At 31.6% G+C, this 69,190-nt stretch overlaps 10 protein-coding genes across 12 annotated transcripts; 7 read left to right on the top strand and 3 right to left on the bottom strand.

The window, feature by feature from the left end:
• Positions 1-12,348: 12,348 nt before the first annotated feature.
• On the top strand, positions 12,349-15,162 carry LOC17881578 (probable magnesium transporter NIPA5). The gene is made up of 9 exons (XM_006287856.2): positions 12,349-12,797; positions 13,153-13,209; positions 13,324-13,414; positions 13,573-13,733; positions 13,825-13,952; positions 14,034-14,171; positions 14,278-14,370; positions 14,522-14,642; positions 14,724-15,162. Exons 1-9 carry the CDS (start codon positions 12,629-12,631, stop codon positions 14,927-14,929), a joined length of 1,164 nt encoding a protein of 387 aa, XP_006287918.1. The 5' UTR covers positions 12,349-12,628; the 3' UTR covers positions 14,930-15,162.
• Positions 15,163-15,388: 226 nt separating this feature from the next.
• Positions 15,389-20,047, bottom strand: LOC17883432. Its single transcript, XM_023780919.1, has 7 exons — positions 19,572-20,047; positions 18,716-19,420; positions 18,277-18,632; positions 17,498-17,709; positions 16,891-17,147; positions 16,240-16,418; positions 15,389-15,843 (listed from the first exon to the last, which is right to left on the bottom strand). The coding sequence occupies exons 1-7, from the start codon at positions 19,876-19,878 to the stop codon at positions 15,757-15,759; spliced, it is 2,103 nt and encodes a 700-aa protein (XP_023636687.1). The 5' UTR covers positions 19,879-20,047; the 3' UTR covers positions 15,389-15,756.
• Positions 20,048-24,895: 4,848 nt separating this feature from the next.
• LOC17881589 lies at positions 24,896-26,748 on the top strand. Of its 2 annotated transcripts, XM_023780660.1 has the most exons (4): positions 24,896-25,030; positions 25,312-25,369; positions 25,872-25,943; positions 26,017-26,748. In XM_023780660.1, the coding sequence occupies exons 3-4, from the start codon at positions 25,875-25,877 to the stop codon at positions 26,578-26,580; spliced, it is 633 nt and encodes a 210-aa protein (XP_023636428.1). In that variant the 5' UTR covers positions 24,896-25,030; positions 25,312-25,369; positions 25,872-25,874; the 3' UTR covers positions 26,581-26,748. The 2 variants fall into 2 exon arrangements, with proteins under 2 accessions (XP_023636428.1, XP_006288652.1); XM_006288590.2 differs by lacking the exon at positions 25,312-25,369.
• A 3,777-nt stretch (positions 26,749-30,525) lies between these two features.
• LOC17881069 (gibberellin-regulated protein 2) lies at positions 30,526-31,247 on the top strand. Its single transcript, XM_006289366.2, has 3 exons — positions 30,526-30,588; positions 30,706-30,760; positions 30,939-31,247. The coding sequence occupies exons 1-3, from the start codon at positions 30,526-30,528 to the stop codon at positions 31,118-31,120; spliced, it is 300 nt and encodes a 99-aa protein (XP_006289428.1). The 3' UTR covers positions 31,121-31,247.
• A 1,633-nt stretch (positions 31,248-32,880) lies between these two features.
• On the top strand, positions 32,881-33,799 carry LOC111830182 (gibberellin-regulated protein 3). Its single transcript, XM_023781671.1, has 3 exons — positions 32,881-32,977; positions 33,379-33,433; positions 33,534-33,799. The coding sequence occupies exons 1-3, from the start codon at positions 32,912-32,914 to the stop codon at positions 33,713-33,715; spliced, it is 303 nt and encodes a 100-aa protein (XP_023637439.1). The 5' UTR covers positions 32,881-32,911; the 3' UTR covers positions 33,716-33,799.
• Positions 33,800-36,270: 2,471 nt separating this feature from the next.
• LOC17884147 (uncharacterized membrane protein At4g09580) lies at positions 36,271-38,696 on the top strand. Its single transcript, XM_006288310.2, has 4 exons — positions 36,271-36,690; positions 37,612-37,882; positions 37,969-38,139; positions 38,215-38,696. The coding sequence occupies exons 1-4, from the start codon at positions 36,392-36,394 to the stop codon at positions 38,344-38,346; spliced, it is 873 nt and encodes a 290-aa protein (XP_006288372.1). The 5' UTR covers positions 36,271-36,391; the 3' UTR covers positions 38,347-38,696.
• Positions 38,697-38,790: 94 nt separating this feature from the next.
• Positions 38,791-41,715, bottom strand: LOC17881885 (calcium-dependent protein kinase 4). The gene is made up of 7 exons (XM_006287514.2): positions 41,105-41,715; positions 40,346-40,489; positions 40,101-40,253; positions 39,886-40,001; positions 39,524-39,691; positions 39,195-39,419; positions 38,791-39,104 (listed from the first exon to the last, which is right to left on the bottom strand). Exons 1-7 carry the CDS (start codon positions 41,640-41,642, stop codon positions 38,943-38,945), a joined length of 1,506 nt encoding a protein of 501 aa, XP_006287576.1. The 5' UTR covers positions 41,643-41,715; the 3' UTR covers positions 38,791-38,942.
• A 4,652-nt stretch (positions 41,716-46,367) lies between these two features.
• LOC17883332 (receptor homology region, transmembrane domain- and RING domain-containing protein 4) lies at positions 46,368-49,345 on the top strand. The gene is made up of 4 exons (XM_006287504.2): positions 46,368-46,627; positions 47,057-47,293; positions 47,902-48,306; positions 48,387-49,345. Exons 1-4 carry the CDS (start codon positions 46,498-46,500, stop codon positions 48,962-48,964), a joined length of 1,350 nt encoding a protein of 449 aa, XP_006287566.2. The 5' UTR covers positions 46,368-46,497; the 3' UTR covers positions 48,965-49,345.
• Positions 49,346-50,122: 777 nt separating this feature from the next.
• On the bottom strand, positions 50,123-52,236 carry LOC17883450 (mitotic-spindle organizing protein 1B). 2 transcript variants are annotated; one of them, XM_023780936.1, is made up of 3 exons: positions 52,119-52,236; positions 50,427-50,682; positions 50,123-50,320 (listed from the first exon to the last, which is right to left on the bottom strand). In XM_023780936.1, exon 2 carries the CDS (start codon positions 50,652-50,654, stop codon positions 50,445-50,447), a length of 210 nt encoding a protein of 69 aa, XP_023636704.1. In that variant the 5' UTR covers positions 50,655-50,682; positions 52,119-52,236; the 3' UTR covers positions 50,123-50,320; positions 50,427-50,444. The 2 variants fall into 2 exon arrangements, with proteins under 2 accessions (XP_023636704.1, XP_006289010.1); XM_006288948.2 differs by having other exon boundaries at positions 50,427-50,665; positions 52,119-52,235.
• Positions 52,237-58,709: 6,473 nt separating this feature from the next.
• LOC111829995 lies at positions 58,710-60,297 on the top strand. The gene is made up of 2 exons (XM_023780316.1): positions 58,710-59,234; positions 59,377-60,297. Exons 1-2 carry the CDS (start codon positions 58,710-58,712, stop codon positions 60,295-60,297), a joined length of 1,446 nt encoding a protein of 481 aa, XP_023636084.1.
• Positions 60,298-69,190: the final 8,893 nt, after the last annotated feature.

The raw sequence follows: 69,190 nt of genomic DNA, 5'->3' as shown, positions 1-69,190 counted from the left end.
TTTAAAAGTATATTTAAAGGCATACAAAGATTTAAAAATAGTTTTAAAGGATTTACAAGAAGTTTCCAAAGGTTTTTGAAGGGTTTACAAAGGTATTACAAGTTCTTTAAAATGGGTTTTAAGGATTTACAAGGGTTTTTAACAGGTTTTAGAAGTTTACAAAAGTTTTTATTAAATGATTTATCACTGTTATAAGTGGTTTAAAGGGATTTACAAGTGTTTATAAATGTTATAAAATGATTTACAATGGTTTTAAAAGGTTTACTCAAGTTTTAAAAGATTTTGGATGACTTTTAAAAGATTTACAAGGGTTTTTAAAGGTTTTTTTAAGGGATTTATAAATATTTACAAGGTTTTTTTAAGAAATTGCGGAAAAATTTTGGATGAAAATTTTTGGCGGGAAAATTTTTGTCGGAAAATTTTTGGCGGGAAAATTTTTGCCGGAAATTTTTGGCGGGAAAAATTTTGCCGAAAATTTTTGGCGGGAAATTTTTTCGGAAGGAATATTCTTTTTGTTGGAAAGAATATTCCTTTTTTCATCATGGATTATAATAAAAGAGGGTAATTTAGTCATTTTGTACATTAAAGAGGGTATTTTTGAAAATGAGCACCTAGAGAGGGTATTTGTAGAAGAGGGTATCATAATAAAGGTTAGTTGTGCAAATCTCCCTTTTTTTATAAAGTTTGAAATAGGGGTATTTTTAAAAAGTGGTATGGAAAAGGGTAATTTTGATAATTAAAAAGTAAAAAATTGATATTTATAAAAAAAATGTATAAGCTTATATATTTAGACACACATTATCTTTCTATGTGTGTAAATTTAAATACCATATAAATACCTTTTAAAAACGTTTTAAAATTATTTACAAAACATATAAAAACTTTTTAAACCTTATAAAAACCTTATAAAAGTCTTATAAATGCCGTTTAGAACCTTTTTAAAACTTTATAAATATTTGTATTGAGTCTCTCAATAGTAATGATGATCTAGATGTACCTTAAAAACTATATAAAAGTTTACAATTTTTCATATTTGAAAAGGGATATTTTTAAAATAGATAGAAAATTGGTGTATTTTTTAAAAGGGGTACACCAAAATGGGTATTCCTCAAAAATTCTCTTTCAACTATTAACATAATTTTTGGTTTTGCCAGTTGTAGGTTTTACAATTATAAGGGTTATATGTTGAGTTTATAAATCTGTATTATAATTTAGATTTTATAATTAAACGAGATTATTTAACGGTTTGGGTTTATTAAAGAGGAGTGAGATTTAGGTTTTACAATTAAACAAGGTTATTTATTAGTTTGGGTTCATAAAGGAGAATTAGAATTTACAGTTTACAAATAAATTAGATTTTGAGCTTAACTAAATATATAATTTTATTCATGATTTTTATTTTATAATATGGTATATTTGTTTAATTTTAATTTATGTATGAATGTATTATGCCATTGAGCAATTTCATTGTCTAAAACATAAGAGTAAATAAAACAATTTCAAAACTAATATTTTTAGCTTAAATTAAAGATAACAAAGTTCAATATAAATCGTAATATAGTAATTTTAAATATTTTTAAAGAAAATATGTAGTTTTTTATAATTCGTATTTGAAAGATTTTATAATGTTTTCCTCAACGATGCTATAATTTATTTTAGAATCTTTATGTTTATTTGCGTTGTTTATATGAATTTATTTACAAATGACTATATTTGTATTTAACATCATATTTTAGATTGATGTTAATTTGAAAGAACTTGACTATCATATTAAATAATAATTAATTAATTTTCATAGTCTGAGAATGATTTTTTGAAATTTTAAAGTTAAGAAATAATTTTTTATACAAAATGGTATAATCATGTTTTAGAGGATAATTGTTAAATTAAGATTTTTAAAAATATTTTAGCAATATTATGAGTAATGGTGAATAGCTCCCAAATATAACCTCTATAAATTAATACTCGAGAAATTAATATTCGCTATAAATTAATAAATTTCTCTGTTCCCAACTCGGACCAGTGTAATTTTAATCACATTTTGATAAAATAATAAGATAAAATTTTTTTTGCAAATCCTTTGTAAATATATAGTCCCATCAATATTATAAATTAATAATTAGGTAAAAATTTCAAAATATATGTATATGTAGACACTTTACTTTTTGTTAGATTTTATTTTTAAATTTTTTTGGAAAAACTATCCAAATTAGGAAAATCTCTCTAATTAATTTATCGATAAATTAAAACCTCTATAAATTAATAGATTTTCATGGTCCCAATATTATTAATTTATAGAGGTTTTACTGTAGCTCCCAAATGTTTTGGTGATTGTCAATTTGACATTATTAGATTTTTATAATTAACGTTTAATAAGGAATTTTAAGATATATATATATATATACACGTTTATTTGATACTTCAAACCAAATAAATTTCTTACCAAATGAAATTAATTTCTCTTATTTTTTTTTTAAAAAATTGGATATTATTTTTTTAATAAGTTATAATAAATTTTAATTTTAATTTAATTGTAAATATAGATAACCCGTCCATCGGACGGGTACTAAATTAGTATATATATAAAAGTAAGTTTCACTCTCTGCTTATTGGTCTATTTGGTATTAATTTTTAAAAACATAATATTTATTTTTAATTAAACCAAAATTGCAACCCATTTTTAATCATATATATTAATTCATATTTTAAATCCACACTTTACTACTAAAATTATAATTGAAAATACAGAAATTGTGAATTGACTATTTGTTTTTTCTTTAATGTTACATGGGTTGAAGATTCATTTAAGATATCATCGTAAGAGATTGCTTATATATTTGGTTTAACTATATTTTATTTTTTCCAATTTTATTTATTCTTTGTTTGTTATGTACAATAATATTTTATAGCTATAGTAAAATTATGTTATAGCTATAGTAAAATTATTTTATCGATGGAGATTCAAAAATATTGTCCTTACCTTCGCACAATAAGAAAATCAAGCTAAATATACATGTATATTTATTTTATTTTTAAAAGTATGTAATTTTGTTTTAGGAAAAGAACATTTTTGTTATATAATTATCAAATCAATTGTTCTTAACTCTCTCTTACCTCCAAAATTTATACTTGATTCTCTATATAAAAAAAATTTAATATTCAATTTTCTGTCTATCTTGTACTACAAGGATGAAACAATTATAATTAAACTTAGAAATATAAATTAAATTAAGAGGAATATAAAAAAGAGATTAAAAAAGAAAAATTAATCTTTGGGAATTGTTTTATAACTTTTAATTTCATTTCATATGATGTTATAGAAAATATATATAATTGCTTACTTTCAAAAAATCTAGAATTTAATTACAAAACATTTTAGGTCATGTGTTAGTTTAGAGGAAAAAACTTTAATAAAACAGTTTGAACATTATAGTAATTTTTTTAAAACCTAAAATGCTCAAAAATACTAAAAAAAATGTACTATCAAAATTGAACAACAATCCCGGGATGTTACTATCAATATTGTCTTTGTTTTTTTTTAACTTTCTTGCATGGGATGAAAACTCAATTAAGATATCATTGTAAGAGTTTGATTAAATATTTGGTCTAAACTTTTGTTTTCAATTATATTTCTTCTTTGTTTTATGTACTTCTTCATTTCTTCATTGTTTTCTTATATTTTTAAATCTATAATACATATGTATAATAATATTTTATGGATATAAGAAAATTATTTTACCGTTGGGATTCAAAAATATTGATTCCCGACCATCGCACAATAAGAAAATCAAGTTAAAGAAATCATCTTCATTCTACTGATGTTTGTTTCTTTCTCACATATTCATGTATATATATTTTATTTTCAAAAGTATGTAATTATATTAATAAAAGAAATATTTGTTATATAATTATCAAACAAATTTGTAAGAAGTTCTTGTAAAGATAATGATCATTACATTTAGTTTGTGATTCAAAATTTAATAATATAAATAACATTATAAATTTTTATTTTGAATTTTATACTTGATTTTATAGCTAAAAAAACAATTTGATATTCAGTTTTCTATCTATTATACTACAAAGATAAAAAAATATAATTAAACCTAGAGATATAACTTAAATTAAGAGGAATATAAAAAGAGATTAAAAATAAAATTATTCTTTGAGAATTTTTAAAAAACCTTTTTGATTGCACTTCATATGATTTTATAGGAAATATATATAATTTGTTACTTTCAACATAGTTTAGATTTAATTACTAAATAATTTAGGTTATGTGTGAGTTTATATGACAAACTTAAATAAAAAATTTGAATATCATAAAAAATATATATTTTTATCATTAGAAATATTATTTTTTTACCTAAAAATGCTCAAAAGTACTACAGAAAATTATTATAAAATTGAACAATAAATCAACAAATAAATCCAAGAGTTATGGATGTATGCTTCTATTGTATGATTTGAATACATAAAATCTAAAATTATCTAATTAACTTAATATACAACAACTCGCGCATGCGCGGGACATTATCTAGTTGTGGATAAAAAGGAAGAAAACTTGAATGTATCTTTGGTTGAAATGTTGCCACTGAAGATAAAAAAATGCCTTCACTATGCTTTGGATCTTTGGTTTGTAAGTGCAAAGGAACCTGAAAAAATGTGGTGAAAGTACACGAATTTTGCTTCTTGGAAAGCAGTGAGGTCCTTCTTCTCTTACTTGGCACATTCTCTACTACAGCATCTTGAAGATCTGCAGCTGCCATAATCTAATCTTAGTCATCTATAGCAGCTTCCACAAGGTCTACAGCAACAACAATGTATGCTTCAGCAGCTTAGTTTTCTGCTCCACCAACAACTATTTTTTCACCAACAACAACTCCAGCAGCGTTATGCTCTTCCATATTATGATGATCACCAATATCTGCTCCCTCAAGACCTACACCAGCTTCTCCACCAGCAACAACACCAGCAACGTTTTGCGCATGATCATCATCAATTTTTGCTCCCTCAAGACCAAGAGTTACTAAGATTTATGATGTGGTTAAGCCTCGAGTGGGAGAGGCGACAAGTGAATTGAAGGATATGATTGTCATTATTAGCCATCACGTTATCTGCTCCATCAGCAACAACTACAACAACGTTCTGCTCAACTATATTATCAACTTCTCCAACATCATCAGCACCAACCTGATTGTTTCCCTGAGCATCGTTTCCCTGAGCATCGTTTCCCTAAAATACAAGAAACTAACTACACACGAAGCTTGGATCTTGGCGTTCAAGTTGATCAATCTTGGCTTCTCTCTTCTATATTTTTTCACCGTCTCCGTTGGGGTTTTAGAGGGGTAACTAGACTCAAAAACTTCTAATTATGTAATATTTATATAACATTGACGCGACGATTTTTGTTTTTAATTTTGTTCTAACGTCAAATAATTTAATCATTTAAAATATATTTTATTTAAGGTGTTACATTTTGAAAATAATTCACTGATAAAGATTAAGAATATGGCGACGAGAACCCATTTTATACAAAAAGAACATTATTAAGAACATGTAATTACATTTAAATATTATTACATATATAGATTTTTAAAAAGAGATTAATAAAAGTTATTATGGATAATGCCAATTAATAAATTTATAAAAACAAAAATATATTTTTTTATTTTTTCAAAAAGCAAATAACCAACCAAATTAACATATAAGTTTTTCTAACTTATCAACCTTGTACTTGGAAGAAGACATATGCTGCATGATATAATTATGTGAAATAGGTTATGCCTAAAGAGAAGCATTTTAGTTTTATGCGCCCTTAACCCAAGCTAAAGGAGCTCTGTGGCAGCTCCAAATTGGGAACAGTAGACGCATACATGAATGTCCTTCTTTATCTTCCGTATATCATGTAAGCTCTAGTTTGTGAGATTATTAAGAAACCTGAGATCCAAACAAAGAATTGCTCTCTTTATTATGCTTTAGAAAACTTACTCAAAAACTAAAGCTCTCAAGATCTCTCTACACTCTTATGGTTTACCACAACCTTGGTAACTCTTATATATATATATAGAGAAGATCATCAATATTATCCTAATCTAAATAGGAAATAATACAAGTTTAGATAACTCCTAAACTTCCTATTCCTAATTCCATATCTTGGTTAGATTAGGATAACTTCTTTTTTTTTTTTTTGATAACTCATGAGTGATACCAAAGGCTTTCTAGGCCCAAAGACTAATCTCCTGGGACCGGGGGAAACCATGTTAAATCTCGAACCCCCGTGGCCAATGCTACTCGAACCCAGGTGACGGGACTTACCTCCCTTTACCACCGGACCAAGGCGATTTGGTTTAGATTAGGATAACTTCCTTCTTAAGCTATCTTCTTTTTCAAGCTTATGCCAACAATCTCCCCCTTAAGCTTGAACTCATTTTTCACCACTTCTTGAACACCTATGAATTCTCTCATTTCTCTAAACGTGTCCCTTTCTAAAGCTTTGGTGAGAATGTCCGCATTTTGCTTATTCCCTGGAACATGCTCTACTTCGATTTTGCCATTCTCCACACACTGCCTTATGAAGTGATATCTTCTATGAATATGCTTACTTCTTACGTGAAAAACCGGGTTCTTAGTAAGTGCTATGTCTAACTTGTTATCCATCAAAAGAACAACCTTACCACTAGGTAACCCGGTGACTTCACTAAGAAGATCTTGAAGCCAAACAGCTTGTCTAGCCGCTTCTGTTCCTGCCTTAAACTCAGCTTCACAATATGATATTGCAAACGTAGCTTGTTTATGTGAGCACCATGAGATCGGACTTTCTCCTAGGTAGAAGATATTTCCAGCCGTGCTTCTTCCATCGTCGGGATCCACATTGTGACTACTGTCACTATATCATATCAACTTTGGTACCTTCGAAACTGACCTCTTAAACACCAAACCAAGAGTTGTTGTACCTTGTAGATATCTTAATCATTGTTTTATTAAAGCTCCATGAATGTCTCTTGGACTGTGCATGTAGCGGCTTAGAATACCAACGCAATAAGATAGATCAGGTCTCGTGTGAAGCAAGTAACGAAGACACACGACTTGCTTTCTATAAGCTGTAGCATTGATCTCTTCTCTTTCTTCAGCTTTAGACAGTTGCAATCCGAACTCCATTGGTGTAAGAACTGGGTTACACTTTGATAGTCCAACTTCTTCCAATATCTTAAGAGCATACCAATTCTGATTTAACACTATTCCCTCATCGTGTTGATCAACCTCAATGCCAAGATAGTATGTAAGTTTACCAAGACCACTTATATCAAATTTCATAGACATCTCCCTCTTAAACTCGTTTATGACAAGAAGACTTTTTCCGGTCACAAATAAGTCATCAATGTACATGGCTATGATGAGAAGAGAGCCCGTTTCTTCTTTACGATAGACAGAAGGTTCCTTTGAACACTTCTTGAACTCGAGTTGTATGAGAATCTGGTTTAACTTGTTGTTCCATGCTCTTGGAGCTTGTCTTAACTCGTATAATGCTTTGTTAAGCTTGTAGACTTTACCTTCTCCTCCCTTAACTTCAAAACCCTCTAGTTGCATCACATAAACGGCCTCTTTCAATTCACCGTGAAGAAACGCTGTCTTAACGTCAAGATGGAAAATCTCCCAACCATTTGTTACTGCCAAGTTAACAAGAAGGCGTATAGTCTCAATTCGTGCGACTGGGGCAACTTTTTCGAAATCTACTCCATATTGTTGCACATACCATTTGGCGACAAGTCGAGATTTGTGTTTGTTGATACTGCCATCGGAGTTCTTCTTGAGCTTGAATACCCACTTTAAACCAATCGGTTTCACATTCTTCGGATAATCAACAAGATCCCATGTTTTGTTCTTCTCGATGGAATCAATCTCATCTACACAAGCGAGTCTCCATTCTTTTATCTCATTAGCTTCATGAAAGTTCTTTGGTTCATCATTCAAGCTTAGAAGCAGCATTTCTCACGTAGAGATAGACTTTGGCTTATCAAATGTATCAGAGGTGTACTTTATTATATGACTGACATTATTTGATATGTTGGATGTCTTGTTTATGAGCCTATATAAGCTCTTTGCTTCATTATTTTGTATTCAAATATATTTATCAATTAAAGGAATCTTGTTTTGCTTTGAAACTTGTGTTTGAGCAAAATCTGTTCTTACGATCGTAAGTCCTTTTGTGGAATTAGAAGCTTAAGACACTTTTTTTTTGGTTATTGTGGCCAAAATTCTAATAAACAAAGTTATTTGGATTGTAAAGGCACCAAAAGATTAACGTATAAGTTATCTAAACCTATTTTATTTCTAGTATAGGTAAGCTTAAGACTCAACATAGCCTTAATCACATATTTAATTTTTTTTTTCTTGGAGGTACTAACAATTGTTTCAAAAAAATTTAAATGACTAATATTAGATTGGAAGGGAACTATAAAACGTTTTATATAATAAAAACCTAATGATAAATGATAAATTTATGTTTGTGAATTAGATTGAAGCGAATTAAATAGATTTGGGCAAAGTATTGTTTAGAAGTTAATTATTCAAAGATAAATAAAAATAGTATGTTTTAGAGAGAGAAAGCTAGTTATCTTTTTGATATTCCGATTAAAATCGGTTCTTTTCTGGCTAAGTCCAGATTTGTATCTTCTCGTCTTAGTGCGAGTGTTTTGTTTAGCTATTTTAGCTATTTTGTTGTTTGTTTTTACTAGTTTTCTCCCCTTTTGCAGCAGCAAATTCTCTTCTATTCTAGAGGAGATAAACGCCGGAGTTTTGTTCAGAGATTCAAAATTCATCGTTTGCTTGATTCTCTTGCAAAATGAGATAAACCCTCATACCCTTATGAAACCGTATAATCGGTTATGGATGCAGGTTCTCTTTTTGTCTGGGAATCTTGATGAGTGGAATTCAGTGATTGGTATATAACTTATCAGGAGAGCGTGTTTTGCGACTGATTTGATCTCTTGCCAAGCTATGTTTTCCGGTGATCCATAAATTAGATGAATCATGAATCTCTTTTCTAAACCTTCGGAAATTTTAGCAAAAGGTGGTGTTATGGTGAATCGGAGAAAGCAGCTGGAATAGGTGATAACTCTCGTCGGCAAAAAATTCAGCCACCGCTTCAGCTTCTGTGGATGAGTCAATCGACGTCTTCCACTTTCAATTTGCAAAACAAGTAAACAACACGTGTCTTAATACGTGTCTTTTATGAGGCTAGCTTATCTTGCTTTGTAATGTTTTATATTGGGCCTATTTTGAACTTTGCATGTTTTGTATTATTGGACTCTGATCACCATGTAATTTTCCAATTTGGAAATCAATACAATCGACGACAAAAAAAAAAAAAAAAATAAAATAAAAAAAAAAATAAAAAATAGTATGTTTATTTTAGAATTAGAAGAACCAAGTAAATATATTAAGCCTTTTCAAATGTTCTCGAACAAAGATGTTAATATTCAGTGGTCTTCATGCTCTTCTTATCCCACTTCGCCATATTTTGTCATTTGCTCTATATTATTAACTCGTATATTATTCTGTTTCACACATCATTGAGCATTTGTTTCTATTTAGATTATTAATCTACATTTCTCTAACCTAAATAACCTCTTTAATGTAAGTTCTTTTAATTTCCACTCTTGGAGAATTTGTTTTGATTTGAGTTTAAATTTTTTTTACTTTCCTTCTAAATTTTCTACGAAATTATTTTCGTAGAAAAATCCTTAAAAGTTTTTTTTTTATAATTTTTGTAAGATATCATTAATTGTTTTACGATATTTGACGTAGGAAATCGACTATTTTCTTGTAGTATAAGTACGTAACTCAAGACCCTTAATTTCCACTTTTGGAGGATTTGTTTTGATTTGAGTTTAATTTTTTTTTACTTTCCTTCTAAATTTTCTACGAAATTATTTTCATAGAAAAATCCTTATAAGTTTTTTTATAATTTTTGTAAGATATCATTAATTGTTTTTACGATATTTGACGTAGGAAATCGACTATTTTCTTGTAGTATAAGTACGTAACTCAAGACCCTTAAAAACTAGCAACAATACATATTAGAGTATGTGTACAAATAGAATAATATAATAACATTTTTTTATTAAATAACATTATTTCCAGTTAATCCAAACCAACAAGTAGATATTCAAATAATTAAAGGTTAATTAAAATTATAATCAGAATAATCACGTCTGAAACCTGGTATTGGTGTTGGAATGTAATATCTTTTAGAACATCTACATATTGAGGGGCTTCTATTTGAACTTTTAAACCGACAATAACGCATTGAGGTGTTTCTTTTTCTACAAATTTTTTTACAAATTTCTTTACAAAAACGTGAAGCTGGAGAGTCTCCAAGTTGGGTAGGACTCGCTGCTGGATTTGATGTTTTCATTATTACTGATGTACCTATAAAGTTTTACAAAGAAATATGTGACCTTATTGAATAAAAATATTTCAGTAGCAATTAAAATAATTTTAGATAAATTGAGTTGAACTTACATAATGAAACAAGAATTAGAAGAGTTAAAAAGAAAACACTTGTTTTCATTGAAATCTTTCAAAAAGTGAATATACAATACTTTTTTTTTTGGTGCTAATTGTTTAGTTTTTTTTATTTAGTTTTGAAGTTATTTCTAGCTATACAGTGTCATATTTGTATGTGTTTATATATCATATGTAACAAAAGAGTTTATTTTTTGGAGTTAAAATGTTACATAATAGTTAATGTTTCTAATCTCACCGTTTTTGTTTTGTATTATTGAAAGTTAAGTAAACCATTCTCTTATAACGTTTCTAAGAAGTAACATATATTATATATATATATATATATATATATATATATAATTTTGTCATCATTATTAAATATATCATTATTAGTTATAGACTTATAGTTACACATTTGATCATACGTAATAGAATTAGACTTTGGCTAATCAAATATGTCAGAGAGGTACTCTAAGCTAAGAAAATATGTTTAGATTTGGGTTTTCTGGATTTTCAAATATTATCATATAATTATTATGAGAATATTATTTCTATTATTCCTATTAGTTGGAAAGTTGAATTTGGTTGGCATCTTAGTAAGTGTGTTTTACTCAAAGAAGAGTATGTTAATATTTGTTTGGCCTCTCATGGTTCGAGATGTTTCTCCAAAACCGTGTCTATTAGAGAACTTAATTATATTTGTACAACTAAATCTTAATTTATATTCTTACTCAAGATTCAAATCCTAAATATAATGATGGATACTATACAATTGGTGCTCAAATCCTTAATATAATGATGGATACTATACAATTGGTGCGAACCAAAACTTAAAGGTTTTGTAAAGCAAAAAAAAAATAATTAGGTAAATTTTATGAGTTGGTTTTCAAAAGAGAATTATAGGAGACCGATGGACGATTTTAGCCATGCAATTTCGTTTTTTTTTGGTTAATTAGATTTTTTTTTTCAAGTTTTGAAAATTTTACGAAAATTAACCGAAACAAATTTTGGTTGAATTAATTCGGTTCCTCCGTTAGTTTAGTTTTGATGTCAAAATTGAACCTAACTCAAGTTTTGTTTTATTTTTTGAAAATCTTGGTTATTTTAAGATTATTTCGGTTAACTTCAAGTAGCTTAGTTAGTTCGATTCCTCGCCTCGGTTAGTTTGGTTATTAACGAAGATTGGTCTAATTTTTCTACAACTGATATAATCCGGTTATTAAAACAAAAAAGGTTGGGTGAACTGAGAACCTAACCAAACTAACCGAAGTTCTCGATTAACCAAACTAATTTTCATAGATTACCGATCGGTTAATAACCCATAACAGAAACCAAACCAAACAAAAACCAAAATCTCGGTTCAGTTCGGTTGATTATTCCAGCACTAGACTGTCAGTCATTCTAGTGGAAGGAAGATTCGATCCAAATCTTTTCTTCCCTTGACTCGAAATGCTTAAGAGTGTCCAAAACTCATCCAAACCGTGTCGTTTCACAAACACTACCTGAAATCTGAAATGACCAAAAAAAAGTTACTAAACAAATACAGAGAAACCCATCTCAACCTTAATAAAAAACACTCAAAATATAAGAATAGAACACTATACATCACCTGTGAAGATAAATCTATTTCACTAAAATCTTATTGAATGTGTAAAGTGTTTCGTTGTAATAAACAAGTAACATCAAAGAAACGTGTAAAGTGAAAGACAAATTAAAAAAAAATTGAGAAAAGCTTCCAAAGGTTTAACCTTTTCTCACCAGTTTTCACTATGCAATTTGCGAACACACGCATCTCTGTTTCTCCCTTTTCTATTGGATGCTTGCGTTGTTGTGTGCGTCTTCTTAGATGCTTCCTCACTTCTTCACTTTCTTCTTCCCTTCACTCTCTCTCTTCTCTCTAACATTGTTACTTTTTTGTGTGATCTACAACATTTGCTCTCCAACACCCATATCTTATCTCTTTATCCAAAGCCACCAACTTGGTTCAAGATCTGTAAAGGTTCTGGCTTTTCACTGTCAATCGTAGAATCGAGCATACCCAGTTGCCAAAGTTTCGATCTTTGGCATTGTGGGTTAAAGATTTAGGAGTTTAGGGTTTGGTTTTGTGTTGTTAGAAGCAATGGTGGATTCTGGTGGTGGTGGAAGTTGGAGAGATGCGTATAAAGGGATGTCGTCGGATAATGTAAAGGGTTTAGTGTTGGCTTTATCTTCAAGCTTGTTCATTGGTGCTAGCTTCATTGTGAAGAAGAAAGGACTTAAGAAAGCTGGTGCTTCTGGTCTCAGGGCAGGTTTAGTCTCACTCACTCACTACTTCTCTGCTGTTGCTCTCTTTGTGATTTGGGTTTATGAATGTGTCTATTGACCAATCTGTGTCTGCTTCGCTTGAAATGTGTGTTGATATGGAGACTTGAGTGGCAAAAATTGAAACTTTTTTGTGCTATTGATTCAATCTAGAAGGTGTCTGGAACTTTCAAATTTCAATTGCAGCATACTTTTGCAAAGATTCTGGTGGATTTTGTTGTATGGTGTAGAGAACATGGCAAAATCTTCTTTGCAATGATCTCAAGTCTTGTAGATATTGTACAATGTTGGTGTTTTTTTTATTTTGTTGTTTGGCTAAATTTGGTGGTGACACTTGTGTAGGGTCTGGAGGTTATTCATACTTGCTTGAGCCTCTCTGGTGGATAGGCATGATAACAAGTGAGTTTCCTTGATTCGTACCTCAATTTTATTGGTGCTCTGTGGTGTTGGCATTATTGTTCTTGGAAGATTGTGATGACATTTATGGTAGATACAATGTTGCTTGTTTTGTAGTGATTGTGGGGGAAATTGCAAACTTTGCTGCATATGCGTTTGCACCTGCCATTCTAGTTACTCCTCTTGGTGCGCTTAGCATTATTATCAGGTGTGAATAAACTCGTAAGTTTCGCATAACAAAGGCGTTTTCTAGGCTAGGTAGTCTTTTGCTATAGAAATGAATTATATATTTGATAACTTCATAACCTGTTGATTCAAGTTGTATATTGAATTATTCAGCTTTTTATTGTGTTTTTGTTTTTGCAGTGCTTCTCTTGCACATATCATGTTACATGAAAAGTTGCACACTTTCGGGATCCTTGGTTGTGCTTTATGTATAGTTGGTTCAGTAACAATTGTGCTACATGCTCCACAAGAACGAGACATTGAATCCGTTTTAGAAGTATGGAATCTTGCAACAGAACCTGGTACAGACTTCTCTCTCTCCCTTTCAAAGTCCAAACATCTTCTACTAAGATTATATGATAGTTTCGTGACACGCTGTCTGTTCTTTAATAGCTTTTCTCTTCTATGCCGCGGGTGTGGTAGGAGCAGCCATCTTACTTATAGTTCAATTCATACCACTTTATGGGCAGTCCCATGTCATGGTATATATAGGTGTCTGCTCTCTCATAGGATCATTATCGGTACGTGATCACTCTTTAAAACTTACATGTTTATACACTTACCGTGTTGGAGTGACAATATTTATGACTGTTTGCAAACAGGTTATGAGTGTGAAAGCGCTCGGGATAGCATTGAAACTCACTTTTTCTGGAACAAATCAATTAGGATACCCGCAAACATGGGTTTTCACTGCGATAGTTCTTATGTGCGTAATTACACAAATGAACTATCTAAACAAGGTAACAGAAAGTGCCACTTCTACACATTTTTTCTCTGGTAATGTTATGGGATGAAATGCTGGTTTAGGAAAATTCATTTCGGGTTCTCGCCTTTTGTCACTTGCAGGCGCTTGATACTTTCAACACAGCAGTGGTTTCGCCCATATATTATGTTATGTTCACTTCATTGACGATCTTGGCTAGTGTCATCATGTTTAAGGTATTGCCTGTTTCTTTTTCTTCTTTTCTATGTTCTATTTCTAAGTTCCAGTTTACAATTAAACAAAGAATCACTTCAAAATATAAACACTTTGCAAACGCAAACATGATTAATTTGTTTGTTTGTCTGGTGAATTGCAATGCCTAAACAGGATTGGGATGGGCAGAATGGAACACAGATCATGACAGAGTTGTGCGGGTTCGTCACGATCCTATCTGGAACGTTTCTTCTTCACACAACAACGGACATGGTTGATGGCGAGCCTAAAGGAAGTAAGCATTCTAGCTATTTGCAGGATATGTTCATTTCAAGCTTTGTTAATAAATCAATAAGTAACAGCGACCAAAATGCAGATTTACCATCAGAGAGTCATCTGCTTCTGCGACTTCCAAAAATTTCCGAAGACAGCAAAGGGTTTGTACAGGATGGCATCATTCTCAGTCTAAGACGCCAAGAGTCAGCAAAGTCACCACGGCCTGCACGTCAGATCAAGCAACAAGAAGAGGATCTCGAAGCAGCTGTACCACTTCGGAGACAAGAAAGTTCATCACGTGTATAAGGTTTCTTTGCCTATATATATCCGTATATATAATCTATACCTCAAGGGCTTCAGCGCCTTAGTATCATTGTCTGAAGAGACATCATTCTTATAATTAGCTGAGCCATTTTTCCACACTATCATTTTGCTATACTGAAAAGTTGGCGTCCTCGGAAATGTGACTGTTTATACGCGATATCCGACAAAACAATGAACGTGTAATATTGTCTTGAGCATCATCCTCCATTCTCACAGCTTATTATTGTTAACTTATCAACGAGTGCGTAAACATGAAAAGACATTACTGAAGACATCTTAACCATTGCAATAGTATAGAACTAAGTTTTTGTTTCGTTTCGGGAACTTTTGATATCGTGTTGGATTTGAGAGTACCATACAAGATCTAGCTTACCTTGAAGTTTGGTCTCAGTTAATATTAGTCTTCCCAGAAGCGACATAAATATATAAAACCCACTGAACTGATCAGGCAACAAGGGGAACCCAAACCTGAAATTACTTTCGCGACAAATCAATCAGAACTTTACGGGTTCTTGTTGCAATCATACACTGATACAGACTACAAAGCCTACGGAAGCAATGAATTGAATAAAACATTGAGAGGACTGTAAATGAATTGAATCGGCCTTTTCTTTTCTTTCAAACACCTCTCCTTCCTCTTTCTCTCTTAAAATCACATCACATACGTATACCTCTAAACCGGGTTCTCACCTGTTGATCTTCTCACAACAATGTTAGTCTCAGAGAAATTTAACTGTGGGTGTTTTACTCTTACTCACAGTCAGTACAGCCGCGATAATATACAGCATTCAAACAAAAAATGGTCTGTGTTATTGTGTTGCTGCTTGTTGTATAAGGTTTCGCTTCTCCTCTGATCTGTGACGGAACAATTTGGTGATTTTTCTCCTCTCGCAATCCTGAAAATTTCAGAGGGGACAAAAATTTAGAATTCTTCTTCTTGATACGAGTTTTGCTCAAGATCAATGATAACTCGACAATATAGCGTAACCTGCACTGTGATACATTCCTATGAAGGGATTTGATTCAAGTAGAACAGATAATTCAACCCATCTTACACTCATATTCATCATTTTCTACAAACCCATGAATACTAGTTTCATATATTCGGCTCTGATACTAGTACACTATACCACTCCACTTTCCACAAATCCATAAGTAGAAGATCTCTATCAATCCTTAACCCAGCTTGAAAGTGAATACAATGCAAATTCACTGATGCCTATAAGCATTAGGCAGGTCAATATGGAATCTTAAAAGTTCCATTGAGGGTTATTGAAACATGAATCTTTTACCTTGAACATGTGAAGATTAAATGGAGTGTCAGGGTTCATCCTTGTTAATTTCTGGTAGGTGTATGCAAAGCTCAGCTGATCTCGGGGAGTGAAGCGCTCAACTTCGTTGAACCAAAGACAGGAGAATAGGTTTGACATGGGGGTATGTTCCCGTACAATGAAAGACCCTTCTGGAACATCTGCAAACATCATACACAAGGAAGATTACAGACTCATAGTCACAAAGTGAGGAAAACATATGAATGTATTGAATACATCTATTAGTCGACTATAGCATAGCTTGGAGCCAATAAGCATTTAACCACAAGGAAAACATAAATTTTAAGACTGTAATAGTAGTTGATAGCAATTAGATACATGTGACCAATTTTTACATGAGATTCAAACAGAATTTCACACCATTGGCAAAAATTTAAGTGTGAATTTTTCACACGCAGTAATTAGTAGTTTCAGATGCAAATCGTTGGCAAAACAATTCAACTCACACTAGTCATATTTTTGTAATTATTATTTACCAGTTTCTTTCTAATCATTCATCGTCCATAGTATAAGCAAACACAAGCAGCTATGGGCCTATGGCCACAAACTACAGAAACGCTCCCTAAGCGGGGTTTTCATCATGTCATATTGCAGTTATCAAAAAGAACTTACTGCTGGGAAGAAGCTTGTTGGGATCTGAAGCATTAAATCTCGTCAGCCCGTCACTCTGGTAAAACTCAAACTGCTGATCAATGACAGTGTGATTGTACTTGTTTAGCTTCTTGTTTTGTGCAACCTCTTCCCATAAACAATGGCGGTCATAATGATTGGAAATAGCATACTCATGCCCTTCACGCCACAGAAAGTATTCCAAAATGACTAAGGGGTCCAACTGGAGACGTAACTTGCTGTCTAACCAGATTGAGTACCTAAAGAATATACATCAGATGAGTTTCTGTTTTGAATTGTACAGCTTTAGGTGGGTAACCAAAACAACTTCCAACATCTAAACTTTAAACTTATTCTCATTTTGGCTCTTGGATTTGTAGCTTAGTACGGAAACTATACATATTGTCACGGTTAAAACTATACAGAAACTAGTACGAAATTGGTCCATGACAACATGCTAGACAACTAATATCCTATCCAGTCAATTCTTATTCATACTAAACCGAGAAATGGTTTTTTAGTCGGCTCTAATTTTGGCTAATTGTAACTGAAGGAGAAAATTGTGCCGAGTTAGACCTATTAAAACCTATCACTCCGACATGAGTCTCACCTTGCTGAAGGGAAAAGTCTGTGTGGTAACAGTTTTGGTATTTTGCCTACCCTCCGCATATCTGCGTAAGGAAGATTCCTTACCACCACCAACTTCCACAGACCAATGAATCCAGATTCGTCGGGTACTTGGCCTTCGGCAGAAAGTGTTTGCATGGTAATCTCGTCCACAAACACAACGAAGCAAACATCTTTTCTTGACAAACTACTTACCTAAACGAAGAGAGAAACCCAGGTTAGCAAAAGTAATGAATATAAATTTGATGATATCAGCGTGTAAACAACGATACATACAAAAGGGATATGCATCTATTGCATTTATGAGCTTTTAGTGCACTATAATGATGCCAAACTGAACGCAATAGAAGCTACTAACAAGTCACCGGAACCAATGTTTATGTCCTCGTCGGCATAAAGCTTAAGAGATGGTTGAATTTATGATTACATAAACACCCATCAAACAAACTTTTCAAATGCCAGGTACTCAACTATTTATAACTCATCATTTTCATGTCCAGCTTTGGCTAGTCAAAACATTTTGCACTCAAATATAACTGTCAACTACTCATCTTCATCTAGTTGCCAAAACTAGTTTACTGTTCATCAAGTTCAGGTTCAACAAGTGGTCGAACTCAGCTTGAAAATCTCAGACAGTGAGTATCTAAGAGCCACAAATTTCTCAAGTCTTCATGTATGAGCGATGAGCTATTTCAATTCTACTTAAGGAAACAAGGAGAAAAATAAAACATGAAAATACATCAAGGGCTAACATTGTCGTACCATTTTATTAGCAGGATGCCTCAAGCGATCAGAATTGCCAAAGATACAAGAGATCACAGCAATGTGACATCTACTGATATAGTTAGCATCATCTTCGGTCAGGTCAAATCCAGTGCTTGGCAATCCTTCGGGGGCTTTGACAAAGCCACAATGGATTTTCTGTTCTTGAACCAAGAAAGAATCTTCTCGTTCCTGTAAACTCTGGTGACCTGCAAATTTAGGCTCCCACTGTTCTTCTTCCTCGGGTTTATCCTCTATCTGTATGTATTGTAAGGACGGTGCAGCAAAATTTTGAGTGTTCAAAGGTTCTTGTATCTGTTGACTGGAATTCAACAGCTTCATCTCACAAGATACGCCTATAAGATTAAAAACACAAGAGGATTCTGAGAAGCAAGAGCCAAGAATATGTTCTTCAACACAGCTAATTATAAGACATTACCTGAAAATCTGTGACTTCGAGCTCGCCTTTTTGTATCAGATTGTGATATTTTCCCGGACTTACCACCGGAACCAACAAGAGAAGACTTCCCACGTGACCTTTTTAATGCAGCTCCATTAACCTTTTCAGTTTTCTGATGCTTGGTGATGGAATGACGTAACACGGATGCACTCTCTTTGTGAGATTCTTCAGTATCATCCTCATTGTGCCTTTGATTCTCTTTGTGTGATTCTTCATTTTCATGCCCATCATTCCCCATATCAACATACTCATCTCCTCGAGTATCATGAGTATCAATTGAATCATCTCCATTAGGGTCTGAATCAAATGGCTGATGATGGCCATCATTTTGTTTCAATGATTGACCACCTTTTATTAGAGACGCCTGATACTCTACTTCATATTTCTTGAGTTCATCGCGTCCAGCTTCATTATAAAAACCAACGCCTTTCCAATCTGAACCCTTCAAAGGATTGCGCAGCGATAAATCCTTTTTCACTTCAGACTTCTCCTTAGCAACAGGTTTATCCTCAGCAGCTACCTCTGCATCATCCTCATTATAATCTTCATCCCGTCTTCTATCATCCTTATCCCAATATCTCGAATCTCGTCCATGTAACACTGAACCATGACCAAACTTAAGTATTTTCAAAGGATCAGTTCTTGACACATTCGTAAGAAAATCACCTTCAGAGTTATCAATTCCTGCAAAAACATAATACAAACCATCAGCTCCTTCCTTATCTTACTCCAACACCAATTTCTCGAATCCAATTCCTATCAATTCAATCAACCGAAACAGGATCTAGCTTAAGTGAATCACTCATACTATCAAGCTCTGAGAAATCGAACTAACCTTTATCATCTCCGCCAAAATTTGTATAACCGGAGAAATAATAGTAAGCCGAGACACAAACAACGAGCACAACACAAAGAACAAACACAAAAGAGCCAACACCGAAACGACGATTCCTATCCAAACGAGCAGATCGCCGCCATCGACTAGCTTTCCCGTGCTGAGTCACTACACCGAAATTACCAACGCCGTTACGGATCCCGATCGCTACGTGATCCGACGAAGCTCCGCCGTTGACATAAGGATTGTAACCACCACTTCGACCTCCCAAAAACCTCTCCGTTCCCGATTGCCTATACTGAGCCATTCTCGCATTGTCGAACGAGCCTCCTCCTCCTCCGTCGCCGTCTCTCTCTCTACGTCTCCGTCGTAATCTCGTTTTACATATACAAGCAGAGAGTGGAGAATGTGAGGAGAAATTTTTGAAGTATGAATGAAGCAAACTTTGTTTTCTGATTTTGAGAGATATACTTAGACGAAGAAGATATTAAACAACCATTTAAAACGATCTGATTTGGGTAAGAGAGAGTGAGAGAGAGGGAGATGTGAAGGCGCGTGGAATATCACGCGCTTCCGGGGATATACGACGGCGTGTGTGTTTGGATCAGCAATACTGTAGTTTGTTTGTATGACGTGGCAGTCACGAGACTGTCCTTTGGATCCGACCCATTATAATCTCTTCGGGTGGGTGGGTAACCATTTTTGGTCTTCTAATAATAGAAAGGTAATTAATTTTGGGTTTGTTCAAAAAGGAAAGAAAGGTAATTAATTAATGATCGTTTTAGTAGTTTTCACAATATGGTATTATATTGATACAATTTCATAAATGATAAATTTTAGAGAATATATATATATATATATATACAAAAAAATTTGCATATTTTTGTTTATCATATATATTTTTTTTTTGTTGAAAGATAATTATATTGAATTTAAACGATCCAAATACCATTATTCATACAGCCATTGTGGCGGGTTTGTTACATCATAATAGAAAACAGAATTTATACAACCAAATTTTGCAAATCTATGGGAGGCTTCATTACAAAGACGAGGAATAAATAAAAAAATTAATAACATGAAATTTGGTTTATCATATTCATATAGGTTTCATGGACAAAATAATGCATATAGAGAAAAATATATGAATTTCGTACATATACCTTATCATTCGAATTATGATAATTCTAAAACATCATACCACATGAATCAAATTCTCATGCCTAATAATTTTTACACTTGGCGATAAAAAATATTTTTGTAAGTTAAACATGAGAATTTGGTTTGACCAAAAAAATTAAGGTATATATACAAAAAAAAATTAAAAATTGATACAACGTTTACTTTGTTATTTATATGCTTGTTGATTCTTATACATGTGTTATTTTATATGGTCAACGATTCATGTGGAGAATATTAATAATGGTTTTTGATTTTTTTAAATATTGATGTTTCTAGAATTGAAAAGATCATAATTTAGTTGGAGTTATTTGCTAGTTTATAATTGTTAATTATTGTTTATTTTTTCGTAGTGTTATATCATTGAGTTGTCCATGTGTTAGTTATAAACAGTTTCATCAATGTTGTATACATATAACTAAAAAAAATGAGAAATTTTAATTGATTCTGATAGATTATATTAAGAAAGGATTGGTTTGACGTATTTTACATTTACAACAAAATAATTAAGAAAGTAACGATTTTACATTATATAAAAACAATTTGAATGACCAAACATAACTAATATATTAGATATATAGTAAAATTTAATAACATTCAAATATATATTAGAAACATAATTGTTTTTTAATCTGTTTATATGTTTCCTTTGATATATTAGTTAAACTTCAAACTAACGAAACAAGAGAAGGACAAAACACGAGTATTTGCATGTAGTGCATTGCTGAGAAATGCATGAGTATCAATTAGTTTACGATACAACTTAAAATTAAAAAGTTGACTTGATTACATTAGTTTTGTGGAAAATTAAAATTAAATTTGTTCATTACTGTGAAGCTGGAACTTAACAAAGATTAGAGATTTTTTAATTTTGCAGAAATAGCAGTTTGGGAGATTTTTTACAAAGAAGATGCTGGAATAAGTTGATAAGTCTTGGACCTTTTCGAGCTTGATCGTGAGAGAAATCGAGGGATGCAAGTTCGTTATCGACTAATTACGTTAATCTGGTGGAGCTGATGGTGGTGCACTGGTGCTAGTCATGGTCCATTCAATAATGTTAGAGACATCATGTAAATTAATTAATTACATACAGTACGTTAATCGTTAGATTTAGTCACAAATCGTTTGACAATCGCAAGAACCTGCGATTAAACACGGCGATTGATTGATGTGAGCCTGTGACTGGCCACTATTATATTAGTTGTTGATTTAAGTTTTTTTCGTTTTACTTTATAACTATGATTCATTTTTGTTTTATGAGTTTTGTTTATGATTTGGTTTATGATATTGGTTTATGACTTTATATTGCTTTAGATTTGGATATGATAAACAATAAATTTCAAAATATTTAAAACTCAGTTGCAGCGATTACAATACGAATAGACTTGCTATTAGTCGAAGGACAGAAAAATGACGATTGTTATAGCGATCAATCGCGCGACTACTAAACAAACAACATCCCGCGACTTAAAAATCACAGTCGCAATCACTTGCAATTTTCAAATAAACATGCCCATATAGAGTAATCTCAAGTATAAGATAATAATGAATTGTTATAAGTTTGAGTGGTGAAAGACAGTAAAAAATTAAAATATATGTGACTTAATTATCTAAAAGTATATTCCCCACCAAAAGTTCTTATTTGTGAAAATAATTCACTAAATAGAAACAAAATGGTAGATAAACTCTAATTTTTTTTTATTCTTTTACATAATGGTCCATGTGCCACTACAAAAAAAAAAAAAGATTGTAACAAACTAATGATCTATTAGCTGATTTAGAAATTGTATCGCATGTTGAAAAATAAAAGACTTTAAATATACGACTTGATGAAAGCTTATATTATATGTTTGGGAGGATAAGGAAAGGAGATCCGACAAAAACTTGTTATGATTGACCGAGTTTGTGAAAGTTTCAAATCGTATAAACTAGTCATGAGTTACAGATATTGTTGTCATATATGTAAGTTTCTTATTATTTGTGTGTGTTTTCATGAATAAACTCAATATTTACTAAACCATAAACATTTTTTGTTGTACTTTGAAAAAAAAACTGAAATAGAGATATTAACATATTACATGTAAAATAAATAGTTTCCATGAGTCTTAGAAATATAAATAAAGTAGAGACAATACTGGTGTCTACAAATTTTAAAATCATAATAAGTCTTTAAATGATAAATAAAATAAAAAGATAATGCACAAATCAAGCGCGATTCTTTCAAACATTAACCAAATTCATATATCAAGCGCAATTCTTTCAAACAATAAATATTATATTTTACAATATTAGTTTTCTACTATACTTTGTAATTTTGTTTTTATTTTTATAGCTTTTTGAAATGAAAAGTTTTTTTGGTTAAATTTTATAATAAACATTAAAATCCTAAACTATATTGTTGTAATTCCTCTTATAGTATTTCTTTTCAAACACTCTACCTACATTAATCTTCTTTCCTATTCATCTCAAAAATGTATAATACAATTTACATAATTGCAACAATAGAAATATAGCAATTATAGTAGCATCATTATATATATATATATATATATATATATATATATATGTATTACTTTAGATTATCCAACAATACATAATTAGTTTGTATGAAAATGTTATATTAATATAATTCAAAGAAATACTTTCTTAAGTTCTAAATAAAAATTGTCCATGTATTTAGTTAACGAATATAATACATAAGATATACGTTTGTCTAACTAAGCATATTTATTATCTCTATTTCAATCAACATATATAACACTTTATACAAACTAATCAAATTATACAAATATTTGAAATATGTGTTTTATATTATTCGAAATGATTTACATATAGTGTAATTATAGTTTATAGAATTATATTATTACTTTAAAATAAATTGTATGATATGTTTTGAGATAAATATGAACACAATATATGTAACTATTTTAATTGAAATGTTTGATAAATATTGTTGATCTGAATTGATAATATTTTCCAACATTTGAATCTATTGCACAATATTTGAATCAGTTGTACTATATCGTTGAAAATATTTTTCAAACATTTAGTTATCCCCCTTCTTGTTATACCTTTGGATACCATGTCTAATATTTATTAGGTATTATAAGCTCATTCTTTAAAAAGAAAAAATCTAATATGAAATACTTCCGATATTTATACTTGCTTTAATTTGGGAAAAAATAATTCATTAGATTATTTTTGGAAAACACAATTAAGAACATACAATAATAGACTGACATTAAGTTCTACACTAATTTTCAGTAATTGTTGGATCTCCAACTGCATGGTCGGTAGCCATGTAGTATCAGCATCGTTGGCCTCATTGTGGTAGCGACGTTTGGTTGTATATCTTTGGCCTCAGTCCATATTTGGCAACATCAACATGGTCAGTGCATCGTGGTTAGCAATAATATTGGATACATAATATTTTTTGTTATCACAAAACTACTAGAATTTGAAATGCGGAAAATACTTTGATGCTTTCTTCTGATTTGAATATCGAATTTTAGATTTTAAAGATAATTCTCTGATATGTTATTACCGACTATGTTTTTGTTGGATTGATCTAGATCACAAGTATAGCAACTTAAAGAAACACTTGAAAGATTATAAAGAATTACTCTCTTTATTGCTTAAGAAAATATCTCAAAACTTAAGCTCTCAATCTCTCAATGTCTCACACTTAATGTCATGTCTCGACATCTATATTTATATAAAAAACCTATTCCTAATCCTATTAGAAATATATATACTTAGATAACTCCTAAAGTATATGATCATTATCTCTAACTAAACCATTGCTCGGTTTAGGATTAGGATAGCTTCTTCTCCAAGTTAAGTCTTCAAGCTTAACTCAACAATTGAGAGTTAGTAATGGTATATTGTGTACTCTATCTACATTTGTGTAGCAATTACAACGTTCATATATCTTTATGTTGGTTGGACTTGTGATGTGTTTTCTTTGTTTGTTTGTGGCTTAGTTTGGTTGAGGAGTGAAGCCTTGGTTTTAAGAGTAGGATTACATTTTTAAACTCTCTTTTTCCCTTTTCTGGTTTGGATTTGGGTTTGGGTCCGGTTTTGGTCCGGTTTAGTTACGTAAAGACCCAATTTCTGAATGCGACCTTTTTTTTTTCTCCTCATCTCTCTCAAGTCTCAACTAACAATGGTTGGTTCCTATTTCTCAGTTTCAGAGTCGTGAAACTTTGACTCGGTTACACATCTGACTCAGTGATTCGGGTTCGCTGGTGACCGAGTTAGATTAACCTCCGCACTAAAAGGTACCACCTTTCCCTAACATGAATGAAGAAATCTTCAGACTTTCGTCATTCTTGTTCTCGATCGTTGTTTCAATCTCTTCTCTGTTCCTCAATTAGATTCTCGAATTCGATTAGGGTTACACAAAAGTTGGGATTTTTATTACAAAGGGGGTTTCTTGAATTGGTTTAGGACAATGTAATTGTGTTGTTCTGTGGAATTAGAGAAGAGTAGAGTTTGCTTTTGTCTAAGATTATATGAAATTGAGAAGAAATTATACTTCTAATATGATTGTTTTGATTAGATTTCTCTGCTTTGGATCGAAGTTGAAGTTATTGATATAACTTCTCAAATTAGAGGAGGTAAGCTACAAAAACACCAAGTTTATGATGTTGTTCAATGCTCATTTGTGATTCAGAACACTATTGTTTAGTAGCTTCACTGTTCTTGATGGGTATATGTAAATGAGTTTAGTTTGAGAGGTTTAGAGAGCTCTTTGGTATTGGATATGTACTTGGTTTAGTTGGTTTGTTGAGCGTGTATGTATATACCTACATGCTTGCAGAGTTAAGTTTGTTTGATCGCGTATGTATATTCCTACATGCTTACACAGGTAATGAAAGAGCTTTACTTATTAACGAACTCGAATATAGTATCAGAGAACCAATCTTTCTCTCTTTTTTAGTATATTTGCACATTTTTCCTTTTGATTCTTGTTCGAATTCATGTCATGGATCTTGATCTGAATATGTGATAGTATTGTTTGCTAGTTGATATAGACATTACTTTGAATGTAATTGCTGATTGCTTCTGAATTATAGTTTACTCTACTCAATGGGTATTTTATGGTTTGCTGCTAAACAGGAGATGTTTGGAAACTCTTTAGCTTCACCTTTGGCAACATTGGGTTCGGCAAAATGTGTCCGCCACTCTGCAGTATGTAACATATTCGCAGACCAAAACTTATATTTCTAATGGTCTTTTCTGAAATCTCTTTATGTATTTGCAGGTTGATCTTGTAGCATACAATAATGTTTTACCATTGAGTTTGAACTCGTCGTATCATGGTGTGATTAGAGGAGTAAGGACATCTCTTGTTTCGCGAAACAAATGGATAGTGCTTTGTTCAACAACACAAGTGGAAACCTCTAATGAAGATCCAAAGACATGGGAAGAATGCAAAGAAGCTTTGTCTTGTTTTGATTTCAGTGTAGAGGAGAAAGACAAGATACTAGGAAAAGCGTTTGGTCATATCCATTCGCCGTACTGGACAGAAGAACGAGTGAAAGAGAATCCAAAGGTGGAAACTTTGAATCAAATACTTGAGTTCCTTAGAAGTCTCGGCTTATCGGACGAAGATCTGCATAAGGTGATGAAGAAATTCCCGGAAGTACTCGGTTGCAGCTTAGAAGAGGAGATGAAACCAAACATTGGGATCTTGGAAAACCAATGGGGGATTTCGGGTAAGCAACTAAAGAACCTGTTGCTTCGGAATCCGAAAGTGTTGGGATACAATGTGGATTGTAAAGGAGATTGTATTGCTCAATGCACTCGGTGTTGGGTTCGTTTTTAGTGTTTGATTCTCCAAGCTAAGTGATCGTTGATATTGTACCTATTTGAGTGTGTTAGCTTAGAGTTAGAGCAAAACCTGATCTGTATCTAGTCCTCTGTCTCAGGCTCTCAGCGAGTTAAATAAACAATCATTGATCTTTGATTCTTTTATGTTAATGATTTTTAAGAATTTCTTAACACAACGTAACTAGATATATAATTACTTGTAATTCTATAGAAATTTCTTGATAAACCTTTTTGGGTTGAAATTAACATAAGTGACTGTTTAAATAAAACCCTTTTTCAAATATTATACAAGGAATGTAAAAACTGTTGTCTTTATTTATTTACTTTGACTTTAATTGCCTCCTTCATAAATAAATATTCTACTCTTTTTTTTTTCTTTGTCTTTGTAGCGAATAACCTAACATTTGCGGATTTTAAGACAAAAAACAGAAAACCACCTTTTGACACCAATCAGGTTTTTTTTATCTAGATTTACAGTTTTTGAAAAAAAAAAAAACATTTGCGGTTTTCAAAAACAAAAATGGTCATGGACCGCTTTGGAAAGCAACCCCTCTCCATATCATGTGATTTTATTGAAAACGCAGTGGATAGAAAGAAAAGTTATTTTTCTGATTTTTTCAATTGAAAAAGTAGTATAAAAGCTATATCAACATCCATAACACACGATATATGAAAAGCATTGCTCACCCATTATAGATCATTTTACTCTTCTTCTCTCTTCTTTTTTTGGCAAAGTTTTTTTTTTTGCAAACACAACAATCCATTCATATAAGGTAAGTTTTTTCTTCTTCATAAATTTTTAGATAATAGAATATAAATGTATAAAAATATTTATTTATTAATTTATTTATATAATTATCCTAATTATTAATAAAATAATATGAAATCTGCACCGCAAATAATTTTTCACCAATCAAACATTATTTTGCACCCTTTTTTTTTTACACAAACTGCACTTGTCCCGCAATTATATTTATCTCGCACTTACCGCAGTTGAACCGTACCACACTATCAAACCGCTTTTCCCGCACTACCAAATCTGCTGTCACCATTTGGAGCCAAGTTGTTTGATGTTTCTGTAATTTTTTTTTTTTGAAATTGCTTCTTTTGGTAACTTTTTATATATTTGCATTTAACGTGGACAATTCTCCTATATATCACTAAATGTTTTTTTAATAAAATAATAAAATATTAGACTTATTTTCTCAAACTACTACTAAAATATATTTTTTTTGAAAAATACCACAATAGTAAAACTTAATTTTTAACATTCAAACTAAAGCAATCGTAAACGGTAAACTATATTCTCTAAAACTATATATTAAATTTAAAATAGTCAATCCAAACTCCAAAAAAACAATTATACACTCTTAAAATCAATTTTTTATGTGGTATTTTTAGATAAAATAGATATTTTGTGGCATTTTTTGAAAAGTGAACTGTTTTTTCAAACACTGATGGAGCGGAAGCTTCTAGGGATAGGATTAGAGATCCGTTGATTCTTAAAATACCCGGAAATCTAGGATTTGAGAGTCCTCCTCTCAGGGCTTTCACAAAAGCTCTTAGCTTTGTGAATACTCTTCACAATGGTTATAAAAACCTCTTTAAATCTTTCGATTAATCAATATAACAAATAACTCAATACAATAAGAGGCTTAAGAAGCCTATTTATAATAAAGCATAAAACCCTAAAACTAAGAATATTCTAGAATAATTATAATAAATAAATTAAGAGATAATAATAATAGATATTTGGATATTTCCAAATATCTCGCTGCATCAGGTCTCGCCGGCCAAGAAAAGATTCGTCCTCGAATCTTGTATATGCGCTGCATCAGCTCCCGCCAGCCAAGAAAAATCCGCCCTCGAATCTTCAGCAGATTTTTCAGCAAAAGAGATCTTTCTAGATCCATCTTTATCTCAATATGTTGGTTTTGCTCGATTTTTGCACAATCCCGGTTTGATCCAAAATTTGCACGAACTGTAACTGACCCGAAATTTGCACGAACCGAATCTGACCCGAAAATTGCACGAACCGGATCTGACCAAAATTTCGCACAAATCACCTCCTCTACGGATGCACAGGTCGGAACTTGCATGAAACTTGCACAAATCGGTAGTTTCATGATTTCTGCAGAAAATCTAATGATGATATTTTTGGAAAAATAGATTAATAGTAGTTTTTTAAAATGATATTTTGAGGAATTTTTTTTTATTTGAGAAACATATTAATTAAAACTGGTTTTGTGAAGTCTATTAAATCAAATCAAATTTGGTTCAATCCGTCCGATGTTTACAAAAACTCAAATCAAGTTCATCCAATGTCGACCGTTTTTACACTCTCATCCGAACTCAAATAGTTTCACAAAACCATTCACTGTCACATCAGAACAATAACAAATTGATACACAAGTTTTTTTGTTTTTTCCGATAAACCCTATCGGCTAATCCAGTCAACCCCAGTAAAAATACACCGAAATATTTTAAAGTGGACTTTTCCCCGATTAATACACAAGTGAGCACGCGTGAATTAGGTAATTGTTGATTCACTTGACACTATATATGCATAATGGGATATACGTGTAACACCATGTAAACATAAGCGTGTAAATTTAAATACGTGTGAATCGAATGATGTGTGTTTTAAAAATTGGTAGAGTTTTGCACTTCATGAGCTGCCAATTATAAAATTGGACATTACCATGTTAACGTACGTGATCATGGTCATTGGCACTAGGTGCCATGCGGACTCTACTTCGGTGGCATGTTCATATCCTTCCAAGTCATCGTCTCCTCGTGGAAGCACACACAAGTACACTTACATGTTCAAACACTTGTCTTCTTCATTCAGACCATAATTTAAAATCCGAGTTAACGCAAAGACGTTCGTATATCTTCTTCATTCAGACCATAATTTAAAATCCGAGTTAACGCAAAGACGTTCGTATATAGTAAATAGCCAAATGTTTAACATATTATATATTAACACTAATATATATTTATCTCTCAAAATCTTTTACAACATTAATGGGAAACAAGATTTTAACCAAATGAAAACGTTTCTAAAAACTCGTAAATTAATGTTAATGTTCATATCTTATAAGTTATATATGTAGCGCGCACAATGTAAACTACGGCCATCCACCTCAATATACATCGATTAATAATTCTGTTTTTCTTCCCCAAATGATGTAAATATATAATAAATAAAAATTGTAACAATAAAGTATTTGGATATAGCCACTATATATATGGGGAAAATGTCAAAAAAAATATAAACTTTCAAATTTGGGACGATTTAATCCCAAACTTTAGAGAAATAATTTTGAATTTAGCTAAGTTTTGTTGATTTTACCGATTTAAGCACGATGTTTAATCTATGTCAAAATCTCGAAGACATGGTTAACTATTTGTGTTTTGGTTTCGTTTAGCCTACACATCCACGCTTTTTAAACGACGAAACGAAGCTGGGAGTCACTTTCTTCCTCCATGGGCCCATGCTATGGTAACAATCCGACAAAAGGTAGAGAGAATTTGTAGATTTTTCTAGGGTTATGATTTATATTTGTAAATTGTGGATCGATTTGGGATTGCGTGTCTTTAATTTCTTAAAAGACGTTGTTTTGTAGTTTAAAATACATGGTCATTTAGGCTAAACCGAAGCAGCTCACGGATAGTAATTAACCATGTTTTACAATTTTCAGAGAAATAAAACGTCGTGCTTAAATCGGCAAAGTCAACAAAATTTAACTATTTTACAAAAAAAATTAATCTAAATTTTGTGATTAAAATAATTTTTCGAAAGTTCAGGATTAAATCGTCTTGAATTTGAAAGTTTGGGATTATTTTGACATTTTCCCTCTATAAATATACATACCAAACATGTTAAATTCATACACACATATTGCTGTAATACCAACAAGTTGCATGCGTTTCAGACATGGCAAGCTTACGATGCCAACTGGTTCTATTACTAATCATCGTCTGTCTCACCACTTATGAGGTATTTGTAACTTAGTCTTTATTTTTCCAAGAATCACTTGATGTTACTTAAATATCTTATTATACTTAAATTGATATGTATATGATAATGGTGTCGATGAATGATCATTGTCTTCAGCTTCACGTTCATGCTACTGATGGCGCAAAGGTTGGTGAAGGCGTTGTAAAAATCGGTACGTAACCCTAACATGTAAAGTACTCTCTTCTCATATTTATCAAAAGCTGTTCTTGGACGAAGAAACTATATATGGACTAACACTTCACACTTGGAATTGCCTAGCTTTAAAAAAAAATATATATATATATATATATATATATATATAGTTTTGATGTATGCATGTGTGTATGTAGATTGTGATGGGAGATGTAAAGGTAGATGCAGCAAATCGTCAAGAACGAAACTGTGCTTGAGAGCATGCAACAGCTGTTGTTCTCGCTGCAACTGTGTGCCACCTGGTACTGCCGGAAACCACCACCTTTGTCCTTGCTATGCTTCCATTACCACTAGCCGTGGCCGACTCAAGTGCCCTTAAATGTCTATCTTTATCCTTATATATAAGTAGCATGTGTGTATTTCGAACGAGCAAGTATATTTTGTTATGTTTTGGATGATGAGAGTATCATGTATGAGAAGCTATAAACTAATTAATTAGAAGTTAATGGATCATGTTGAACTAGTATGAGTGATAATATCAAACTGTGTTACTTTTAAACAAGTAAAGTTTTGGTGTTCAAAAATAAAAATAGTCTAAGATGAGAAAGGAAATGGTACAATGGAAACTTTTTTGAAGCTCTTTGGGATATCTATTTTTTTGGCAATTCAATAGCTACTATGAGATTAAATGATAAATGATATGATGATTTGGGCTTCTAAAAATTTTAAAATAAAGAGTAAAAGACAAAGATCATGAAGCATTTTTTTTGCAATGGCTTTCGTATGGAATGGTGAAAGAGCTATGCTAATGTCCTATCATATCAATGTAGTAGTTGATGTGTGTACTAAATTTAGGAGTGTTTCTCCTAAACCTTTTGTTAACCAATATGACTCGAGAAAATGGTTTCACAACTTATGGAAGTTGTATATCTGTTTTTTCCGGTAGCTACGAGGTTTATGTCTTAGGCCGTAATCTGTTTAAAATTTAGGAAAAATCGGGTGAAAGATCCTGATCAAATAAAAACATAACGATTTGTGCTTGAGGAAAATCGATTTCTAACTTAAACCAAATGAAAAATTTTATACTTAAATGGAAACCACTAGACGGAAACCAATTTTTTGTTGTATATATGATATTATATGTAAAATACTTTTCAAAAATAATTTTTACCAAGGTCGCAAACGGTTTATCAAAATAAACAAAGTCAACCTATGAGAGCCGCATCCTTAACACAAGCCATATAAGTCCCAGCAAGCTTAATACTATGAGACAAACAAGTCCACGACTAGCCGTATAATTAAGATTCTTGCTAAAATGACTATATAAAGTATGTAATGAACATCATTGTTTTTAACTTAGATAGTTATCAACTTATTCCCTATCTATAATTGAATCAAAATATTATTAATCTTGGCGACGATCTAAAGCTCTCTTCTTTGTTTACTTTACATTTACTTTCACAATAAAGTTCTTCATGAGCTATTCAATTTTCAATCTCTTTGAGATCATAAATCTTTCTTGCTTTGGAATTGCTCAACACATACGTGCAAGTAACGTGAAGTAAACGTTGGTTCACTCGTGTTGTTGCATATCTGCATATGTACTAGAGCCGTGTTTCACTTTAGATTGATAACAACTGCACAAGTCCACGAAAATAATTAAAATTGTGTTTAATTTTTTTTTTCTTGGACATTCTTCATCAAAAATGAATAGTCACTATCATAATACTCATTTAAAACTATTTTATTCTTTAATTAAAAAATATCTACAAATTTTACATTTTTCAAAATAATTTTAAACAGATTAGAAATGGTTGCTGTTCAGCTGTCACCAGACATGTCCAGTTCCAACGTACGAGATGGTCATTGCCATTAGGTGCCATGTGGACTCTACTTTGGTGGCATGTTCATACTCTTCCACAACATCAACATAAACGTGAAAACACACCCACCACACTCACTTACATCATAACACACATGTCTTCATCATCGTACGCAGCTCACAAAAAGAAATTGAAAACTATGATCTTGTTATAAAATACAAAAGTTGTAACAATAAAATATTTGGTGTAATCACTATAAATATCGTTAAAGAGGTGTTACATTTTATATATTCATAGCCTAAATACCAAAAAGAGAGAATCATAGAAAATAGTTTTATTTTCAAAACATGGCAATCTTGTTTCGAAGTACACTGCCTTTGTTGCTGATCCTAGTCTGTCTCACAACTTATGAGGTTCTTAAATTTTGTCTTTATTTTTTAAATAATCACTTAACTAGGTAGTAACTCGTGCCGGGAATTCGTTAAGTAAATTTCTGTGTTTATAGTTCAGATAAATACAATTTATATAACTCGTTTTTAAATTAGCTGTTGTTTACTGTTTTTTTTCACAAAAATAATAATTAAATTTTCAGTTTTATCCTTCTCTAATGTAATTTTTATTTTATTTTAGTAGTTAACACGTTAAAATAATTGAAACAAAACTGAAAATTTTACCAAATATTTGTATTAGAAATTTAAAACGACAACTATTATAAAACAAAAATTTTAACTCTAAAACGAAAATAGGAATATAGTTAAATTCATTTGCTGTTTGATCTATAATAATGATGATAGTGATTAATCATTCTCTCCAGCTTCATGTTCATGCCGTTGAAGGTGCACAAGCTGGTGAAGGAGTAGTGAAAATTGGTACGTAACTTAGCTAACATGTGAAGTATTCTTCTGCTTACAATCAAATGTTTCGGATGAGTCTTGTATGTATGAATATGTCATATATGTGTTTGTGTAGATTGTGGTGGGAGATGCCAAGGTAGATGCAGCAAATCGTCAAGGCCAAATCTGTGTTTGAGAGCATGCAACACATGTTGTTCCCGGTGCAACTGTGTGCCACCGGGCACAGCCGGAAACCACCATCTTTGCCCGTGTTATGCCTCTCTTACCACTCGTGGTGGTCGTCTCAAGTGCCCTTAAATTTCTATAATTATATCATTATATGTATTTCGACAAGCTAGTACTGTTATAGTATGAAGGATAATGGCATATGCGTGTATGAGAAGCAATATAGTTAGCTAATATTAATGGTTATTTCAAACTTCTTTATATCAAAGGAAAAATAAACATTATAATTGTGTCTCTTTTGAACAATCAAAGTTCAGGTTGCAAGTCTAGCTAACAACCTGAAATTTATTCATAATAATTGGAGATGTGAAGAAAATAGATCATTTAACAACAACAAAAATTGCATTACTAATGAGATTGCAAACTCAACCTTGTTAATGAGATTAACAACAAAATTTCATTTAATTATGTATATAAATTATTTAAGCCTTGTTTTGATGGTTCTTTTTTTAAGTATGTTTGAGTAGTTTAAAGGCATATTTTTGTTTATATTGTTCTTTCGTTCTAAGTTGAATTCCATTTACTGATATAGTTAATGTCGTGAACTAATTATGTATTTAGGTTTTCCTAATTGTTAGCCTCATTGCTAAAAACCTAAATTTGATGAAATCGTATTATGACATGTACAGAGGCGGAGGTAGTGTTATAGGAGGGGGGTCAGTTGACCCCCATGGAATTTTAAATTTTTTTAACTATTAAGATGAACTATGAAATATTATTAGATGTTTTAGTATAAATTTTTCATATTGACCCCCATGCTATGTGACTATTCATGTCTTTGACCCCTTCATTATTTCTATATTTTATATAACATTAATTTCTTTTCCACTTTTTATTCATTTTTTCTTAAAAAATAACTATTTTGTATATCTCTTACACATTGATTTTTTCTTTTCATTAAACATCTTGTTCTTTTTTCCTTACAGTTTTTTCCAAATTTTTCTTACATATGTTTAAGTACAATATAATTAATATTTTGACAAAAATATATATTTTGAGAATAAAAAGTACTTAACACAGCTGATATAAAATAAAAAAGGTGAACTACATGTAGTTTTCATTGTTAAATGAAACATATTAAATACAGCAGGTATATATATATAAATACTGCAGGAATATAAATTTTGTTTAAATGGTCTACAAAAAAAAATTACTAAAAAAATATTTTCCTTGATATAATTATATATGTATATGTTTTTTTGTGAAAAATATTTTTTTTCTAGAACATTTAAACAAAAATTTATACTTTAAATATATATTTTAATATTAGTGTGATAAATAAATATAACTAAATATATATGACCCCTATATAACTTTATGGACAATTGTTGAATGTCATGCCTAGTATATAGACTATTGAGATATTTACATTATTATTATTTTTTAATTATTTTGTGGTTTGTACTCCAAAACTTAAAAGGTATACATACTTAACTTAAAAATTATCTGAATTAAAAAATTGCCTGGAAACCTATAAGATACATTATTGAGGACTACACTCTACTTATCGGGTTTAATTACAATACATCAAGTAAGACTATGGTTAATAGGAAAAAAAAGAAATAGTAAACAGCAATTGGGAAAGAAATGAAATCTGGAAATCTTTGTTTGGAAAATTGAAAGAAAGATCTAACATCGCTAAATATTGTAGACATACAAACAATGCAACATCTCTTGGAACAGATTAGGCTAGCGCTTCTATTTATCGTTGAAGGATGTTGTCTCTAACTCGTGGTAATAACAATATCAGGCCCTGAGAGAGTAGGTAGTAGAGATGTTTGAAGACATTAAATAACTTACCAACTACATATATTTAATTGATATTTATATAATTCTCAATAAATAAATTTGTGATTAGTTTCATAAAAAAAAAGATTAGTTTCATAAATCCCTATAAACCACTACAAATTTTATTAACTATCAACCTTAAACATATCATCATATTTTAATATTTTAGTTTGGAAACATGTATCAGTTTCACTTGAATAATCCAATATTGATGTAAAATTTATGATTAAGTAAGAGATTATTCATAAGTCAATCTTTTTGGATATTATTCCAGTTTTCATTAGCAGATTTGCTTAATTTTTGTGAGGGTTCCATCCTTTGAACAAACCTTGTACTCATGACAACAATATGATTTTAAATGGAGAACTCCATTTAATACATATATAAACATATAATGGTAAGATAAATTATATTGTAAGAGAACCTCAAAAAAATATCTCTCTATAATTTTAAGAAAAATATATATTATATATCAACAAATACAACATAAAATAATATTAAGAATATAATATGTTTTCTATCTAAATTTACATAATACCTTTTGAAAATAATTAGAAAATAGAATTTAACCCAATCTATAGCTAACGTAAATGGATTTCATTTATATTGTTAACAATAAAGTAAACAGCTCAAAACAAATACAAAAATAAATAAACCATTGGGTTTTGGAAGTTAGTGAACCCTCTGAATAAAGTAGAAGTTTCTCTATTATCAAACAAAGGATTTTTACAAGTAAGGGTATAGAGAAGAAAGCATATACTATGGTTGCAAAATCACAAATATTTTATTATTCTTTAGTCTTTGCGTCTCAAATTCATATTTCCAACTAATATAATTAAAATGTGAAACACCAAAAGCAAAAACAAAAAACAAAGTTGAAAACTTTAGATTTTGTTGGTGGAGAAGCTCTTCAAATCCTTCAAAACTGGGTTATCTTGAGAGAGAGATAGCATTACAGAAATGGCGGCACCTCGGAATATAACAAGTGACGGCGGAGGAAGACAGCTCGTGAAAGACGAAGAGAGCGCCGCCGCGGCGTCCTCGGCAGCTAAAGGAGGAGGACTTGTTAACGATGATTCGCCGGCGGGTAAACGCACTAAATCGGAGCGGTTTCCTCTGTCACGGTGGGAATTCGCCGTGTTTTTCGCCGTCTTTCTCGTCTTCACCGCCGGGCTTTTGTGTATTTACCTCACCATGCCTGCCGCTGAATACGGCAAGCTCAAAGTTCCTAGAACTATCTCTGATCTACGATTGCTCAAGTGAGATTATACGGCAAGCTTCTTTCTTTTGAATTTGAAAGTGTTTAGCTTTGAGTAGTGTTCTCTTGAATCTGATTCAAAACCCCAAATTGAAAGTGTTTAGCTTTGAGTTGTGTTCTCTTGAATCTGATTCAAAACCCCAATTTGAAAGTGTTTAGCTTTGAGTAGTGTTCTCTTGAATCTGATTCAAAAACCCAAATTGAAAGTGTTTAGCTTTGAGTTGTGTTCTCTTGAATCTGATTCTAAACCCAAATTGAAAGTGTTTAGCTTTGAGTAGTGTTATCTTGATTCTGATTAAAAAACCCAAATTGAAAGTGTTTAGCTTTGAGTTGTGTTCTCTTGAATCTGATTCACAAAACCCAAATTGAAAGTGTTTAGCTTTGAGTTGTGTTCTCTTGAATCTGATTCTAAACCCCATTTGAAAGTTTGGATCTTTTGGAAATTTGGTTTGGAGAGCAGGAAATTTTAGCTTAAAGACATTATTTTAGAACCAGCATTCTCACTTTTTTGTATGTTAGTAGCTTGCTAATGTAGAAACTGAAGGTGTTTAGCTTTTAGTAGTGTATCTTGAATTTGGAGCCTAATTAAAAAACCCAAATTGAAAGTTTGGATCTTTCGAAGATTCAGAATCGGTGTAGAGAGCAGCAAATTAGATTAAAGACATGATTTTAGAAGCAACAATCTCAGTAGCTTGTTCGTATGTTCTAGATATTGAATTTAAGCTAGTGTAGAAACTGAAAGTGTTTAGCTTTTTATGATGTGTTTTGAATCTGGATTCTACTTTAAACCCCAATTTGAAAGGTTGGATCTTTCGAAGATTCCGAAACATGTGTTTAGAGAACAGCAAAATTGGTGTAAAAACTTGATATGGTTTGCTTGGACTAGTATATGATAATGATACATTTATGTGAATATATGCAGAGAGAATCTTGGGTCTTATGCAAGTGAGTACCAAGCACGGTTCATTTTGGGTTACTGCTCGACTTATATCTTTATGCAGACTTTTATGATACCTGGAACAATCTTTATGTCATTGCTTGCTGGAGCTCTTTTTGGTGTGGTCAGAGGCTTTTTCCTTGTCGTCTTCAATGCAACAGCTGGAGCATGTTCTTGTTTCTTCTTATCAAAATTGGTCGGAAGGCCTTTGGTTAACTGGTTGTGGCCCGAAAAGTTGAGGTTTTTCCAAGCCGAGGTAAGTACTTTTGTGTTAGATTAGCATAAGTAACGTCTCTTGTTCTTAAGGATTAGTGCGTTAAAATCTTTAATGCTTTGGATCAGATTGCGAAGAGAAGAGATAGGCTGCTAAACTACATGCTGTTCTTAAGGATAACACCAACACTTCCAAACCTATTCATCAATTTGTCCTCTCCTATCGTTGACATACCTTTCCACGTCTTCTTTTTGGCAACTTTAGTTGGTCTTATGCCTGCTTCATACATCACCGTCAGAGTGAGTCCTATAGTTAGATCTCTTATTGTGGTTCTTTCACATTAAACAGGCATAACATTTATTTCATGTATACAGGCTGGTCTGGCTCTTGGAGATCTCAGATCAGTAAAGGATCTGTATGATTTCAAGACTTTGTCAGTGCTGTTCCTCATTGGATCCATCTCCATATTCCCTGCCCTCCTAAAGAGAAAGAGAGTATACGAATGAAAAGCGAATACCACAGATATATTTATATAGATGTTGATGAGCAGCACCATACAGTCGCATGGCCGGATTGTTTAAGGTGTTTCTGAGCTCAAGCTAAAGAAGAAGATCGCTTCCAAAACCACTAACTTTGGCTTTGATTGGTTTATTACTTCGTCGTCGATTCCTAAGCTGTTCTTTGTAGTTCCTCATTCCCTTTGTAGTAAGTGTTTTTCTAACTAGTTTTACTAAATCCTGATACAAGATTGGATCTGTATATTGAATGTTGTTGATTCAGAGATATGACTCTGCAGCCTATTGGCTTATGTAGTAACATGATTATGTATATGCTTGAAGACATTGCTTTGTCCAAATCCTTATGCCTGTAATCCAAATCATTGCATTCAGCTGCATTGTCGAGTTCTCTCTTATTCTTTTAAGTTAAAAAGACAATAAAGGGAAACTACGGAGCAAAAGTGATCAATAGTTCCATACATTACAAAATTTGAGAGTTGCTCATCTACAAAGGTAAAATTGAAAACAAAAAGAGAGAAAAGATTCAGTTTTTCTTTTCTTGGGTTCTCATCTTCTCAATTTCAAAATGTGTATAGGTATTATAATTAGTTTGGTGGGTCATCAGACTGTGTAGTGCTGCTGGTGTCCTCAACCCCAAAAGCGTCAGCTATATTGAAGTTCAAGTTGTTCCTCATTGTTCTGCTCCTCCCAACTCCATCTCCTTTCTTCATCATTGCAGTAAACTCCGAGAAATCTATTCTTCCATCCTAACCAAACCATGCATTTGCATCATCAGTTTTTATCCAAACTCAGTTACGAAACAAGACAAAAGGAAAAAGGTCATGAAGGCTTCTTACATTATCAAGATCGATCTCCTTGATCATGTCGTCAAGAGGAGTGTCACAGAGTCCAAACTCTGTGCAGGCTTGTTGAAGCTCGTCAATGGTGATATAACCGCTTCCATCTTTATCAAAGTACGAAAACGCAACCACCAAATTCTCCTCTCTCTCCATCTTGTTGATATGTAATGTCGCTGCTAGGAACTCACCGTAGTCTATTGTCCCACTGTTGTCTATATCCGCCTGCCAAACACCGTTTAAGCATTGTTGTTACTACAATGTAGCAGAACATCTTTTGTATGGAGAATTAGATTTGCTAAAAGAAAGTTTTTGTTTTGGTATAATACCGCATCCATAAGAGACTTGATTTCTGATTCCATCAGCTCAGATCCGACTCTCTTCAGACCTGCTTTAAGTTCCTCGAAGGTGATTGTTCCACTGTTGTCTGTATCTATCATTTTAAACAGTTCCTTCAGACCACCAATTTCTTCTTCCGAGAGTCTCTCAGCGATTACCTAACGAAGAACCAGTTCTTGAAAATAAGAATGGCTACAACTTTCTTACTAGTAAGGCCATTTTCTTAATTTTGTTCCTTTCTTAAAGATAATTCTTGAAATGCGGTTTCTTAACCAATCTTCCTAATCAGTAAATCAGTTCTTGAAAATAAGCAATGAGAGTGGAGACTAAAGAGCTACAACTTCTTTCTTACCCTTAAGGCCATTTTCTTGATTTTATTCATTTGTGAGAACTGCTTCAGACGCGACAAGACTGCTGGATCAAGTGGCTTATCTGGTGCAGCATGTTCATCAATAATCCAAGGGTGACCTGATAATATCATCAGAGGAAAACTCAGTTCACATATATAGGAATTAACAACAAAAATACAAGCAGCGGAGAAGAAACCAATCATTACGAATAGCTTACACAATGCTTCATGTGCAGAAATGCGTTTCTTGGGGCTCCTATCAAGCATCTTGTAAATCAAATCTTTAGCACCTTCTGATATACTAGGCCATGGATCAGATTTAAAATCTATCTTCCCTTGCAAAATCTGTCTAAAGATTCCTGACTCAGTTTCTGCAAGCAAATTAGACATGGATTCATAAAGATCACATAAGCAATGTGCTTTGATACAGTAGTAACAAAACTACTGGCTTTCACTAACATACCTGCCCAAAAAGGAGGAACACCACTTAGTAAGATGTAAAGGATAACACCGGCGCTCCACACATCTATCTCTGGTCCATAACATTTTTTCAGAACCTCAGGTGCAACATAATACGGACTTCCAACTACATCATACAGATACTGCCCTGAAGAGCCAAATAACATAATGACAGCTTTGTTAGCCACATTCCAGCTCTGATAGCATTGCTGCATATTCTTATGTTACATATAACAAAACCTTGCCATTAACACATTCATATATCACAAGTTCACAGCTAAATGTCAAATCCCGATTCAGAAAAATAAGTCCAAGCAATACTGAATTGACCATTCAATCAAGATCCTGCATATAGCATCTCAAGAAATCTGTTTTTAGCATCAGACAAAACATTTCTTGACAATGTATCAAAACACAATCAACCAACAAATGCAGACAAAAACCATTTGATTTCATAGGTTAGTGTCTAATGGATGAATCAAAGCACCAAATGCATCACTTCATCAGCATTAACATATGTTACATATAACAAGACGCCATCAACACATACATATATATCTCAACCAAATGTCAAAACGTGATTTAAAAACCAATCTTTTCCTAACAATTCTCAAGCCGCAAATCTGAAAAGACCATTCAAACAAACAGAGTCGAACCATTTCTTGGATCAAGAAACCAAACTAGACATTTCTTAAAGAAGCAATGAACCAACAATGACAAGAACCACCATGAATTTGATTCGAATCTGAGTCAAAGAAAGTACCTGGCTTGAAGAAGACAGACAAACCAAAGTCAGTAGCTTGAAGCTTAGCATCATCATTAGCACTATCAAACAAGAAATTCTCAGGCTTGAGATCTCTATGCATAACACCAAGAGAATGACAAGCCTCAACAACACCAAGAATAGTCTTAATCAACTTAGCAGCCTCACGCTCACTAAAATGCCCTTTAGAAACAATCCTATCAAAAAGCTCACCACCTTCACAAACCTCCATTACAATGTGAACAAAGACAGAGTCTTCATAAGTACCCTTGATCCGTACCACATTAGGATGCTCAGAGAGGTGATGCATGATCTGAATCTCACGCCACACATCTTCATAGTCCTCACGGCACACTAGCTTACGTTTTGGGATCGATTTGCAAGCGTAGTTAGCTGATGATGATTTCTCTGTACAGAGATAGGTCGTACCGAATTGGCCTTGGCCTAGCTTTTTGCCGAGAAGGTAGTGATCTCTTAACCTTGGTGTCTCGTATGGGAGAACACTGCTCGAGGGTCTTCTTTGGTTTGGTCTCTCCATCTTCTTGAACTAATCTTGAATTCGAAAGTCTCTGTCTTTTTTGGTTTTTGTATTACCCCAAAGGAGGAAGATGATACGAAGTTATGAACCCTTTCAATATCTTCTTCATCTTTCATTGTTTTTGTTGACTCGTCTTGTCCAATTATTAAATTATTATTATTGACTTATTGTTTTTGCTCTTTTATTATCCCGTGACCATCAACATTTATATTCTTTTAATTTTACTTTTTAATTAATGTAGTTGATGAGAAAAAGAAAGAAAAAAACTATTGAAATTTGAAAGATTCAATTATTGAATCAATGAGAAAATGTATATATTTTCAAAAACTTGAAAGGGACAAGCCATTTTTGCATTTTATCAATTTTGTTATGATATAATTTGTGAACTACAATATTTTTTTTTTTTCATTTTAACTAGAACTAATTCACCACAGTTGTAAATTTGAATCCAAATAATAAGACAACAATGTCACTGAATATAATTCTATTGCAAATCCTAGTTGAATTGATTTTATATGTAATGCAGAAAATGACAAAAACACTATAATTTTTAGTTGGGTAGGCTAAATTTGGAGATCTAAGATGACTCATATGTTTGGATGCATTAGTTTGAATATTAGTTTATTAAAATAAAATAATAAGATAGCAATAATTTATTGGGTGAATTTGCAAACTACTAATAAAAATGTGTGTAAATATAAACAAAATCGACGGACATATATAACAAATTAAAAAAATATATGTATTTCCTAATTGTGACTTAGCGACACAAAATATAGTCTTCACTATTTTCTCTTGAAAATAAACCGTATAAAACATTTATGTGTTAGTCTGGACTGCGGGGTCTGGCAATAGTGGTTTGGGTTGGACCTTTCAAACAGCTCAACATTCTTCTCTATCCAGCGGATCTACTTCACAGACCTTTATCCCTTCAGCTTTAGCGGCCGAGGCCCTCGGCGTTAAACATGCCTTATCTTCACCTCTTCTTCTTGAGCTCACTCACGTTCAAGTTTTCTCAGACTCTAAGACGCTTGTTCGCCTCTTTATTGCTAAAGAATCCACTGTTGAGTTGCGGAGAATTCTACATGATATTAGTCTTCTCTGCCTCCAGTTTATCTCTCTCTCCTTTCATTTTATTCCTCGTTCTTGTAATACCATAGCAGACTCTCTTGCCAAAGGGATCCTTGTCTCTCTAAACTTGTCCTCCGCCTATGAAGTGTAACTGCTTCTTTGCTTTAATTCAAGTATTGTTTCCCCAAAAAAAACACTTGTGTGTTAGTAAAAACACATCAATTATCTACTATAAGAACCACATAAAATCAGAAAGAATGGATTATTATCTCCGAACATATATATGTCGGTAACTTTGAGACTAAACCTAATGAATAAATCCAACCCAAAAAGCTTAATCATAAGGTAGGATCTACTTGAACCCCTAAAAACAAACAAAATGGAGAAATTGCGGTACATGAGAAAAACCATCGACATATACATTTTTGAGACAAAAAAAAACTTCATCGAACACTAAACAATTTAAGAAGAATACTATTGTTATTAATTAAAGGGAAGACCACTGGTCTATTACGCCATCTTTTAGCTGAAGATTTGCTAAGAGATATTCTTATATAAGAGATGCTCTTAGCAAATCTTAAAATAAAAGATGGCTTAAGAGACCATCAATAATAATTATCTATTGGTGAGCCTATATCCCGAGTAAGCATCACAATTATCATGATAAGTAACGACCATATCCAAAAAAAAACAACCGAAAAGACTGAGTTTTTTAGATCCAAAATTAAATCACCATAGTCTCGAAAAACTGAGTTTTTAATATAATTTTCTTGACTCTATACTGAAAAGAAATATAATTTTGTTTTAATTATATTTTTTGGAAAAAAACAATCAAGAACTTCTGAACATATACTACATTCTTCAAATCTAAAACCAAAGTATATTATATGATCTCGTTTAATTTTAAGAAACATTCATACCTATGATTGATACAAAAAGTTTCCGAGGAATATATTTTCACTTATCAAACAAGAACTTTTTTTTAAAACTATATGGTGGTGGGTTAGTGGTTTTCATCTGGTGAAAGAGTTTCTCTATTGATCTAGGGTAGAAATTAATTCTCTACAGTTGTAAATTGTTTATCATTTATCATATGGTCACATGGATATGGATCCTTGCTTTCGGTACATTTGAATATCCGGAAAAAGATTTATCTATAAGCTTTACATCTAAAAATTAGTATCGGATCTTTTCATAAGTTTAGGGATTTATTTTGAATTAACAAAAGAAACAAGAATTTTTGCCAAAAGAAAATTATACGAGAATTAAAAAAAGAAAGAAAAGACAAAGATTTATGAATACTAGGAATAACGTGTTGACTACTTCAGTAATCAGAACGTGCAATGTACCCATACACCAATGCATTTTTTAAATATATACAAAGATTTCTGTATTTTAACATTGTTCAACAAGATTTTATAGAGTTAGCATATAGGTTAATCCTAGTTTAGTATAAGATAAACTCTAAAACAAACTAGTTTTTTTTGGTCAAAAGCAATTCATGCAAATATATCACCGATAAATTCAGCTTATCATAAGAAAATCATATAAACATAAACAGAAACTTAAATGAGCCAATTCGTGCAAATATTTCAAAAAACTTTAGCAAATTTTGTTCTCTTTATTTCCTTTTCTTAAAAGTTTTTATATTATATTTTAAAAACGTTAGAGCGGTCGTCGTAAATCGAAATATAAATATATAAACAATTCACCGACATGCATGCAGACGTGCCAGCAAATAGCACAAGAACCAGTTTCTTCATGTTATGTTTGGGTTGAGTTCACACGGCTTTAGGAGCTTTGCACTGCACTGCACGACCACAAGTTGCAAAGCATCAATCGTCGTGAACACCACTCTTAATTTTGATTTTTTAATGCAATACTATGAACTAGGCCTATAAGGCTAAAACCTTTATTTACCAAACTCTGATTATTATCGTTACAATCGTTAAACCTATCTTATCCGTCTAGATTAATGAGTACTTCTTTAAAAGATCAGTTATCGGATTATTTTCCGTCTAATTTAATTACTCCCGCTTAATCCGATTATTTATAATTACAAATATCATACAATTTTTTTTATCGGTTATTAAACATTTAGATTGAGAATTTGACATGTTTTATAATAACTTATGTTTTAAATTTTAATAAAATCATAATTTTGGTTTTATTTGCTTACTACAATTTTGAAACTAATATTATAAAATTTTATATTTTATATTGTGTTTTTTATTTACAGAATTCGTACTATATATATATATATATATATATATATATATATAATGTATTTATTACTTTTTATTAATTTAATAAAATAGCCATAAAACAAGTGCTCTATTAATGTTACAAAAAAAAAAAAAAAAAAAACAAGTGCTCTATTAATCCTTGTCAATTTAGTAGCATGTTAGTTTCGACGTGTTGCTGCATTTCTAAATTTTTGTAACAAGAGAGACAAACAAAATAAAGTTCTATCGCATTGGAACAAAAGGCCCAATTTTAGAGGAGTAAAAGCTAATGTAGTGGACAGGCCCAGAAACAAAAGGGCCCAAAGTTTTTCTTTCCTTGTGATATATTTTGTCAGTCTTTCTATTTTTTTGTTTTTTTTTTTATTGTTTCTTTCTAATTTTGATTTGATCCCTTAAATGTAAACTGTGTAATTTAGAAGACACTAACAAACTTTACTATAAGTTGAATAACAAAAAATCACCTTTAAAAAGCTTCTACTTCATCTTCTTGGATTCTTGGTTTTTAAACAAATAAATGTATTATTTTATAGTTTTCCTTTAAATATCATATTTTTTTTATATACATATCAAATTTTTAATGAGAAATTCTTCATAATTCTATACTCTCAAATTTTGTTACAAAATATACAACTATTAGTTTAATATTCTAAAATACCACCAAAATTTTTGAGCTTCTCAAAATGCCACCATAACTTTTGAGCTTTTCAATATCTAAATTTTTTTGGTTTGGATTAACTATTTTAAATTTTGGAGGTATAATTTAGTTTTTAGAATTTCTATTTTATTTTTAAAAGTTAATTTTGATTTTTTTGGTATTTTTGAAAAAAATAAAACTTAAGTGGGACCTTTTTTTTTTACCAAACAATATTCAAATACAAAAAAAATCATGCACCATGCTTTATTTTTTTTTGGCACAATCATATTTTTGATATTAAAAAATCAATTCATTGTTGAAAAAAAAGAAGAAGCTATTCATTGTGTTTTATTCAAATTCAAAATAACTTGAAGTAAACAATTGTTATAAGTTAGATCTCATAAAAAAAAATGTTTCATTAATTTTACTATTTTAGAGCTGTCCAAAAGAATCCAAAAGAGATATGTCCCCTACCCACCCCAAGTGATATAATCTCTAGATCCTATAATATAGTCAATAAGGACTATTCTAGATCTTTTCTACTCATTACAAAATTAGCAAAATACTTGTAATAACATATATAACCTTAAACCTATAGAAATTTTTGATAAAATAAAAAAGTTTAGGTCTCTTTGTACCAAAAACGAATACTTTAAGTACCTTTCCGAATAATTCCAAAATTAACTGTTACACTTAAAAAAAAAACCAAAAAAAAAAATCTGAACAATTCTAGATATTATTATTCTCATTGAGTCTTGGTCTTCTTCTTCTTACCTCTCTCTCTCTCGTCTTCTATGGAAGAAGCTCAAGTGTTGGTTTAATTTATCATCCTCTTCTCATTAAAACCCTAATTACTTTTTTCTTCAATTTTTTCTTTCTCGATACTTCGATTTTGGTTAAAAATATGAGTCACGACGCTTCGATTTCAACAATCTTGTCTCTGTTATTACTAGTTTCACACTTGGCTTCTGCTAAGATTTTGTTGATCGGGAAAAACACGTCTCTCTCTTTCGATGACATCGAATCCAATTTCAGTAAGTTCTTGTTACTGTTCTATTCAATTCCACTTCTGTCGGGTTTTTTTTTTTTTTTTTTTTTTTGGTTTTGTCTCTCTAAATCACTGTAATGAAAATTTCATAACTCATGTAATGGAACGAAACTATGGAATTAGGGATTAGGGTTTTGATCGTATATCTTGAAAGTTTGAAACTTTGTTGTTAATTTTGAAATTTTCCAATTTGGAAGTGAGGAATTGGGTTTTGATCTTAGATGTTGAAAGTTTGAAACTTTATTGTCTTTTTTTCAAGTTTTGGTTGTTTTGAAACTTTCCAATTTGGAAGTGAGGAATTGGGGTTTGATCGTATATGTTGAAAGTTTGAAACTTTATTGTCTTTTTCAAGTTTTGGTTTGTTTTGAAATTTTCCAATTTGGAAGTGATGAATTGGGTTTTTGTTTGATTACAGCTCCGATGATTAAGAGATCAGATCAAGGAGGAGTGTTGTATGTAGCAGAGCCGCTTGATGCTTGTTCTGATTTGGTTAATACGGTGACTGTTGTAAATGGAACAAGTGTTTCTCCACCGTATGTGTTGATCATTCGCGGTGGCTGCAGTTTCGAAGAGAAGATTAGGAATGTTCAGAAGGCTGGATATAAAGCTGCTATTGTTTATGATTATGAAGATTATGGATTCTTAGTATCAAGTAAACACACATCTCTCCCTCTTGCTAGTTGTATTGTTTCTTTGTTTTGTGATTTGTTGCTTGAGATCAGTTTAGGTATCTAACAACTGAGGTCAGTTAGTATATAGTGGGAGTAGTTAATTAGAGGAGAGAGTATGGTGATAGGCATCATGAGATTGAGTTAGTGAAATGATTCTTTGGTTTGGTGTGTTCTTGATATTGAGTTTGTTCTTCATTTATTACATAGAAATGAAGGCATAAATTTGTTTTTAACATGTTTTAATAGTGTTGAGATCAGTTAAGTATAGCATTGGTTACCATAGATCTTCGGCATAGCTACTATAGACGATTATTCGCATAGCTACCATAGACAATCTTTGCATAAGATTGCTGCTTAGTTTCCATCTCAGGTATGTAACAACTGAGGTCAGTTAATGTAGAGTTGGAGTCGTTAATTAGAGGAATGGTGATGGGGATCATGAGATCGAGTTGTTGAAGTGGTTATTTGGTTTGGTGTGTTCTTGGCATTGAGTTTGTTTTTCAATTCTCATATAGAAATAGCATACAATTCTGTTTCTAACATATTTTTAATAGTGATGGCTAATGATGTTCTTGTGAAAATAATGTAGTGGCAGGAAACCCCTCTGGTGTACTTATTTATGGCACGTTTGTATCTAAAGCAACTGGGGAAACACTTAAAGGGTATGCGGGTCGTACTGATTTTGAAGTATGGCTTATGCCAAGCTTCGAGACTTCAGCGTGGTCAATCATGGCTATCTCTTTTATATCTCTCCTCGCCATGTCTGCTGTGCTTGCCACTTGTTTCTTTGTACGTAGGCATCGAGTTAGGCGCAGGCGTATTCTGTCTCTTAGTGGTAGTGACTTTCCTCGTATGGCTAAAAACTTGCTAAGACGTATGCCTATTACTATATTTAACGGTGTTTGCGATGAAGCGTCTACTTCTATCTCCTGCGCTATATGCATTGAGGATTATCGCATTGGAGACAAGTTAAGGATCCTGCCTTGCCATCACAGTAAGTGTTTTGACTCACTTTGAATTAGAAATAATTCATGCATAACCATTCTTACTTTGTGGTTGTTGTTGTCTTGGCAGAATTTCATGTTGGATGTGTAGACTTGTGGCTTGGCCAAAGGAGATCCTTTTGCCCGGTTTGCAAACGCGATGCAAGAAGCATCAGCATCGATATGCCCGCATCAGAGCACACACCCTTGCTTTCTCCTAGCATGACCCCGACCTCATCGTTTCTCTTATCGTCACCTTCCACAACCCCATTGCAGTCATCTTATGAGCTACCAATATCTATCAGAGTAGACCCTTCTTCACCGTCCACCTCAATGCAGCCACACACAGTACCTATGTACCTCTCTCACTCTCGCTCCCACACAAGCTTCCAAAATGGGTCATACCGGCGTTCCCTGGCTATACCAGTCAGCCGAAGTTCAGCAGATCTGAGGAACGCCATTTCCCAAAGATCTTACAACTCACCCGGCCAGGGTTCTTTGCCTCGTTCCCTCCACTCAAGATATACGCACATACTTAGCCCCGGAAATGCATCAAGGAGCTGGGTTGTTGGGTCGTTAACGAGCCAGCGCGAGTTTTCAGTTCTCCAAAACGACTCGCGCAGGTGTTTCGCTCACTTTTCGTCTGCGAGCTCTCTACCAGGCTGCTAAACCGCTAAAAAGGTAAAACCGTACTAACCAAAAGCTACGATGCTGGGGCACATTGCTTTGAAAAAGCAGTTAACTCCTCAAGGAATGAGGATGTTCCTCGGCTACGATATAACTCTAATTCGTGACCATGCTGATTTTGGTAAACAATAGAGTTGAAAGAGTGTTCAGTGTGAGTGATATTCTTCAGCTGTACAGTTGTGAAGAATGATGAATGTGAGAGTGAGTTTGAAGAGTAAAGCATGTTTTTGTGATTCATTAAACTAACCATGGAGTGTGGGTATATATAACTAGCATATCACTTTGGTTCTTCGTCTGTATATACTTCTGTTTCTCTTCCAACAGTTGAACCATTTACGAAGAAATTATACCGCATATGAAATATTTACTGATGTACATAGACTGTTTTGACACAAAGGTCAAGTGTATGTAAGTGTTAGAAACTAAAGTAAGACAAGTAATGGCACCAATGAAACACTCAAAGTATCTGTATTAGCCAAAACGCAGTGACGTCGTTTTAAACTGTCTGGTTCGTACCTCAATAACCCATTGTCCAACTCTATCTCTGGTCTCCAAGACTTTTCTATTACTCTTGGCTTGACCTTGAGGCCGCACGATCTCTCATAGGAAAAAAGGAGAAGTGCTCTATGTTTGCTTAAACCTAGATAACAATCTACCTGATTCGAACTTTCCCTAGCTCCCAAACCGAAATTGATATCAATTCCTTCATTTCCTAACTTTCCTCACCAACATGCCAGTTCCTCAAATGTGTCTCAGTTGGTTCGGTGATCTCCTTAATCGGCAGATGCATAGAGGAAAATAGAAGAAGTAGGAGAGTGTTTCTTCTCGATTGTAGATCTCATCAATGGCGTCAACTTCCCAAGATGAGTGTGTTTTTCGAAAAAGAAGCAGATGTTAATGTTCTCGACGGTAAGATAGATGTGTTTGGAGGGTGTCACCGAGAATTGTGGGGAAGTTTACCACACAAAGAAAAAAACTTGGTATCCCAAGGGAAAGGGTAGACATTTTTATCGCGGTATAATGAGGTTTTGGTTTGAGCTCGACTGTTTGCTTCATTGCTTGTTAGAGGTAGACAGTGACATATGGTTCAGGGCGAGGGTTTCCAAAACTAGGAAGCTAGTCTGTGGTGGTACATGCTAGTGTTTTTGAACCGTTCATGCAAAATAAAAAGAAGTTATAATTCATCCACAAAGCTAATCATACAAATAAAAGAAATTACAATTCCTCCATACAAATTTCTTCTAATCACACAAAAAGTAGTAACAACATTCACATACCAACCACAAGAGTTGTAGAATCCTCAAGTTTCCTTTACGTTTGGTATAACCCATTGCATACCTGCAACATGAGTTTTGACAATTCGATATGAAACATTATTAGATCCAAAACTATAGAAAGAGATGTACTGTGGTAGACTTGGGCATATCGAGAAAATTCTCAGTACCTGAAGAGGGTGTAGGAATTATGATGTGGTGGTTGTGACAGAATCGGGGATAGACTCGTGCCGAAGCTCCTTCACAACAGTAGCTAGAGCCTCAGGGTTAACACCAAGATCACAAAGAGCTATGAGAACTGACAAAGTATGCCGGTCCAGTCCCGTGTCCAAGATGTTTGACATGCGAAACACAAGCTCTAGCGACTCTCTTGCAGTCCGAGATGCCTCCTCATCCATATTGATCAGGCCTGTTCAAACCCACAATCTGAAGTCCATAAGGTTACCAAATTATGGAGTTATAACAACCATATTAGAGGAGAAAAGTTTTATCTGATCAAAGTCATTTAATAAGTCAATCAGATAAGCCACAGTTTGTATCAGAGAACCATGACCAACCAAACGCGAATATAAAGACTCTTAGGCAATATGGACATAAGAAGTTAGGAACATTGCTTCAAACTTGGGAAGGTTCAGAGTTCAGTCAGAATACCAAAACATCATAACATATACTAAGTAATCATTTTCATTATAGTTGATGCATCTCTACTCAAAATCAGAATCCAAAGGTGTTGATGAACTAACAAAAACTTCAACTGTAAACACCTCAAGAATTCGACAAATGTTAAAAGCCAAAACTGGTTGGAAGCAAAGAGAAGACATATATTCAACTGTTCAACAACACATAGCTCGGATATAACGCTAAATTCATGCTCATAGCCTGGTCAATTGCAGTGAATTCATTCCATGGATTCAACAAATTTATCCTCTCATACCACAATAACTTAATTTTGAGCTTAAAGATTAGAACCTCAAAAATACAATCTTTTTTTCCACAAGAGATACATAACATCAATTACACTATCCTGATACTAATGAACAGTCTCAAGTTATACATCAAACTCCTACAGATACAAGTTCTACAGATACATTAAACTTCAATTGTAAACACCTCAAGATTTCCACAAAATGTTAAAAGCCAAAACTGATCGGAAGCAAAGAAGTTACATATTCAACTCTTCAATTTCAAATAGCTCGGATATTACGTTAAATTCATGCCCGTAGACAGGTCAATTGCAGTGAATTCATTCCATGGACTCAACAAATTTATCCTCTCATACCACAAAAACTTAACTTTGAGCTCAAAGATAACCTAAAACCTCAAAAAAATACAAACTTTACTCTCACAAGAGATACATAACATCAATTACACTATCCTGATACTAATGAACATACTCAAGTTATACATTAAACTTCTACAGATACAAGTTCTAAACCAAAGAGTCAAGATTTAAGATCAAGACTAAAAAGGTTTTAGCTTTCCAATGAAAGTTTTGTTTTTTCAAATACCTGTGGCAACTAAACCAAGTCTAAAGCTAATAGCTTTGCAGAGAACATACAATACAATACCCAACAAATGACTAATCAGATCTATCTGTATCTCCCTATACACAAAGGTGATTCAAATTTGCTTTAGAACCCAATACAAATTTCTCAATATAACTTTCTGAAACCATTGATGTTAACCTGAAACGTAACTGATTCCTCTAAACAGATCAAATCGAATGCCAAAAACAGAACACTACCCAGAAACATTGAATAGAAAAGGAAAAAAAAATGTATCTCAGGTGAAATTGAGAATGATTGCATTACTGGGTTCGATCAATAAATGTCGAATTCGAGGAAGAAGATAAGAAAACTTACGATTTTAGAAATCGAATACAAAAAAGTATGAAGCTTTGGAGACAGTCACAGTGAGACGGAGGAGACGGAGAAGAGAGAGTGTTTTGATTTTACTTTAGGTTTCTTCGGTTTAACGGATTGATACGGTTAGTGATTGTTTAATTTTTATTTTAAAGAGTGAACAAATATATAGTTTCTTAAAAATATTTTAGTCATTAAATTTCAAAATTAAATAATGTTTAATCTAAATGTAACACTATGATTGTAACGAAATGAATCATATACTAATGAAAAGAAAAATGAATAAAAATTGATTAAATCTATCTTAATACTTTTTAAGTACATTTTGCTCAAAAAATATTTTTTTTTACATATGTTACAATAACAATTTAAATTTTTTTTACATATGTTACAATTTGAAATTTTTAAAGCGGACATACATTACTCGATTGACAAAAATTAAGTGTATGTACAACGTCCCACATCGGCTAAAATATTTTTTGCAATAGTTAAGATCATTATAAATAGGCATGTCAATTAGGCCTAAAGCCCGCGGGCTAGTTTGGCCTGGCCCTGAAAAACATCGGGTTCGGGCTTAAATATATATGTTCAGAAAAAGGGGCTTTTTGGGTTAAGCCCATTCGGGCTAAACGTTTTTTGGGCTTAACCCGGTCGGGCTCGTACCGGCCCAGAAAGCCTTTAAACAAATATATATTTTTTTAATATTTTAGTTTGATTATAAGATTTGATTAATGAATTAGTTTTCATATTTACTTACTAGCCTTACTTATTACTTTTAAAATCTTTATCTATAATATTTTCTATTATTTATAAATGTTAAAACTGAACAAAGCTAAAACTAAATATATATATAAGTATCTTGATTTTGAAATCATCAAAATATATATTAAATTTTGACTCTATCATCTACTTTAAAGTATTTTAGTCCATGTTTTATTAGGTAAAGTGTAAATAATTTATTTGGTTTTCTTTTTTTTTTCTCTTAAATTAAGTTAGTTTGATTGAATATTGATAGTTATTTAAAATTTGATGCATTATTTTTATAGTAAACCTTTAAATATTGTTTTTGAAAAACTATTATGAACCTAGAAATTGATTTTATTATCGGTAAGTAAAGCCCAAAAAAGCCTGGAAAGCCCTGTAGCCCTGTTAGGGCCGGGCCGGGCTTTGAAATATAGGCTCAGAAATTTTTTGGGCCGGGCTGGCATATATGAGGGCTTTACGGGTTTCGAGCCGGGCAGGACTAGCCCGATTGAAATTGGATTTATTCTTATTAAATGACATACAGTATATTGAACATTTGTTGGGCCAAGAATATACAATTAAACAACATCCCTACTATAGTAAAAGAGAAGTACACAAGTTTCTCAGGTCGGGTTTTGAAAAGAAATTAACCTAGAATTTTCAAAGAATCCTTTAAAATCGGATATTTAATTGGGTTTGGTTATAAATTCGGATAATTTCCCTGCAAATTATATTACTTTTAAATCCAAATTTGGGTTTCCTAATATTACTCTAACTAATTAAAAAAAAAAATATTTAAAACAAATATTATTCTCCTTTCATCTTAACTTGATCTTATTTGTAATTTATTATATTACAATATATAATATAAATGTATAATAAAAATTTAACATTTTTTTTACATATGTTGCAATTTAAAATTTTCAAAGCGGACATACATTACTCGATTGACAAAAATTAAGTGTATGTACAACGTCCCACATCGGCTAAAATATTTTTGGCAATAGTTAAGATCATTATAAATAAGACCAACATGCTTCGAACTACGATGAACAGTAAACTTGATTTATCATGCATCCAAATTTAAAAGTTTTATTTGGTATAAACCGGTTCTAAGTTTGAGCAAATTAAATTTTTTTAAGAGCTTCAAAATATCATAAGAGTTAAATTTTAAAATGTATAAAATACTATAAATGTTAAAAAATCAAATATTATAAATATTAACTGATAATTTTGCAATGGGTCAGAACATATATTAAAATTATTTATAATTTTGCAACAGGTTAGAATATAATACGGGAAAACGGGGAAAATCAAATCTTACATAAATATGATTTCAAATTATATGGAAAAATTATTCACTTTTAGTGAACACTTATTATTAAAAAAACATGTTAATTATGTACCCACCAAAATTTAAACTATATGGATTAACGAAATCAGAATAATAACCCCTCATTCTCAATTGCAACTATCTAATCAATAATATTTATTTATCATGAAAATTATCAACACAACTAGAAAAATTTCTCACTAGGAAACTGTTTTCGTTAATAAAAAAAGAGCGATTTGCATAACTAAACTTCTTATGATACCATTTTCTACAAGTACCCTCTCTAGCTGTCTATTTTCAAAAATACCTTTTTTAATGTACAAAATGACTAAATTACCCTTCTTTATTATAACCCATGATGAAGAAAGGAATATTCTTTCCAACAAAAAGAATATTTCTTCCAACAAAAAGAATATTTCTTCCGAAAATTTTCCCGCCAAGAAAAATTTTCCCGCCAAAAAATTTCTAACAAAACTTTTCCGCAATTCCTTAAAAAATCTTTTAAAAATCCTTGTAAATATTTTTAAATCCCTTAATAAATCCTTTGAAATACCTTGTAAATCTTTTAAAAGTCATCCAATACCTTTCAAAACTTGAGTAAACCTTTTACAATCATTGTTAATCATTTTATAACATTTATAAACACTTGTAAATCCCTTTAAACCCCTTATAACCGTGATAAATCATTTAATAAAAGCTTTTATAAACTTCTAAATCCCTTTAAAAACCCTTGTAAATCCTTAAAAACCATTTTAAAGAACTTGTAATACATTTAAAAACTTTTGTAAACCCATTAAAAACCTTTGTAAAGTTCTAAAATTCTTTAAACCCCCTTGTAAGTCCTTTAAAACCATTTTTAAATCTTTGTATGCCTTTAAATACACTTGTAAATCCTTTTAAAAACACTTGTAAATCCTTTTTAAAAACCTTTAAAAATCCTTATAAATTTTTAAAATCCTTTAAAAATCCTTGCAAATCCTTTTAAAACTGTTATAAACTTGTAAAAACTTTTAAAAACCATTGTAAATCCTTTAAAAACCATTTCAAAACCTTTGTAAGCTTCTAAAACCCTTTAAAAACCATTACAAATCTTTTAAAAACCATTTAAAAACTCTTGTAAATCCCATTAAAAACCCTTGTAAACCCTTTAAAAAATCTTTTAAACCCTTTAAAAAATTTGGCGGGAAAATTTTGTAAAAATATTTTTTTTTGCGGAAATTTTTTTGGCGGGAAAATTTTTCTCGGAAACTTTTTTGGCAGGAAATCTTTGGGGGGAAAATTTTTTGAAGGAATATTTTTTCAACTAGGACTAAAATGGTCATTACAATTTAAAGGAGGGCAAAAATGAAAATGGCATAAAGAGAGTATTTTTAAAAGAGGGTATCATAAAAAGGTTATTGATATCCATTTCTCAAAAAAATAAGTCAAAACTTTTCCTTCGTGCTGTAGCGCGGGTCCGACTTTAGTCTATACTATTAAAAGGGAAGGACAAAGTGTATCCAAACAGACCAAAAAAAAAATTAAAAAAAAATGTGATTCCAAACCTGTTGCCAAACAGAATTAATGACAGCAAAAATAACTAAATAAAAACTAAAAGTTATCTATATTTAATAGTATAGACTAAAAATATTTTAAAAACCATATTTAATAGTAAAAAAAACTAAAAATTATCCATTACAAATCTTTTAAAAACCATTTAAAAGTTCTTGTAAATCCCATTAAAACCCTTGTAAACCCTTTAAAAAATTTTGTAAACCCTTTAAAAAATTTGGCGGGAAAATTTTGTAAAAATATATTTTTTTGCGGGAAAATTTTTGCGGAAATTTTTTTGGCGGGAAAATTTTTCTCGGAATCTTTTTTGGCAGGAAATCTTTGGGGGGGCAATTTTTGGAAGGAATATTCCTTCCCTTTTGGGAAGGAATATTTTTTCAATTAGGGTTAAAATGGTCATTACAATTTATATGAGGGAAAAAATGAAAATGGCAAAAAGAGGTATTTTTAAAAGAGGGTATCATAAAAAGGTTATTGATATCAATTTCTCAAAAAAATAAGTCAAAACTTTTCCTTCGCGTTGTAGCGCGGATCCGTCTCTAGTCTATACTATTAAAAGAGAAGGACAATGTGTATCCAAATAGACCAAAAAAAAAATTAAAAAAAAATGTGATTCCAAACCTGTTGCCAAACAGAATTAATGACAGCAAAAATAACTAAATAAAAACTAAAAATTATCTATATTTAATAGTATAGACTAGAAATATTTTAAAAACCATATTTAATAGTAAAAATAACTAAAAATTATCCATTACAAATCTTTTAAAAACCATTTAAAAACTCTTTTAAATCCCATTAAAACCCTTGTAAACCCTTTAAAAAATCTTGTAAACCCTTTAAAAAATTATGCGGGAAAATTTTGTAAAAATATTTTTTTTTGCGGGAAAATATTTGCGGAAATTTTTGCGGGAAAATTTTTCTCGGAAACTTTTTTGGCAGGAAATCTTTGGGGGGAAAATTTTTGAAAGGAATATTCCTTCCCAAAGGGAAGGAATATTTTTTCAACTAGGGCTAAAATGGTCATTACAATTTAAAGGAGGGCAATAATGAAAATGGCAAAAAGAGATTATTTTTAAAAGAGGATATCATAAAAAGGTTATTGATATTCATTTCTCAAAAAAATAAGTCAAAACTTTTCCTTCGCGCTATAGCGCGGATCCGACTCTAGTCTACACTATTAAAAGAGAAGGACAATGTGTATCCAAACAGACCAAAAAAAAATTAAAAAAAAAATATGATTCCAAACCTGTTGCCAAACAGAATTAATGACAGGAAAAATAACTAAATAAAAACTAAAAATTATCTATATTTAATAGTATAGACTAGAAATCTTTTAAAAACCATATTTTAATAGTAAAAATAACTAAAAATTATCCATTACAAATCTTTTAAAAACCATTTAAAAACTCTTGTAAATCCCATTAAAACCCTTGTAAACCCTTTAAAAAATCTTGTAAACCCTTTAAAAAATTTGGCGGGAATATTTTGTAAAAATATTTTTTTTTGCGTGAAAAGATTTGCGGAAATTTTTTTGGCGGGAAAATTTTTCTCAGAAACTTTTTTGGCATGAAATCTTTGGGCGGAAAATTTTTGGAAGGAATATTCCTTTCCTTTTGGGAAGGAATATTTTTTCAACTAGGGCTAAAATGGTCATTACAATTTAAATGAGGGCAAAAATGAAAATGGCAAAAAAGAGGTATTTTTAAAAGAGGGTATCATAAAAAGGTTATTGATATCAATTTCTCAAAAAAATAACTCAAAACTTTTCCTTCGCGCTGTAGCGCGGATCCGACTCTAGTCTATACTATTAAAAGAGAAGGACAATGTGTATCCAAACAGACCAAAAAAAAAATTAAAAAAAAATGTGATTCCAAACCTGTTGCCAAACAGAATTAATGACAGCAAAAATAACTAAATAAAAAGGGTTGACGGTTTTTTTCCCCCTCTACTTGTAGCATTCTCAGCTTTCCTACACAAACCTTTTGTCTCTTAAAATACCACCATCAAAAACTATTTTCTTCACAAAACTACACAAATTATTTTTTTGGTGCATAAAACTACATATCTAATCAATTTAGGATTTATGATGTCTAAACCGTTTTTAACCATAAAATAGCGTTTATTGTATCGCTATCGTTTTGTCAATTTTCTTCTTTTAAAACAAAAAGGGTTTTGACGTCGCTTATTGGTTTTTGAATGAAGTTAGGTTTCTCAAATCGAGAACTGGGGATTTTAGGTTTGTTGAACCAAAATCAACAATTTTGATTCCAAGTTAAAGAAGAATGATAGAGAAAGTGCCTTGCAAGATCAGAATGATAGAGAAGAACAATAGAGAACGTGGAGATGACGAGGGAAACATGGAGAATGATAGAGACGATGATGGTGAACTTAAATCTAATCCGGTAAGACTAAGAAAGAGGAGTAGAAACAAATATTTGGGAGAAGATGATGGAGAAGCCGATCAAGAAGACGCTGGAGATGTTCAGGATAAGAAAAACAGAAGGAGATCCAAAGAAGAAGATGAAGAAGACATAATGGAAAGGTTTGAGTATGAGGTAGAGGAAGCTGTAGCAGACTGGTACGATGAGTTCCAGATTCGTCGTAATAATATTCCTGATAGCTCGGATGAAGACGAGGATCCGGTAATTACTAGGGATAGGAAGATTAGGTTGGGAACAAATGATAAATTGGTTATTGGTCGAACTTTCATGACTGGTTTTGAGTTCAAAGAGACTGTTTTGCATTATGCATTGAAGAATAGAGAAAATCTTAGACAAGATAGGTGGGAGAAGAACAAAATCAGCTTTAGGTGTGCTCATAAGAAGGGTTGTGGTTGGTATGTCTACTGCTCATATGAAGAGTCAAAACAACTATGGGTTTTGAAGACTATATGCACTGATCATAGTTGCACTTCTAATGGAAAATGCAAGTTGCTTAAGAGTCCAGTGATTGGAAGGTTATTCATGGACAAGCTGAGATTGAAGCCTAATTTTATGCCTCTTAAAATTCAGCGGCATATTAAGGAGCAATGGAAAATAGTGAGCACTATTGGACAAGTTCAAAGAGGAAGAATTCTAGCATTAAAGTGGCTAAAAGAAGAATATGGCAAACAATTTTCTCACCTCCGAGGTTATGTTGCTGAAATTATGAACTCAAACAAGGGATCAACTGCTTTTGTTGACACCACTTCTAATGCGGCTGGAGAAGATGTGTTCAACCGAATTTATGTATGTCTTGGAGCAATGAAGAATGCATTTTACTATTGTAGGCCAATCATTGGAATTGATGGAACCTTCTTGAAGCATGCGGTTAAAGGTTGTTTATTGACTGCTATTGGTCATGATGCAAATAACCAGATTTACCCAGTTGCTTGGGCATGTGTTCAAGTTGAGACTGCAGACAACTGGCTTTGGTTTCTAAATCAGCTTAGTGTTGACTTGAATTTAAAAGATGGGAGTAATTATGTTATTTTATCAGATCGCTGCAAGGTATTTCTTTTTTGGTTGTATAATAAAGTGGTAAAGTTTTAACTGACTTTTTACTAGTATAATAATGCGACTTTTTTGTTTGGTTTTTGAAGGGAATCATAAGTGCAGTTAAAAGTGACATGCAAATAAAGACTTATTGAAGAAGTTGGTGTGGAACTTAGCTTGGAGCTACAACCATGCTGACTATCAAAATAATTTGAATGAGATGAGAGCATACAGCATGTCTTTGTATGAGGATGTGATGAAGGAGGAACCAAAGACTTGGTGTAGACCTTTTTTCAAGATAGGCAGTTGTTGTGAGGATGTAGACAACAATGCCACTGAGTCTTTTAATGCCACAATCGTCAAAGCAAGGGCAAAAGCATTGGTTCCAATGATGGAGACAATAAGAAGACAAGCAATGGCACGTATAAGTAAGAGAAAACAGAAAATAGTAAAATGGAAGAAGAAGATATCTGAGTATGTATCTGATATATTGGAAAACGAGGAGGAAGACGCTATGAAATGTGAAGTCACAAAAGGAACACATAATAAGTTTGAAGTTTGGATAGATGGAAATTCACAAGGTGTGAATTTGACTACTGGAAAATGGGAATGCTCATGTTGCAAGTGGCAAGTCACAGGGATTCCATGTGAACATGCCTATGCAGCAGTCATAGATGTTGGTAAGAATGTTGAAGATTTTGTTAGTCCATTCTTTGGGTCTCAAGTCTGGTTAGAACAATATGAGACAGGTCCTGATCCAGTGAGAGGTCAACGATTTTGGATGACCAACAACTATGTCTTAATGAAAGCACCTCCAGAACCAATTCCACCGGGTAGAAAGAAAGGACAAAAGAAAAGGTATGATCGGATCAAAGGTAAGCTCGAGTCTCCAAAGAAGAAGAAGAAGAAAGAGGAACCAGAGATACTCAAACTAGGAAGGAAAGGAAGGATAATGCATTGTAGATCCTGTGGTGAAGCTGGACACAATGCAGCTGGATGTCTGAAATTTCCTAAGGAGAAGAAGAGTAAGAAGAGTAAGAAGCAGGACACCATGCAACCAGCTGAGGCATGTTTCTAATCTTTTTTTCATTCGTTGTGTTTGGCTTGCGGCTGTTTCTTTTCTTTTTTTGTATTTGTCTGTTTTTTTTTTCTTTTGTGTCTGTTTTCTTGTCTATGTTTGTGTTTGGTTTGTTTGCAGGTTTTGGTGTCTGCAAATTTTGTGTTTGTAGGATTTTTTTTACTGTTTTTATTGTCTGTAGATTTTGTGTTTTGTGTTGTGTCTGTTTTTCTATGGCTGCAGGTTTTTACTTCTGTTTTTAGTGTCTACAGATTTTGTTGTGTGCTGCAGGTTTTGTTGTGTCTGTTTTTTTTTGTAAATTGCAAGTTTTTGTGACTGTTTTTATTGTTGCAGGTTTTGTGTTGTGTCTGTTTTTTTGTGGCTGCAGGGGTTTTACTTCTGTTTTTAGTGTCTACAGATTTTGTTGTGTGTTGCAGGTTTTGTTGTGTCTGTTTTTTGTAAATTGCAGGTTTTTGTGTTGTGTCTGTGTTTGTTTTTGTGTTGTGTCTGTTGTTTTTGTGTCGCTTACATTCTTTTTTTTTTCTTTTCCTTTGTATGTGCAGGTTTTAAGCGTAGGATTTGAAACACTCACACAAACAACTCAAGAACCTGAAAAACTTACACAAACTCAAGGACCTGAAACACTCACACAAGGAAGCAGCCAATGGGAGTCCTAACTATATATTTTAAGTGTGGTTTTTTATCTTTGTCTTTTGGATTTGGCTAATGTAATGAGATCATTTTATCTCTTTTTGGATTTTGATTCTCGGATTTGGATGTATTTTGTTCTGATTCAGTTGTAAACCTTATTCGGATTCAAATGAAACCTTTTTGATACGAGTCATTCATTCCAACATCATCCGAACCAGCCAAAGAGGCATTTGTCAAAATATCTTTTAATCTGTTGCTTTGCCAAGACTCAGCATTCAAGACAGAGGTGACATTAGCTCGATAAGAATTATTCTTTTCTCTTACGTTATTGTCACACAGTTCCTGCTTCACCGCAAGCACATGGGAAGAAGCTCTGCTATTCACCGGTGCAGAGTCTTCCAAACCTCCACTCACACTCTGAGCAGGACTGCGAACCCCATTTGGAACCTCGAGAGTATTTTCAGATGTCAAACTTGATTGAGAAATTTTCTCAGAAGGGACGTTCCTTTGTGATGCGAAGCTCATGGTTTTTTCTGGAAATTTGATGCTCAAGCCGATGAAGAACAAAACCTAAACCCCCAAATCAATTTTTGTTTTAAAAAAAAGACAAAAACGTTGTTGTTGCGTTCTTGTAAAATTATGATACTAGTAAACGCTATTATGGTTAAAAACGGTTTAGACATCATAAATCCTAAATTGATTAGATATGTAGTTATATGCACCAAAAAAATAATTTGTGTAGTTTTATGAAGGAAATGGTTTTTGATGTTGATATTTTAAGGGACACAAAGTTTGTGTAGGAAAGATGAGAATGCTACAAGTAGAGGGGGAAAAAAACTGCCAACCCAAATAAAAACTAAAAGTTATCTATATTTAATAGTATAGACTAGAAATCTTTTAAAAACCATATTTAATAGTAAAAATAACTAAAAACTATCCACTACAAATCTTTTAAAAACCATTTAAAAACTCTTGTAAATCCCATTAAAACCCTTGTAAACCCTGTAAAAAATCTTGTAAACCCTTTAAAAAATTTAGCGGGAAAATTTTGTAAAAATATTTTTTTTTGGGGGAAAATATTTGCGGAAATTTTTTTGGCGGAAAAATTTTTCTCGGAAACTTTTTTGGCAGGAAATCTTTGGGGGAAAAATTTTTGGAAGGAATATTTCTTCCCTTTTGGGAAGGAATATTTTTTCAATTAGGGCTAAAATGGTCATTACAATTTAAAGGAAGGCAAAAATGAAAATGGCAAAAAAGAGGTATTTTTAAAAGAGGGTATCATAAAAAGGTTATTGATATCAATTTCTCAAAAAAATAAGTCAAAACTTTTCCTTCGCGCTGTAGCGCGGATCCGACTCTAGTCTATACTATTAAAAGAGAAGGACAATGTGTATCCAAACAGACCAAAAAAAAAATTACAAAAAAATGTGATTCCAAACCTGTTGCCAAACAGAATTAATCACAGCAAAAATAAGTAAATAAAAACAAAAAATTATCTTTATTAAATAGTATAGACTAGAAATCTTTTAAAAACCATATTTTAATAGTAAAAATAACTAAAAATTATCCATTACAAGTCTTTTAAAAACCATTTAAAAACTTTTGTAAATCCCATTAAAACCCTTGTAACCCCTTTAAAAAATCTTATAAACCCTTTAATAAATTTGGCGGGAAAATTTTGTAAAAATATTTTTTTTTGCGGGAAAATATTTGCGGAAATTTTTTTGGCGGGAAAATTTTTCTCGGAAACTTTTTTGGCAGGAAATCTTTGGGGGGAAAATTTTTGGAAGGAATATTTTTTCAACTAGGGCTAAAATGGTCATTACAATTTAAAGGAGGGCAAAATTAAAATGGCAAAAAAGAGGGTATTTTTAAAAGAGGGTATCAAAAAAAGGTTATTGATATCAATTTCTCAAAAAAATAAGTCAAAACTTTTCCTTCGCGCTGTAGCGCGGATCCGACTCTAGTCTATACTATTAAAAGGGAAGGACAAGGTGTATCCAAACAGACAAAAAAATTTTTTTAAAAAAATGTGATTCCAAACCTGTTGCCAAACAGAATTAATGACATCAAAAATAACTAAATAAAAACTAAAAATTATCTATATTTATGGAAAATATAATTTGTTGCCATAAAAAAGTAGAAAAATAAATTCAAAATTTTACATATGTAAACAATAATTTATATTTAATAAAACCTTATAAAACAAATCATCATATATATATTTTTTAAAATGATATTTTAGGGGAAAAAATAGCATAAAAAGTGTATACATGATCAACATAATTGATTATATCATAAAAATTTAAAATCTGAAACAAATAATTAAAAATGTTTAAATACAAAATCTTAAATAAATCAATAATAATTGCTTTTTTCTAAAATCAATCATATTAATATTTCATATCACATACAATCTCTTATTTTCACATTAAAAGTCTTCAATTTGAAAAGCAATCTCGCAAATATAGAAAACAATAAACCTTTTAAAAAATATTGATTAAAAATGAGATATTAATCCATTTCCTTAAAATAAAACAAAATAAAAAAATAGCATGTGACCGAAACCGTTAAATACACATTCCTTATTATTAACATCAATTTAATAATATATTAACCTCCAATCTCGCTGGATATTAACTAGTATGCAACTAGCATTTAATAATTTTAGAAAAGTTTAGGAAATCATATCATACGATTATTATATTTTCTCTATAATATAACATTGAAAAACCATTAAAAAAAATTAGACAGTTAGTGTATTCTACAAATGAATAAATAAAATCGAATAATTATGATTTAAAATGGAATAAAATAGTTATTTTAATTTCCTTTACTTAACCGTATCTTACTAATTATATTACCATAGCTACTTACCAAAATATTTAGTATATACTTTACTCAATTGATTCACTTCTTTTTGAAGATTTAAACCAAGATAAGTTCGTAGTTTATAAATGTGATTCTTTGGTTACATTTCTTTAAATTTTGTGGTAATAATTTTTTGATAAATTTTGAGACATAAATTTTGAATAACTTGCTGGAAAAAATTGATAGTTATAGTTAGTTTAAAAGTCAAATTTAATACCGGATTTTTAGCAATTCTAGGAATTGTAGAAGTTGTATTTATTGTATGAAATAAATTATAATAAACAAACAAGATTAACTCAGATTTTTAAAAGTGCATTGTTTACCTTTATATGATATAATAAATAAAATAAAAAAGAGAAATCTAATAATTATAAAAAAGAGAAATCGCAAAATTTATGTTCATCGCATGAAATGATCGAATCCGACTGAGAGACAAAACCATAAACTCATGATGACAATAACTTTGAAAGAGATTCTATCTACTTATAATACAAAGACATAACATTATATAAAATTATAATGAAAAAAACACGTGCAAAAACTAGATTATATAAACCAACTACAAATATATTAAATTATGGACCTATAGTGTACCACGGGATAAATCCTAGTTAGGATAAAGTATAAACCATACTTTTTAAAATGTGTTTTTATATATATTTATGTTAATAGTCTGAACATAAATATGTTTGATTAGATATCAAATAACACTCTAATTATGAAGTTTTTTCAGATCGGAATTCTTTAGATACAATATATTGATAAACAATCCAAAATATTTGGAGTTCTAACCAGTTCAAAATAGATGTCATATCAATTAAATAGTCCAACTCACAATTTTAAAAACTTAACAAAATGCAAATTAATTTATCAAAAACTTATTACCTATAAGCTGTATATAGCACTTCATTCTCACTTCCTCTTTATGAAGCATATATAATTGTTCTTTAGCACTTCTTCATCCCCAGTTCCTTTTCTATATGTTTTAAAAAGCTTTGTAAGCTTACTCTCAAAGAAATCTCTTTTTTTCAGGTCAACTATAGGGATCAAGTTCATCCTCTAGAGGGATCAAATTTTAACTTTTTCAGGCTTAAAAAGTTAAAATTTCATCAAAGGATCCAAAACCTCCCCCTTGTGCAAGAATTACACTATATTCCTCCCAATATTTATCAAATTCCATTTTTCGTTTTAAAAATGATCTCTCGAGTTACCTTATCTTCGTTGTATTGGTGCACTTCCAAAACATGTCCAAAATATAAATTGAAAGTTGAGTGACTTCTCCCCGACATAAAAATAGTAATCTTGTAAAATGGCATCAAAACGTCTTGGTCTTTGCTCTTTTCCATTCTTCAATTGAGAGACAATGCTTGTAGTTTCTATCAATTATCTTAAATCTATTCAACGCATGATGATACTTTAAAGCTATTGTAAGCATCCAAAGATAGAAGCATTTCCTCTTCATATAGTTTGTGTATCCAAAGATAGAAGCATTTCCTCTTCACCTTCTAATATATTTAATCGTGATCTTAGACTGCATCATCATTCACAAGCAAACTGTTTTGCACACTTTAATATTTTTTTCCAAAAACACCACAAAAATGTTATTTTTCTAGAAACACCACAAAATATTTATTTTCCAAAATCTCAAAACATATTTAGTTTTTCTAAAAATATCATAAATATAAAAATTGATTTTTGAAAATGTCGAGTTTATTTTTCCTTGGTTAGGTTGACTATTTTGTATTTAAGATATAGTTTTCAGAGGTAAGATTTAGTTTTTAGGATTCCAACACTAGTTTTGAATGTTAAAAATATAGTTTTAGTTTGGTGGTACTTTTGGAAAAAAAAATATTTAATATTATTTTTTGAAATAAAACTCATATTTGTATTTTTTTTTAAATACTTATCTTAATGTTATTTATGAAATATGTTTTAATGTTTTTGGGGGAATTTCAAAAATACCCTTTTTCAAATACCACTTTTTAAAAATACCCCTCATTCTAATTTTATCAAAAAGTCACTATAAAATTTGAAATTTATCAAAAATATATGTGTAAACTTATATTTATAGACACAAATTATCTTTACATGTGTGTAATTTATATATATATATATATTTCACAAATACTGTATAAATACCTTTTAAAAATTATTTAAAACCTTAAAAAACCTTTTAAAAATTATTTAAAACCTTATAAAAACTTTGCAAACCTTTTAAAAACCTTATAAAAATCTTATAAATGCCGTTTATAACCTTTTAAAAGCTTATAAGTATTTGGATTTAGTTTCCTAATAGTAATGATGATCTTGATGAACCTTATCATCCATATACAAGTTTATAATTTTTTCATATTTCAAACACCTCAGACTTTAAAGTTCTGCAATGATATTACTTTTTCCCCTCCTTAAGTTAAAACTTTAAATACTTTGGACCAGGGCCGTCAAATAATTTGTATGCCATTTTAAATATAGCAAAACTATATTTTAATATGGTAAAATGTTTTTTCTTTTGTAATATCAACCAAAAATTAAATAATTTAAGTTTTTTTTTTCATATAGTGGCAAAACTTGAACGGTATGTATAACAGACTCCGTACAAAGAAAACGAAGAGTAAGGACGTAGCTAGGAATCAATAAATTTCATCAATACAAAAGAGTATGGTCACTACTTCTCAGATCTATTCAGTCCATAACCCTCTTCATGCCTATAATATCCATATCTCACACATATAGTTTACTTTCGTATTTTACTATTTAATATTTTCAAAAAGGTTTTGAAAACCAAGATTTTGGAGCAATGAAATTATGTAAGATAATTAAAAAATATATTTTTTCCAACCACACATTAATGAAAATAATATACCATGATTGGTAGCCCAATCAGGAGGGAAATCGTTTACAAAAATAACTTCCGAATCAAGTGATCTGGAAAAACGAACTGAAAAACATTTAATTAACAAGATTTTAAATCAAAGCTCTCAAATGAAAGTTGACAATCAAATTAGGGGTTTTCGGTAAAAAAAAATCATATATTTTGTTATAAATAACAAGTTCTTGCAAATGTTAAATATTTTGTTGATTCATTTTCTTTAAAACTAAAGATTATTGGAAAATTTTCTTAAATTTTTTCTAAATACTTCCAGTTTATATGATTGAGATGTTTGTTTATGTTCTTAATTAGTGAAACTTGATATATATGAGAGTAGTAAAATTTATGGCCAAATGAATAAGAGCAACTTGAGCATAATAGACTTATAGTTATAGACGCAATAGAAAAACATCTACGGATGAAGTTGGATTTGAAAATGAACCAAAATAGTTAATTGTCATCAAAAATATAGGTTACACGCTAATACATATTTCAAGGACCTGATCAAGTGTAAATGAGGTTTTAACTATACGATTACGCGATTTAACCTAAACCAAGTCCAGTTCTTTTGGTTTTTATAGAAGTTTAAGCTTGATTATCCAAATCTTCAAGATGGGCAGGGATACTGTTAACGTCGAGGTTGAAATCGACAAAATTTGATGCGGTTCAAGTTGGTTATTTGAACTGAAAGCTGGTTTGTGTTGTAAAATTCAGAGTAGTGAGTTTGGGTATGAAAATACCTTCGAGAAATAGTTTAGGTTGATTTCCCCCGTTTTCCCATTTGTTATTCTCAAATCTCACATAATAATTTTTTTTTGCCTAGAAGAGGAACTCATAATTCATTTTATTTTCATTATATACTAATTAGCTTCTGGCAGTTTGTCTAACGAAAGTAGAGATATCATTCCTTATGCATGCAAATCACAAAACTAAAAACAAAAAAAAAATAGTTCTTGGTTCTAAAAAATTCATTAAGAAAAAACTTAGTTAGACAAGTGACTATATTACCTTTTAGGCTCAAACCGTCACAATTTTTGGCATATATGAGGAAAAATGTAAAAACCTTATCGGATAGTTGAAGTTAAGTGAATTGGACAAGTATGGAGACAAAGGATCATCCTCTATGAGCAGCAGTAGCAGAAACCATGTGCTTTTCTTCATGAGTCAGTACATAATCGTAGCTCAATCCATTACCCATTTTTTAACAACCACACATTATTTATTCTCTCTCTCTCTCTCTCTCACTCATGCATACGTAATGGTTTGAAAAATTAAACCAATAGACTCTGGCTAGCTAAGTCCATTATTCCCCACAGTCATCGTTAGGACCTAGCTAGTTATAGTAAGCTACTACGATCATATAACTACTCACTAAACATTGACATTGTCATACATATAGATATGTTATCTTTTGAAAGTTCATTATCCCTTTATCAAACAAATGAACTTACCCATGCATAGAACTATACATATATTTTACATTATCCGTTCCTATTAACGTAGTTACGCATGAGCTGAGTAACGCTTGTGTCTGTGTATAAAATCTTAACTTACAAGAACAATAGTGTATTCAGCTAGAAATGAAAAAAATCATGATCAAAGAAACTATATGAAACTCAAAAACGCATGCAGTTACTTCTACGGATTATAAAGTTTTGTTTAATTGTTCTTTTACTGTATTCCAATACTAAGATCATAAGACCATCGTTATTGATGGTCTTTTAAGAAATCTTAGAGCTAAGGTTTGTTAAGAAAGATTTTTATATAAGATCCGCCAGAAGTATTACTAAATACTACTCCAAGTTTGTTAAACTATAAGAACTAACGACTTATAACTTGTTATATATAATTTTTTCGTATGATTCTCAACAGTAAGTAGGATTTACGCGTCCATGTTTTTTTTTTCCTTTCTCATAAGACGATTATTATATATAGGTCTATAATCATCAATTATATATCTAAACTATTTTCATTTGAATGAAATATATATATATATATATATATATATATATTCTTAGAAAAAATAAAAATAAAATAAAAAAATAAGGAATGGTAACACTTTCGAAGCAATGAGATTATCCAATATTCTTGAAATGGCAAAGCAATTTGTAACAAATTTGAAAACTAAATTAGTAAAATGGACATGAAATTTAGTTTCTCATTTTTAGATTCTTTCGAGTTTAAATTCACTAAGTTTGACAACATGTTTTTCTTCTCCTTGAGGTCTCATCTAGGTGAATCTTCAAAATCGTTTATCACTTCAGTGACTCCAAAAGTATAACTGCTTTTGTTGATGTCAATGGACTAATTGTGTTTATCACTTCATCTATTCCGAAAACGTCACTGTTTTTGTCGATCGATGGACTGATTGTCTCTTTACTTCCATGTTTTTTATCATTTTTTTTCCATGTAATTCCTAATTATTTTCATTATCAATGAAAAAAAAGCAATAATCGCATTTTCTCGCAACGCAATATACACAACTATTCGTCTACGTGAATGCATTCTAGACGGCACACATTC

Source organism: Capsella rubella, unplaced genomic scaffold (assembly GCF_000375325.1).
Source record: "Capsella rubella cultivar Monte Gargano unplaced genomic scaffold, Caprub1_0 scaffold_6, whole genome shotgun sequence".
Taxonomy (NCBI): Eukaryota; Viridiplantae; Streptophyta; class Magnoliopsida; order Brassicales; family Brassicaceae; genus Capsella; species Capsella rubella.
This window is presented reverse-complemented; position numbering and strand designations above follow the sequence as displayed.

Coding starts and splice junctions, on each gene's coding strand:
- LOC17881578 (XM_006287856.2), top strand. CDS start 12,629: ATGGTGGATTCTGGTGGTGGTGGAAGTTGGAGAGATGCGTATAAAGGG. Junction 13,210..13,323: donor GTGGATAGGCATGATAACAA/GTGAGTTTCCTT, acceptor CTTGTTTTGTAG/TGATTGTGGGGGAAATTGCA. Junction 13,415..13,572: donor GCGCTTAGCATTATTATCAG/GTGTGAATAAAC, acceptor TTGTTTTTGCAG/TGCTTCTCTTGCACATATCA.
- LOC17883432 (XM_023780919.1), bottom strand. CDS start 19,878: ATGGCTCAGTATAGGCAATCGGGAACGGAGAGGTTTTTGGGAGGTCGA. Junction 19,421..19,571: donor TTTTGGCGGAGATGATAAAG/GTTAGTTCGATT, acceptor ATGTTTTTGCAG/GAATTGATAACTCTGAAGGT. Junction 16,419..16,890: donor CAACAAGCTTCTTCCCAGCA/GTAAGTTCTTTT, acceptor TGATGTTTGCAG/ATGTTCCAGAAGGGTCTTTC.
- LOC17881589 (XM_006288590.2), top strand. CDS start 25,875: ATGTTTGGAAACTCTTTAGCTTCACCTTTGGCAACATTGGGTTCGGCA. Junction 25,944..26,016: donor AATGTGTCCGCCACTCTGCA/GTATGTAACATA, acceptor ATGTATTTGCAG/GTTGATCTTGTAGCATACAA.
- LOC17881069 (XM_006289366.2), top strand. CDS start 30,526: ATGGCAAGCTTACGATGCCAACTGGTTCTATTACTAATCATCGTCTGT. Junction 30,589..30,705: donor TCTGTCTCACCACTTATGAG/GTATTTGTAACT, acceptor CATTGTCTTCAG/CTTCACGTTCATGCTACTGA. Junction 30,761..30,938: donor TGAAGGCGTTGTAAAAATCG/GTACGTAACCCT, acceptor GTGTGTATGTAG/ATTGTGATGGGAGATGTAAA.
- LOC111830182 (XM_023781671.1), top strand. CDS start 32,912: ATGGCAATCTTGTTTCGAAGTACACTGCCTTTGTTGCTGATCCTAGTC. Junction 32,978..33,378: donor TCTGTCTCACAACTTATGAG/GTTCTTAAATTT, acceptor CATTCTCTCCAG/CTTCATGTTCATGCCGTTGA. Junction 33,434..33,533: donor TGAAGGAGTAGTGAAAATTG/GTACGTAACTTA, acceptor GTGTTTGTGTAG/ATTGTGGTGGGAGATGCCAA.
- LOC17884147 (XM_006288310.2), top strand. CDS start 36,392: ATGGCGGCACCTCGGAATATAACAAGTGACGGCGGAGGAAGACAGCTC. Junction 37,883..37,968: donor TGAGGTTTTTCCAAGCCGAG/GTAAGTACTTTT, acceptor GCTTTGGATCAG/ATTGCGAAGAGAAGAGATAG. Junction 38,140..38,214: donor CTTCATACATCACCGTCAGA/GTGAGTCCTATA, acceptor TCATGTATACAG/GCTGGTCTGGCTCTTGGAGA.
- LOC17881885 (XM_006287514.2), bottom strand. CDS start 41,642: ATGGAGAGACCAAACCAAAGAAGACCCTCGAGCAGTGTTCTCCCATAC. Junction 40,002..40,100: donor TTCTGCACATGAAGCATTGT/GTAAGCTATTCG, acceptor TGATATTATCAG/GTCACCCTTGGATTATTGAT. Junction 39,692..39,885: donor TCAAGAAAATGGCCTTAAGG/GTAAGAAAGAAG, acceptor GTTCTTCGTTAG/GTAATCGCTGAGAGACTCTC.
- LOC17883332 (XM_006287504.2), top strand. CDS start 46,498: ATGAGTCACGACGCTTCGATTTCAACAATCTTGTCTCTGTTATTACTA. Junction 47,294..47,901: donor TTATGGATTCTTAGTATCAA/GTAAACACACAT, acceptor AAAATAATGTAG/TGGCAGGAAACCCCTCTGGT. Junction 48,307..48,386: donor GATCCTGCCTTGCCATCACA/GTAAGTGTTTTG, acceptor TTGTCTTGGCAG/AATTTCATGTTGGATGTGTA.
- LOC17883450 (XM_023780936.1), bottom strand. CDS start 50,654: ATGGATGAGGAGGCATCTCGGACTGCAAGAGAGTCGCTAGAGCTTGTG.
- LOC111829995 (XM_023780316.1), top strand. CDS start 58,710: ATGGACAAGCTGAGATTGAAGCCTAATTTTATGCCTCTTAAAATTCAG. Junction 59,235..59,376: donor TTTTATCAGATCGCTGCAAG/GTATTTCTTTTT, acceptor GACTTATTGAAG/AAGTTGGTGTGGAACTTAGC.